Source organism: Triticum aestivum, chromosome 5D, assembly GCF_018294505.1.
Source record: "Triticum aestivum cultivar Chinese Spring chromosome 5D, IWGSC CS RefSeq v2.1, whole genome shotgun sequence".
Taxonomy (NCBI): Eukaryota; Viridiplantae; Streptophyta; class Magnoliopsida; order Poales; family Poaceae; genus Triticum; species Triticum aestivum.
The window spans coordinates 399763285-399834775 of record NC_057808.1 but is presented as its reverse complement, the minus strand read 5'-3'; the positions used below and the strand labels follow the sequence as shown (position 1 = coordinate 399834775).

Sequence of the window (71491 nt, the reverse complement as noted above, 5' to 3'; positions counted from 1 at the left end):
GTGGTGCGCGCAAGAGGGAAGCAGAGAAGGGGTTGGGGTCCAGGGGGGAGAGAGGAGAGGCGCAGGGGGCGAGGGGGAGTGTGTGGCACTCGGGGCTGGCTCCAGAAGCGGCGGAAGCAGGAGGTGGCACGGCACGTGGCCAGCGTGCACGGCGGCCACACGCCTCTCGTCCTACTGGCGAGAGGTGGGAGATGACTGGCAGCGGTGCTGGGCTGGGCCGGCTAGGTGGGCTGGCCAGCTGGGCTGCGACAGGTGAGGCCAGGTAGGTTTCCTTTCTCTCTCTTTTTTTTATTTGTTTCTGTTTTCTAATATTCTGTAGTCTTTAGGGCTTTATTAAAAATACTTAGACACTTTCAAAAATCAAGAAACTACTCATGATCACTGTTGGGAATATATCCTACAGTAAACATTTTAGTGTATGATTATTTGAGCATTTAAAATATTTAATAGCATTTGAATGCCCAAATGCAAATAGAGTATGATTTAATCCAGAGCCCAAATATGTCATGGAAAGATGTGCATCACCTCTGGTTACTGTTTCCAGCATTTTCCAAGAATGATGAACATTTTTGAAAGCCATTTGGATTTACTGGAAATATTTTGGTTGAACCTAGCGAATTCCTTTAATGCTGGGGTTTAGGCAATCCCCATTTCAAGTTTCTTTCAAAGTTTAAACATGATGCACACATGAAGTTAGCCTAGTGCAATGTCAGAAGCTAGGGATGTGACAGATTGCTGTGAAGAAACTTTTTGAAATGCAACTAGAAGATGATCAATTCCAGAATGAGGTCACCTATCTTATCGGGGTTAAGCACCAAAATATAGTACAACTTGTAGGCTACTGCGCTGAATCACGGTGGGAAGCGACGCAAGTAGGAGAGAAATATGTCATGGCTGAAACGCGGACAAGACTACTCTGCTTCGAGTATCTAGAAAATAACAGCCTTGATAAGCATCTCTCTGGTATGTTGTGCTGTAGCCAGATCTTGTTTTTCTTTATACTTCATTATTTTGGCATAAATTAAGTTGGATGATACAATATACATATATTGGTTCTTTATGCATATAGTGGTTCTTTTGTTCTATTTCTACAGCTGAATCTTGTGGACTTGAGTGGCACATAAGATATGATATAATTAGGGGAGTTTGCAGCGGTTTGCGTTACCTTCATGATGAGTGCCGCATTATTCATTTGGACCTTAAACCCCAAAATATATTGTTGGATGATCATATGATGCCCAAGCTTGTAGATTTTGGTATGTCTAGGCTCTTTGGCAAACAACAGTCTCGAGTTATCACCGAAAGTCGTGGGGGTACATTGTAAGCTATTCCTCCTCAGAAATTCAATGCTTTTCATTGATCTAGTATATAAAAATGTACAATTGTTTTTCTGCAGTGGATACATGGCTCCCTGAGTACATAATAAATGGATTAATCACAACAAAGTCAGATATATTCAGTTTAGGCATTATAGTCATAGAGTTAATGACGGGACATAGGAAATATCCTGAGAGTAGTGAAACACCGTTTGAGGACTTCATCGAGAATGTAAGCTGAATAAATCCATCCCCACAAAAAAAGTAAGATGAATAAATCCAACATTTTCATTTTCATGATATACTAAATTATTGTGGCAAGTTTGTAGGTGGTTGCAAATTGGAGGCACAGATTGGAAAAAACACTAAGTTATAGAGCATTGGAAACATGTTCCGAGCAAGTAAATAGATGCATCGTATTAGGACTAAATTGTCTTAATCCTGATCCCAGTAAAAGGCCCTCTGCATCGGATATCTTACAAACGCTGAATGAATTGGATGGCACAAATTTTTGTTTTGACATGAATGATGTGCCAGCAGTGGGCCAGGTATGATAAGTAATGGCGTGCATTGGTACATGTTATGCTACTCCCTCTGATCCAAACTAAGTGTCCCAGTTTTGAACTAAGGTTAAATTAAACCCTAAACCCTGAACTAAGGTTAAACTGACATTAGTTCAAAACCGCGACACTTAATTTAGATCGGAGGGAGTAGTTTTTTATTTTCAATGAAGGGTATTTTATTAACTCCAAACATCACATTGCGACGATACCACATCATAGAGTTAAATTGATACAAACTAAGTGTAAATCCCTGCGCTTTGCTGCAGATATTATTTGATATTTTTAGTCAGGTTATTCCGAAATATTTTTACATAAAATTTGTATTTTTACACATAGAGTTATGAAGATCAAATGTTGTTGAAGTACAAAAAATAAATTGAAATATTAAATTTCCGTACATTAATTTTGACACAATTAATGCAATTTCAAGGGGCATTTGGAGTCAGTTTCTTAGAATAAAGAGGGATAGCTCAAGCAAGCAAGCGTCCAAACTAGAAAAAAAAATTGACTGACATAGCATTACAAAAGGAATAAACATCCTAAGGTTGCTGGAGGACCAATCAAGACTAAAATGCCATCCATATGAAGTAAACACATCCTCAAGCTAGCACTCCATTGACAGTTGTGCCATAGAGATCTACATACATCAATATAAAAAAAACTAATTTTATTGCTTCAATAAAAAGTTGATATGCCATCCTTTCTTATGGTAAGTTCTTTAGAAAAGATCTTCATTGTACTACAGGAAAGGGAAATCGAACTCTTAAGAATTTGCCAACTGGATTATCTAACTATTCCGTTCATGGAGCTTTTTAAATAATATTTATGTGTTGTTTTATAAGAATGGTCAACTGGATATCTGTTGAAATTATTCTTCTAAGAATCTAAAGTGCTCCCAAATTGTTGTGGACCGTCCTTTTGTTTATCCAACATTTGATACACATATTACCTCAAATGCGTAATAGGTCATCAAGTACTATCCAAAGGCTAGTATGGTCCATTTAATCCCTTGTTTTCTTAATGCTAGGCATATTTGTTTTTGAGAGAATTTTATTTTGAGGATCCTCTAATTTGTTATGTGTACATGCTTTCTTTCCTCTTGAATTACTGATTTTATTCCTGGAAGAAAATTTCATATGGCCCATGAACAGCCTATACGGGTCACTTAAAAGACCTCGTCAAAAAAAAAAATCTCCCTCGAAAGAATTTGCAGTAGCACTGCTTCATGTATTTAATCAAGGAAGAAAATAGTTTTAGATTACAGAGGTGCAAAGCACAAAAATCAGAACAGCCCATACGGGTAAACTTTGCTGAGCTATAGCCCGTCTCACAATAATGCTCCTTTAAGAGTTATCTTAATTCAGTAGTCGAGCATTGCATTTTTTTAATTCCTTTTGCAGGGAAGAGCATTGCATGGTAATTTACTAGTCTAAAACAAAAGTGCTCGATATAATAAGTTCATGGCCTCCTCTAATCTTACAGGAATCAGAAATAGACGCATTCGCAGGGTGTGGCGATGTGAATTCCAACAATTTAGCAGCAAAATTGAACAGAATGATAAGTAGATCATTCTCCCCAAGTTCTACAAATATGAGCGCTGTTTTCCGCTCTGCTCCCAAAGGAAGAAAGATATCGATCCACGCTTTCGAGATTGCCAACACAATTGTCAAGGCCTCCAATCTGATAAAAATCCTTCTCTAAACAAAGAATAAGGCATCTGAAAGAGGGTGTGCTAAGGTCTGAAGGTGTTTGCCGTCTTATTTCGGAAGATTACAGTCAGTTGTCCATTCTCATTGAAGACGACATACGGTAACATAATTTGCTGGACCTGTTTGTTTAGCAGTTTATATTTGTTGAAAAACCTTACATGAATTTGGTTGGAATTATGCAGAGAGGACTTGAGACGATTTTCGATAGAGGTTGCCAGGTTTGGAGATCTGTGTGAAGATCGTCAATGGCACGATCTCAGTAGATATTTCTCAAGGTAAAACTTATCGCGGTTGCCACTTAATTCACTGTGGAGTCCATGTCTTCACCATGCCTCATCTTTATTTGTTGCTTCTACATACATTGCTCTTGCCAATGAACAGAGCTGATTCTCCACTGCCATCTAAGAACTCCAGTGAAGAGGTACCTCCCAGTATGAAGTATCTAATAAGATTAGCACAACACACGCGGGTTAGTATATACTCTTTTTTTTTTTTTTGCACAGTCGTTACATCCTTGTGGAGAGATGTTTTCATCTGACAAAACACTGAGATTCCATTTTCCATTTGTTCAGGTTCTACATGAAGAAATGCTAGCACTGGACAGACTTGAGCACGCTTATTGTACTACAAACTAGCTAGTTCGTCACTTGCATTCAATGAGTCTCTTCTCCTCTCTAATTATACAACAACTATATGCAGATGTAGCGGCTATTCCTGTTAGGAAACAAATTGATGCTATCAAGAACCAAAGGGGTGCGGTGAAGGTCTTAAAATGCAAATCGCTTTGGTCAAAGAGTATGGACGATGTAATAACCCCTGATTACTTACTATTAGTGTTTCTTCAATCTAAGTCAAGTCATGGAATTACCAATGATCCATGTTGTCTTATTGCAGATTGTGGAGAAACTTGTGGAGATTGTAGACTTCATGCGCCTTCAAATCAACGAAGCTTTCTGGAAGAGCCATGCAGATGCAAAGCAATCATCTGGAGAACTTCACATAGCTATCAACCTCATGAAAACGTTAGGGGCTACTGGACTTGCGTTGCATTATGCTGATGTCATTCTGCAGCTAAAAGCTTTGGTATGCCTCCGCCAACATCAAGTTATATAGCAGTTTTCTTTTTAAGGAAACCACATGCTTATCTGTACCACTATATAGTGTGTGAATAAGTTTGAATATGGATCGTTGGATGAACTTAATCCGACGGTCAAGAGGTGGCAAATCCGAGCGTTGCTGACCATTTGATTTCTTATCAATTACATCAGATTCCGCCATGTGTACTTTCTAGAAGTTTCCAATAATTAAAAACTTAGTCCACCCTTGTACATGTCACATATACTATCTTTACACCCTTCTCATTTATGCTAGAACCTACCATGCATGATCTTGCTCCATTAGAGTTTTCATTTATGATTTGGTCTAGAATCTTCTGTCTATGCTCTTGCTCCATTAGAGTTCTCGCTTGAATAAAAGTGTATCCATTTATGAGATTATTTGTGAACTTTTACTCATAGTGAAAGACTTCTCATGAACTATTTCTTACAGTCCATATATCTTTTCAGAGAATTTCAACGAAATGCCACAACACTATCTTTGCATATTCATGAATTTAACCTTAAGGTCCATACATGTAATGCGCTATATATTGGAACACTATGCAGCTAAGGTTTTCCTTTTTTCAGTGACGTAATATGTAAGTGTCAGTTGTATGTCAACATTGTGTTGTAACGATATCTCACAACTCACGTGCAAAGCACGTGCAACTCAGTAGTATTATATAAAGTTGAAAATCACAACAGAAGTTTATTATATGGCAGTAATTGTGACACCAACTTGAACATCGAAACTAAGGATCCTACAACAGAAGTTTCAAAACAGATTCTGCTCCTTTTCCAAAGCAGCTGTGTAAAATCTAAGCATGCATCCGAGAAATTGTTGCCACAAAGGATTAGGGTACATGAAGTTCAACTCCCCAAACCACTTTCACCGCCCCACAACCAAAGAACATATGATGAACTGATTCCACATTATTCATAAACTCCTTATTCAGTAAAATTTGGCAAAGCTTTTGTCACTGTAAAGAAAACACACACAGAAATTGCATCCTGGAAAAGTTGTCACATGAAGAGCTTAGCATTCCAAATCCAGATGTGATGTAACCCTCTCCCCAACCAATCATAGACTCTTGTTATGTGTTAATGACTACATATCCCACTGTCAGGCATTGGCATCACCGGCGGTTCCTCAAAATGCGGGGGAGGCATTATACCAAGCACTGCCTCCTGGGATTAAGCCAGTTCTGCGCACCCAGCTGCGTATTCCGGACAAAGATCAGGTAAGTCCAACACCCTTTTAAGCAAACATAACCTGTATAAAATAGTGAATCCATCCCTTGTCATCTCGGTTGCATCTGCATCTTGCAGACCATGACGCGAGCAGCGGTGAGAGCTGAAATGAACAGAGTATTGCGATGGCTTGTGCCAGCTGCGGAATCCACCAGGTACTTCCTGCAAGTTAACAAAACACCACTACTTTTAATAGTACTGCACAGATAGCTAGATGTGGATATCTTTTTCTTAATGATATACTCTCGGTTCACTCTGTTGCCTTCTTGATGAATACCAGGCGGTACCACGTGAATGGGGTATTCGGAGAATGGGAGATGAAAGGGTATGTAGCGTATAATCGCCTGCTCGTCTTGTTTCTACCTTTTTCTCATGCAAATAGATACATAAACTGCAATGTCCTATCAGGCTCCCATGACTTAATTCGCTGTATCAGGATTGAGGGTATCGATGTCAACGAAGCAAACTGGCTCGAACAAGAAAGTCGGATCAGTGTCAGTTACATGCTCGCCCATGCAGATGCCAAAGTGAGCAAGGTAGAGACGCTCTACTACGCCGACAAGGAGAGGGCCGAAGGTTACATACTGGACCTTGTTCTGGCTCTTCATCGTCTTGTTTCGCCCGCGGACTAGAAACAAGCCGAATATGAAGGCACTGACAAACAACTGAGATGAGCACAACTTCAAGCTTTTGGATGAACTTATCGCCCAACCTATGCTATCGAAGCAACTAGGAGATGAGGTGTCTGTGGGTGCCTGATTTTTTGCCCTTTTCAGTTGTGTCAAACAGTTCTAACGCTGAGGGCAATGAACCAATTCTTGTGAAATTTCATCTTTTAAGCAGGCTCTCAGTTGTTTATGAAACTTTGTGAGAACTCTCTAAGATTTTAGACAGAAAGGTTTCGCTCAGATTTATATACAACTAGAAATGATGACTTCACATTTGTGCAGCCAGTACGGAGGTAGTATGTATCTAATCCAGTCGCAGAAGTACAGATTGTCAGAAGCAATAAAACAAAATTTGGCAGAAGTATCAAACATCATCACAGGTAGAACCTGTTGAGGATATAAACCTTAGAGTCACCCGCCAGAAGGGGCCGGGTTACTCATAAGGGTCATCACTTGAAGCCGGGTGCTAAGCCTGAAGACGGTGGGCCAAAGATGGGCTTAAGACACGGAGATGGTTTAAGGCCCGTAGTGATAAACCGCCGTAAGCCGGCCGGGACTCTGAGAGCCGCTGGGCGTCAACCTCTCTATATAAAGGGACGACACGGCAGCGGTTTAGGGACAAGAAAGATCTCATCGAGAGCCAGGCATAGCAGTTAAGCTCCCTGGTCATCGAAACCCTAATCAATACCACCTCAACTGGACGTAGGCTTTTACCTTCACCGTAAGGGGCCGAACCAGTATAAACCCTCGTGTTCCTTGTTCCGTTAACCCCTTCAAGCTTCCTAGCGGCGATGGCTCCACGACTAAGTCCTAGCTTGAGGACATCTGCCGTGACAATTCCACGACAGTTGGCGCCCACCGTGGGGCCAGCGCACGGTGGATTTGAGTTCTTGAAGGGCAGCTTCGAAGGGCTCAAGGGATACGCTGTGGGCCGGATGACCAAGAGTCGTCGCGGCAAGCTCTACATCGACGATGCAAGCTGGGGCCCCGACGCCGGCTCAATCGAGTGCGGATACCGGGTCCCCTTCGGCGGAATTCATGTTTTCATTGGCAAGATTGGTGAGCCGGGCCCTGAGCCGGATCTCTGCGCCGATCTCATCGAGACGGCTCAGCGCGCACAACCCGCCCGGGCCCTGCCTGCCTTGAGGCATACTTTTGTGGGATGTGTTCATGGAGGGCACTCTGACAGGTCTGGATCTAGTGATGAGACGGCCGCCCGCTCTGACGGCGAGTCGTCCACAGATGAGTCAAACTCGTTGTATCAACTTCAAGATGGTAGGCTCATGAGTTGTCCCGATGGTGACAGTATTCCGGACCCGTTTGAGCCGCCGAGCCGGGTCGGAATCTTCATGGCTGGTGCGCAGCCTGTTCAGAACCCTGCTGCTGGGGCACGAAACCCGGTGCCCTCGCCGGCTCAGGTGCTGATGGATCTCACGGACAAGATGACGGCCCTGTTGACCGCCGCGGTTGACCCAGCGGATCAAGCTCAGCATGACGCAGAGGTGGCGCAGTTAAAGTTAGATCTAGGGAAAGCCAAAGAGGATCTGGCAGCGGAAGGGATTAGGATGGCTGCGGAGAGGGCGGCTCTCGACGCCCAAACCCAGTTGATTCAGGCGCAGTCCTTCCGGCTCACGATGGATCAAAATGCGTCCAATGAGGTCATGAGAAGGAGGCATCAAAAAGCCCAATCTCGACTCCCTCCGGTTTACGATCCTCGAAACCTCTTCAACACGCCAGGTGCAGGGTCTAGTAACCCGCCAGGGATCATAGTGCCCGGGTCGGGGACCCCTGTTCAGCCACAAGTGATGGGGCCTCCCCGGGTGAACCCTGCCCCGCCTCAGTATGTGCCAATACCACCGGGTCATTATGCTAACCCGCTGGAGAACATGGTTGCCGCAGCAGCACGGCTGGCGGCCCTCCCAATTGATGGCGACTCTCCGACGGCTATTGAAACCCTCCGGGTCAGGGAACTCCTTCAGACAGCACTGGCGCAGCAAGAGGCATACTCTTACAGCCGGGACAGGATCCACTCGACCCCTCGTCCAGGCCGGAGCCCGAGTTATAGCAGACACATGGTCTCAGCGACCGGCTCAAGTAATGTCCGACGCCATGACCCGCCCCCTGGCCATGGCCCGGTTCATAACGGAGCCTTTCACGCAGCAGACCAAGACAGAGCGCGGCAAGAGGCGGAGCAGGTGCCTCAGTTGACGGCTTACCAGACTCCCCCGGCTTATCCGACGACTTCCGTCGACGTGGATATCCCTACCAGGACTGGAGGTGTCCCTTGCTTAGTGCCAGCTCTCCGCAATGAACGTCTACCCAAGGACTTCAAAGGCCCTAGGAAGGTGCCTAATTACACGGCTGACTTACAACCCGCAGCCTGGATCGAGAGTTACGAGATGGCCATGGAACTGCTGGAAGTCAGTGAAGCGGCAATGGCCAAGTACTTCACCATGATGTTAGATGGGACTGCCCGCACTTGGTTGAAAGGGCTACCACCGAATTCCATCGGGTCTTGGGCTGAGCTGAAAGCCCGATTCATCCAAAACTTCAAGGATACCTGTAGGCAGTCTATGTCAATTGTGGATTTGACTAACTGTAAGCAGCAGGAGGGTGAGTCTACGACACATTGGGTTCGCCGGGTTAAGGAGATAATACATTCCTCTGATAAGATGGATGCCGGCTCTGCAGTCTTAATGTTGGAACAGAATTGTCGTTTCGTGCCCCTGAAGATGAAACTCGGGCGGCTTAAGCGCGACTGCAGTGATATGGGTACACTGATGGCGGCTCTCGTCAAGTACGCCGATTCTGATAGTACCAAGGACCCCGCTTCAGATGATGAAAGGACAGGGAAGGGAAAGAAGAACGGCAATGGCAAGGGTCCTCAGCATAACCCGGGGAACCAAGGAGGTGGCAAGCGCAAGGCCGATGGCAGCCTAGAATTCGTAGCCAACGCCAGCTCACAGGGTAATAACCAGCGACGCAAGGGGAGGCCCCCTCCCCGAGCCGGCGAGTCAGGCCCGACGCTGGAGCAGCTGTTGAATGAGCCTTGTCCAAGGCATGGCTCTAGAGAGAAGCCAGCTACTCATCTATGGAAGGATTGTGCAATCATGAAGGCCTTTAAGAATTCCAACGCCTTTAACGGCAACAATAGCCCGGGCGGTGGCTCAGGCGCCGGCGGCTTTCATGGCCCGGGCGGCGGCTCAAATTCTAATCCTCAGAACGGTCAAGGGGGCTTTAATCAGCAGTCTGGCCAGGGTCATCAACAGCAGCAGGGGGGTTATCAGACCAATCCAAAGCAGCTTAGCGGTGGACAGTATCATGTGTTTACCACCAGTCTGTGTAAGCGAGATCAGAAGCTTCATAAGAGGGCTGTGAATGCTGTTGAGCCGGCGGTTCCACGCTACTTGCGGTGGTCTGAGCAGCCTATAGTGTGGAGTAGGGAGGATCACCCTCCCCGGATGGATAATCCGGGTCACTTGGCCTTGGTGGTGGCTCCTCAGGTGGGAGGATATAAGTTCACTAAGGTGCTCATGGATGGAGGCAGCAGCATCAACATCCTCTATTATGAGACGTTCCGTCGTATGGGGTTGATTGATAAGAACCTCAGCCAGTCAAACACTATTTTCCATGGTGTGGTACCTGGTAAGTCGGCTTATCCAGTCGGCAAGATCGAGTTGGAAGTGGCCTTTGGAGATGACCACAACTACAGGGTGGAAAAATTGACCTTTGAGGTGGTCAAGATAAGAAGTCCGTACCATGCCATATTTGGGCGGCCGTCTTACGCCAAGTTCATGGCACAGCCGTGTTACGTGTATTTACAGCTCAAGATGTCGGGTCATAATGGGACCATTACGGTTCACGGCAGCCGGAAGGTGGCCCTGGAGTGTGAGGAAGGCGATGTAGCTTATGCAGAATCTGTTTGCGCAACAGAGGAGTTGAAGTTTTACAAAGACAACGTTGACCCGACAGATATGACCTCTCTGAAAAAGCCGACTACGGAGCATGAGCCGGCAATGAAATTTAAGTCGGCTGATGAGACTAAACTTGTTGATTTCGTTCCAGGAGATTCATCTCAGCAGTTTAGCATCAGTGCCAATCTGGATCCAAAATAGGAAAGCGCGCTCATCGAGTTCATCCGTGAGAATAGGGACATTTTTGCATGGAAGCCGTCTGACATGCCAGGTGTACCTAGAGAACTCGCTGAGCACACTCTCAATGTTGATCCGAAATTTAAGCCGGTCAGGCAGTTCCTTCGGCGGTTTAATGAAGAGAGGCGGAAAGCTATTGGTGAAGAGGTGGCCCGGCTCTTGGCGGCTGGGTTTATCGTTGAAGTCTTTCACCCAGAATGGTTAGCTAACCCGGTGCTCGTACTCAAGAAGAACGGCACCTGGCGGATGTGTGTGGACTACACGGACTTGAACAAGGCGTGTCCGGCTGATCCTTTCGCCCTTCCCCGTATTGATCAAATCATTGATGCTACGGCGGGTTGTGAGCGCCTAAGTTTCTTGGATGCTTATTCTGGATATCATCAGATTAAAATGGCAGTTAAGGACCAGGAGAAGACGGCGTTCATCACTCCCTTTGGAGCCTTCTGCTATGTGTCTATGCCCTTTGGACTCAAGAGTGCACAGGCGACTTATCAGCGTTGCGTGCAGAACTGTCTTCATAACCAGATTGGGCGCAATGTTCATGCTTATGTGGATGATATTGTGGTTAAATCCAGGAAGGAGGAAACCTTGATAGATGATCTAAGGGAAACCTTTGATAATCTCCGGGTCTACAAGATGATGCTTAACCCGGCCAAATGTGTTTTTGGTGTTCCTGCAGGCAAGCTCTTGGGTTTCTTGGTTTCTAACAGAGGCATTGAAGCTAACCCGGAGAAGATCAAGGCCATCACCTCCCTGGCTAAGCCGGCGTGTATAAACGACGTCCAGCGCTTGGCGGGTCGTATCGCTGCTTTAAGCCGGTTCATAAGCCGTTTGGGTGAGAAGGCCATGCCGTTGTATCAGTTGATGAAGAAAACTGATGACTTTGTCTGGAATGATGCAGCTAATACTGCTTTTGAGGATTTAAAGAGACAGCTGGCCAAGCCCCCAGTCCTTGCTGCTCCGGTTGACAAGGAGCCTTTATTGCTGTATGTGGCTGCTAACACCCGAGCCGTCAGTGTGGCCGTGGTGGTGGAGCGCAAGGAAGAGGGTAAGGAGCATCCGGTTCAGAGGCCGGTTTATTATGTCAGCGAAGTACTCATTGAGTCCAAGCAGCGGTATCCGCATTGGCAGAAACTTGTTTATGGTGTGTTCATGGAAAGCCGGAAGCTTAAGCATTATTTCCAGGGTCACCCCATCACTGTGGTCAGTTCTGCCCCCCTTGGAGATATCATTCAGAACAGGGAGGCCACAGGGAGAGTGGCTAAGTGGGCTATAGAGCTCGGACCTCATGGTCTGAAGTATGTGCCACGCACTGCTGTTAAATCTCAGGCTTTGGTGGATTTCATCAATGATTGGATAGAGCTACAAGTGCCCGAACAAAAGCCGGATAACACATATTGGACTATTCACTTTGATGGGTCCAGGCAGTTGGAGGGCTCGGGGGCTGGAGTCGTATTGGCTTCCCCTAAGGGTGATAAGTTCCATTATGTGCTACAATTGATGTTTCCTTGTACCAATAACGCAGCTGAGTACGAGGCCTTGCTCCACGGTCTTCGGATGGCTAAGGAGATGAGCTTGAGCCGGGTAAGGTGCTTCGGCGACTCAGACTTGGTGGCTCAACAAGTATCAGGAAAGTGGGACTCCAAGGACCCTCTCATGGCGGCTTATCGCCGCGAAGTTGATGCCATTGCTGGGCACTTTCAGGGTTACCAAGTAGAGCACATCGATCGCAGGAAGAACGAGGCGGCTGATGCTTTAAGCCGGCTGGGTTCTCAGCGAAAACCGGTGCCGCCTAATGTTTTCCTGGACGTCCTGCATAACCCTTCTGTTAAGTTGCCTACAGAGGAAGACTTGGTTGTCCCTGACCCGGTGGCACGACTGGTGGCGGCTCTCCACATCATACCGGACTGGGCAATGCCCTATCTGGCTTACATGACCCGGGGAGATTTGCCTGAGGATGAAACTTTGGCCAGACAAATAACCCGGCGGTCTAAGTCAATGATTGTTATTAATGGTGAGTTGCATCGCCGCAGTGTTACGGGAGTGTTCCAGCGTTGTGTCTCCCCTGAGGAAGGTCAAGAGATCTTGCGTGAGATTCATGAAGGGGATTGTGGCCATCACGCCGGCTCAAAGTCTCTTGTGGCCAAGGCTTTTCGTCATGGTTTTTATTGGCTGACGGCTCATGCTGATGCGGAGGACTTGGTCAGTAAATGTGATGGTTGCCAAAGGTTCTCGCGACGGGCTCATGTGCCGGCTCAGGAGCTGAGGATGATCCCAATTACTTGGCCCTTTGCGGTCTGGGGGCTTGATATGGTTGGGCCTTTTAAAAGGTCCAAGGATAAGAAGACCCACCTCTTGGTGGCAGTTGACAAATTTACCAAGTGGGTTGAAGCGGAGCCAGTTAGCAAGTGTGATGCAACCACGGCAGTTCAGTTTATGAAAAAGGTGATCTTTCGCTTTGGCTTTCCACACAGCATTATAACTGACAATGGTACCAATTTATCCAAAGGCGCCATGGAGGAGTTTTGTCAACGAGAGCATATTAGACTTGATGTTTCATCAGTGGCTCACCCTCAGTCCAATGGTCAAGCTGAGAGGGCTAATCAGGAGATTCTGAAAGGCATCAAACCCCGGCTTTTGGTCCCTTTACAACGGACGCCGGGTTGTTGGGTGGAGGAGTTACCCTCCGTGTTGTGGAGCATCAACACTACTCCTAACAGGTCTACAGGTTTCACGCCTTTCTTCATGGTTTATGGAGCAGAAGCAGTCCTCCCCAGTGACATCCGTCATGATTCGCCTCGAGTGGCGGCTTATGTTGAGGTGGATAATGAACAGGCGCACCAATATGCTCTTGACTTATTGGACGAACAGCGTGATGTGGCAGCAGCTCGCTCAGCGATTTACCAACAGGACCTGCGCCGTTATCATAGTCGCCGGGTTAAATCCCGGGTCTTCCAGGAAGGCGATCTGGTGCTCCGGCTCATCCAAGATCAAACAGATGCGCATAAGCTATCCCCGCCTTGGGAAGGGCCCTTTGTAGTCAGCAAGAATTTGCACAACGGGTCATATTACCTCATTGACGTTCGGGAGCACAAAGATTCACGTAAGTCGGAGGAAGAGACCCGTCGGCCGTGGAACATAGCTCAGCTTCGGCCTTATTACACTTGAGCCACCGGCTCTCATAATGTACATATTTCTCTAAGCCATGTATATATTATGATAAGCAATAAAGCAGGACCTCTGTCCTTTTTTCTCCTCCAAGGATGAATGTGTTGTTTTCATTACAAGATCATGTGATAACTTGAAGGAGGATCCGGCTTATGATCGTATTCGAATCTAGCCATACACAATATAGTCACTTGGGGGCTTCCTGTTCAAATATAGGTCGTATTCGAACCAAAGAGAACATAGCTGTCGATACCCATTTGATTGGCAAAGTGCCGAGCTCATTGGGGAGTTTTCTTTGATCATATTTGAATCATAGTTTAACCTCTTTGGGAACCGACGTGGATCGTATTCGAATCAGCGTCGTTAAACAATTCTTAAGGTCATTTGGGGGCTTCCTGTTCAAACATGGGTCGTATTCGAACCAAAGAGAACATAGCTGTCGGTACCCTCTTGATTGGCATCGCCACACCCACTGGGGGCTATATGATCGCATTCGAATCCTAGCATAACCCCTTTGGGACGGGTCTCTAGTCGTATTCGAACCGGAAGCCCCTAAGTTCTTCTGATTTATAGCGAGTTCTTCTGATATTTTCAAGTGTGCACGGCGGGTCTCACTTTGCCGGCTTAACTTTGATTTATAGTACTAGTCGAATACAATCGGTGTTATTAAGACTGGTAAACCGGAATTGAGGTACCAACCTTATTACCCGGGTTATATCAGCCGGAAGTGTGCTTGCAGGCCGGTAAGTGTGTTATTACGGGTATATCAAGGACATAATTGAGGGCCAGTCTTTTTTGATTCATATTCCGGGTTATATGTCTAAAACTATGATTCTCAGTGCGGTGAGCCGCCTAGAGACTTGTGATTTGTCCTTCTAGGCAGGATAGTTAAAGGCAACTATTTGAGCTTAAGGAAAATGAATGATCAATTATGACCCGGAGAAGTATAAAGGAGACAACTTCAATGGAATTCAGCATTCAACGCGTGCACGATGGCACGGCAAAGTTAAAGTGTTGGTCCTACTCTATTACAAGACTCATCGAGTCCAAAAGGGTGAAGCATTGTTTAATAAGCCGCCTGCAGAGTTACGATGCTTGTTGGGTTGAAGTTTCCGGCTCATCCCTCTCCGCTCCTCCGGCTGTTCCCAAGACCTGGAAAGTTGACGACTTCCAGTCAATGCCGCTCAGAGCTTCAAATTGAGCTTCCTCGTCAATTAGCCCGGCCGGGTCAATCTCCGGGGCAAAGGTGTGCTTCCGAGTCGGCGGGACTAAGCTGATGGCTTCATAGCGCGGAGTGGGGATCCTCTGATTCTCTGAATCGTAACCCGGCTGGTACTTAGTCAGATCCGTGTCATTGCCAATCAGAGTGGCCACAGGGCGTACGATCTTCACGCAGGCTGCAAAGTCCCTTTGGTCGAAGGGGGTGCCGTCTTCCTTCAAACTGGGGTAGCCCAGAGCGATGTCCGCCAGGTCTAGTTCTAGAAGGAACGCCTTGGCCCGGCTCAGAGCAGCTATGGCTCCGGCTCTTGCAGAGGCCCGTCGCAGCTCTTGGACACGTTGAGGAAGAACGGCGAGCCGGCGAAGAACTTCCGCCAGGTGAGTCGGCACCTCATTGGATAGGGCCACCACAGCCAAGGCACGCTGTGACCTGGTGTAGAGTTGCTCCACCAGGGTGTACACGGCCTTCAATTTGGTTACCACACTTTGGTTGAGGTTGGCGCTTCTGGGACCTGTTTAACAGAATAAGATAAGCCGCCGACAAGGATGAGTTATGAGATATAAAGATTATAAACTTAATGAAAGCCGGTGAAATGACTTACCGAAGATTGCGGCAACCATCTGGGACACTTGGCGCTTTAAGCCGGAGAGTTCGGCGGTCTTCTCTGTCAGAGCCTTCTCCGCCTGTTCGGCCCGGTTCACCAGAGTAGCCTTTTCTTCGGCCCAAGCTTTCCGTTCAGCGTCAAAGTCCGTCTTCAGCTTTTCTTGCGCAGCAATACTGGACACAAATTTGGCATTGGCCTTCCGGGTCTCAGTTTTGTTGGGAATCGTAGCATAATTTAAAATTTTCCTACGCTCACCAAGATGCATCTATGGAGTCTACTAGCAACGAGGGGAAAGGAGTGGATCTACATACCCTTGTAGATCGCGAGCGGAAGCGTTCCAATGAACGTGGATGACGGAGTCGTACTCGCCGTGATCCAAATCACCGATGACCGAGTGCCGAACGGACGGCACCTCCGCGTTCAACACACGTACGGTGCAGCGACGTCTCCTCCTTTCTTGATCCAGCAAGGGGGGAGGAGAGGTTGATGGAGATCCAACAGCACGACGGCGTGGTGGTGGATGTAGCGGCTCTCTGGCAGGGCTTCGCCGAGCTTCTGCGCGCGAGAGAGAGGTGTTGCAGGGGAGGAGGGAGGCGCCAAAGGCTGTGTGTTTGCTGCCCTCCCTCCCCCCCCCCACTATTTATAGGACCCCTTGGGAGGGGGGAGCCGGCCAAAACCCATCTAGGGTTGGGGGGGCGGCGGCCAAGGGGGGGAAGGGGTTGCCTTGCCCCCCAAGGCAAGGGGGAACTCCCCCCCCTAGGGTTCCCAACCCTAGGCGCATGGGGGGAGGCCCAAGGAGGCGCCCCAGCCCACTAGGGGCTGGTTCCCTTCCACTTTCAGCCCACGGGGCCCTCCGGGACAGGTGGCCCCACCCGGTGGACCCCCGGGACCCTTCCGGTGGTCCCGGTACAATACCGATAACCCCCGAAACTTTCCCGGTGGCCAAAACTGGACTTCCTATATATAATTCTTCACCTCCGGACCATTCCGGAACCTCTCGTGACGTCCGGGATCTCATCCGGGACTCCGAACAACTTTCGGGTTTCCGCATACATATATCTCTACAACCCTAGCGTCACCGGACCTTAAGTGTGTAGACCCTACGGGTTCGGGAGACATGCAGACATGACCGAGACGCCTCTCCGGTCAATAACCAACAGCGGGATCTGGATACCCATGTTGGCTCCCACATGTTCCACGATGATATCATCGGGTGAACCACGGTGTCGAGGATTCAATCAATCCGTATGCAATTCCCTTTGTCAATCGGTATGTTACTTGCCCGAGATTCGATCGTCGGTATCCCAATACCTAGTTCAATCTCGTTACCGGCAAGTCTCTTTACTCGTACCGCAATGCATGATCCCGTGACTAACGCCTTAGTCACATTGAGCTCATTATGATGATGCATTACCGAGTGGGCCCAGAGATACCTCTCCGTTTACACGGAGTGACAAATCCCAGTCTCGATCCGTGCCAACCCAACAGACACTTTCGGAGATACCCGTAATGCACCTTTATAGTCACCCAGTTACGTTGTGACGTTTGGCACACCCAAAGCACTCCTACGGTATCCGGGAGTTGCACGATCTCATGGTCTAAGGAAAAGATACTTGACATTGGAAAAGCTCTAGCAAACGAAACTACACGATCTTTTATGCTATGCTTAAGTTGGGTCTTGTCCATCACATCATTCTCCTAATGATGTGATCCCGTTATCAATGACATCCTATGTCCATAGTCAGGAAACCATGACTATCTGTTGATCAACGAGCTAGTCAACTAGAGGCTTACTAGGGACAGGTTGTGGTCTATGTATTCACACATGTATTACGATTTCCGGACAATACAATTATAGCATGAATAAAAGACTATTATCATGAACACAGAAATATAATAATAACCATTTATTATTGCCTCTAGGGCATATTTCCAACAGTCTCCCACTTGCACTAGAGTCAATAATCTAGTTACATTGTGATGAATCGAACACCCATTGCGTCCTGGTGTTGATCATGTTTTGCCCTAGGGAGAGGTTTAGTCAACGGATCTGCTACATTCAGGTCCGTGTGTACTTTACAAATATCTATGTCTCCATTTTGAACACTTTCACGAATGGAGTTGAAGCGACGCTTGATATGCCTGGTCTTCCTGTGAAACCTGGGCTCCTTCGCAAGGGCAATAGCTCCAGTGTTGTCACAGAAGAGAGTCATTGGGCCCGACGCATTGGGAATCACCCCTAGGTCGGTAATGAACTCCTTCATCCAGACTGCTTCCTGTGCTGCCTCCGAGGCTGCCATGTATTCCGCTTCACATGTAGATCCCGCCACGACGCTTTGCTTGCAACTGCACCAGCTTACTGCTCCTCTATTCAAAATATACACGTATCCGGTCTGTGACTTCGAGTCATCCGGATCTGTGTCGAAGCTAGCGTCGACGTAACCCTTTACGACGAGCTCTTCGTCACCTCCATAAACGAGAAACATATCCTTAGTCCTCTTCAGGTACTTCAGGATATTCTTGACCGCTGTCCAGTGTTCCTTGCCGGGATTACTTTGGTACCTTCCTACCAAACTTACGGCAAGGTTTACATCAGGTCTGGTACACAGCATGGCATACATAATAGACCCTATGGCCGAGGCATAGGGGATGACACTCATCTCTTCTATATCTTCTGCCGTGGTCGGGCATTGAGCCGTGCTCAATTGCACACCTTGCAATACAGGCAAGAACCCCTTCTTGGACTGATCCATACTGAACTTCTTCAATATCTTGTCAAGGTATGTACTCTGTGAAAGACCAATGAGGCGTCTTGATCTATCTCTATAGATCTTGATGCCTAATATATAAGCAGCTTCTCCAAGGTCCTTCATTGAAAAACACTTATTCAAATAGGCCTTTATACTTTCCAAGAATTCTATATCATTTCCCATCAATAATATGTCATCCACATATAATATGAGAAATGCTACAGAGCTCCCACTCACTTTCTTGTAAACACAGGCTTCTCCATAAGTCTGTGTAAACCCAAACGCTTTGATCATCTCATCAAAGCGAATGTTCCAACTCCGAGATGCTTGCACCAGCCCATAGATTGAGCGCTGGAGCTTGCATACTTTGTTAGCATTCTTAGGATCGACAAAACCTTCCGGCTGCATCATATACAACTCTTCCTTAAGGAAGCCGTTAAGGAATGCCGTTTTGACGTCCATCTGCCATATCTCATAATCATAGTATGCGGCAATTGCTAACATGATTCGGACGGACTTCAGCTTCGCTACGGGTGAGAAAGTCTCATCGTAGTCAACCCCTTGAACTTGTCGATAACCCTTAGCGACAAGTCGAGCTTTGTAGATGGTCACATTACCATCTGCGTCCGTCTTCTTCTTAAAGATCCATTTGTTTTCTATGGCTCGCCGCTCATCGGGCAAGTCAGTCAAAGTCCATACTTTGTTTTCATACATGGATTCTATCTCGGATTTCATGGCTTCTAGCCATTTGTCGGAATCCGGGCCCGCCATCGCTTCTTCATAGTTCGAAGGTTCACCGTTGTCTAACAACATGATTTCCAGGACAGGGTTGCCGTACCACTCTGGTGCGGAACGTGTCCTTGTGGACCTACGAAGTTCAGTGGCAACTTGATCCGAAGCTTCATGATCATCATCATTAACTTCCTCCCCCGTCGGTGTAGGCACCACAGGAACATTTTCCCGCGCTGCGCTATTTTCCGACTCGGAAGGGGTGACTATCACCTCATCAAGTTCCACTTTCCTCCCACTCAATTCTTTCGAGAGAAACTCCTTCTCTAGAAAGGACCCGTTCTTGGCAACGAAGATCTTGCCTTCGGATCTGAGGTAGAAGGTATACCCAATAGTTTCCTTAGGGTATCCTATGAAGACGCATTTTTCCGATTTGGGTTCGAGCTTTTCAGGTTGAAGTTTCTTGACATAAGCATCGCATCCCCAAACTTTTAGAAACGACAGCTTAGGTTTCTTCCCAAACCATAATTCATACGGTGTCGTCTCAACGGATTTAGACGGTGCCCTATTTAAAGTGAATGCGGCAGTCTCTAAAGCATAACCCCAAAATGAGAGCGGTAAATCGGTAAGAGACATCATAGATCGCACCATATCCAATAGAGTGCGATTACGACGTTCGGACACACCATTTCTCTGAGGTGTTCCAGGCGGCGTGAGTTGTGAAACTATTCCACATTTCCTTAAGTGTGTACCAAATTCGTGACTTAAATATTCTCCACCACGATCTGATCGTAAGAATTTTATTTTCCTGTCACGTTGATTCTCAACCTCACTCTGAAATTCCTTGAACTTTTCAAAGGTTTCAGACTTGTGTTTCATTAGGTAGACATACCCATATCTACTTAAATCATCAGTGAGAGTGAGAACATAACGATATCCTCCGCGAGCCTCAACACTCATTGGACCGCACACATCGGTATGTATGATTTCCAATAAGTTGGTTGCTCGCTCCATTGTTCCGGAGAACGGAGTCTTGGTCATCTTACCCATGAGGCATGGTTCGCACGTGTCAAATGATTCGTAATCAAGAGACTCCAAAAGTCCATCTGCATGGAGCTTCTTCATGCGCTTGACACCAATGTGACCAAGGCGGCAGTGCCACAAGTATGTGGGACTATCGTTATCAACTTTACATCTTTTGGTATTCACACTATGAACATGTGTAGCATCACGTTCGAGATTCATCAAGAATAAACCATTGACCAGCGGGGCATGACCATAAAACATATCTCTCAAATAAATAGAACAACCATTATTCTCAGATTTAAATGAGTAGCCATCTCGAATTAAACGAGATCCAGATACAATGTTCATGCTCAAAGCTGGCACTAAATAACAATTATTGAGGTTTATAACTAATCCCGTGGGTAGATGCAGAGGTAGCGTGCCGACGGCGATCACATCGACCTTGGAACCATTCCCGACGCGCATCGTCACCTCGTCTTTTGCCAGTCTCCGTTTATTCCGTAGTTCCTGATTTGAGTTACAAATATGAGCAACCGCACCGGTATCAAATACCCAGGAGCTACTACGAGTACTGGTAAGGTACACATCAATTACTTGTATATCACATATACCTTGGGTGTTGCCGGCCTTCTTCTTGTCCGCTAAATATTTGGGGCAGTTCCGCTTCCAGTGACCACTTCCCTTGCAATAAAAGCACTCAGTCTCGGGCTTGGGTCCATTCTTTGACTTCTTCCCGGTAACTGGCTTACCGGGCGCGGCAACTCCCTTGCCGTCCTTCTTGAAGTTCTTCTTACCCTTGCCCTTCTTGAACTTAGTGGTTTTATTCACCATCAACACTTGATGTTCTTTTCTGATCTCTACCTCAGCTGATTTCAGCATTGAATACACCTCGGGAATGGTCTTTTCCATCCCCTGCATATTGTAGTTCATCACAAAGCTCTTGTAGCTTGGTGGAAGCGACTGGAGGATTCTGTCAATGACCGCGTCATCCGGGAGATTAACTCCCAGCTGAGACAAGCGGTTGTGCAACCCAGACATTCTGAGTATGTGCTCACTAACAGAACTGTTCTCCTCCATTTTACAGCTGAAGAACTTGTCGGAGACATCATATCTCTCGACCCGGGCATGAGCTTGAAAAACCAGTTTCAGCTCCTCGAACATCTCATATGCTCCATGTTTCTCAAAACGCTTTTGGAGACCCGGTTCTAAGCTGTAAAGCATGCCGCACTGAACGAGGGAGTAATCATCAGCACGCTGCTGCCAAGCGTTCATAACGTCTTGGTTCTCAGGGATTGGTGCTTCACCTAGCGGTGCTTCTAAGACATAATCTTTCTTGGCTGCTATGAGGATGATCCTCAGGTTCCGGACCCAGTCCGTATAGTTGCTGCCATCATCTTTCAGCTTGGTTTTCTCTAGGAACGCGTTGAAATTGAGGACAACGTGGGCCATTTGATCTACAATACATAGTGTAAAGATTTAGACTAAGTTCATGATAATTAAGTTCATATAATCAAATTATTTAATGAACTCCCACTCAGATAGACATCCCTCTAGTTATCTAAGTGAAACATGATCCGAACTCAACTAGGCCGTGTCCGATCATCACGTGAGACGGACTAGTCAAGATCGGTGAACATCTCCATGTTGATCGTATCTTCTATACGACTCATGCTCGACCTTTCGGTCCTCCGTGTTCCGAGGCCATGTCTGTACATGCTAGGCTCGTCAAGTCAACCTAAGTGTATTGCGTGTGTTCCGAGGCCATGTCTGTACATGCTAGGCTCGTCAACACCCGTTGTATGCGAACGTAAGAATCTATCACACCCGATCATCACGTGGTGCTTCGAAACGACGAACCTTCGCAACGGTGCACAGTTAGGGTGAACACTTTCTTGAAATTATTATAAGGGATCATCCTACTTGCTACCGTCGTACTAAGCAAATAAGATGCAAAAACATGATAAACATCACATGCAATCAAATAGTGACATGATATGGCCAATATCATCATGCTCCTTTGATCTCCATCTTCGGGGCACCATGATCATCTTCGTCACCGGCATGACACCATGATCTCCATCATCATGATCTCCATCATTGTGTCTTCATGAAGTTGTCACGCCAACGATTACTTCTACTTCTATGGCTAACCGTTTAGCAACAAAGTAAAGTAAATTACATGGCGTTATTCAATGACACGCAGGTCATGCAAAATAATAAAGACAACTCCTATGGCTCCTGCCGGTTGTCATACTCATCGACATGCAAGTCGTGATTCCTATTACAAGAATATGATCAATCTCATACATCACATATATCATTCATCACATCTTCTGGCCATATCATATCACATATATCACTTGCTGCAAAAACAAGTTAGACGTCCTCTAATTGTTGTTGCAAGTTTTTACGTGGTTTGTAGGTTTCTAGCAAGAACGATTTCTTACCTACGTATGACCACAACGTGATTTGCCAATTTCTATTTACCCTTCATAAGGACCCTTTTCATCGAATCCGTTCCGACTAAAGTAGGAGAGACAGACACCCGCTAGCCACCTTATGCAACTAGTGCATGTCAGTCGGTGGAACCTGTCTCACGTAAGCGTACGTGTAAGGTCGGTCCGGGCCGCTTCATCCTACAATGCCGCCGAAACAAGAAACGACTAGTAGCGGCAAGAAGAATTGGCAACATCAACGCCCACAACTTCTTTGTGTTCTACTCGTGCATAGTAACTACGCATAGGCCTGGCTCATGATGCCACTGTTGGGAATCGTAGCATAATTTAAAATTTTCCTACGCTCACCAAGATGCATCTATGGAGTCTACTAGCAACGAGGGGAAAGGAGTGGATCTACATACCCTTGTAGATCGCGAGCGGAAGCGTTCCAATGAACGTGGATGACGGAGTCGTACTCGCCGTGATCCAAATCACCGATGACCGAGTGCCGAACGGACGGCACCTCCGCGTTCAACACACGTACGGTGCAGCGACGTCTCCTCCTTTCTTGATCCAGCAAGGGGGGAGGAGAGGTTGATGGAGATCCAACAGCACGACGGCGTGGTGGTGGATGTAGCGGCTCTCTGGCAGGGCTTCGCCGAGCTTCTGCGCGCGAGAGAGAGGTGTTGCAGGGGAGGAGGGAGGCGCCAAAGGCTGTGTGTTTGCTGCCCTCCCTCCCCCCCACTATTTATAGGACCCCTTGGGAGGGGGGAGCCGGCCAAAACCCATCTAGGGTTGGGGGGGGCGGCGGCCAAGGGGGGGAAGGGGTTGCCTTGCCCCCCAAGGCAAGGGGGAACTCCCCCCCCTAGGGTTCCCAACCCTAGGCGCATGGGGGGAGGCCCAAGGAGGCGCCCCAGCCCACTAGGGGCTGGTTCCCTTCCACTTTCAGCCCACGGGGCCCTCCGGGACAGGTGGCCCCACCCGGTGGACCCCCGGGACCCTTCCGGTGGTCCCGGTACAATACCGATAAACCCCGAAACTTTCCCGGTGGCCAAAACTGGACTTCCTATATATAATTCTTCACCTCCGGACCATTCCGGAACCTCTCGTGACGTCCGGGATCTCATCCGGGACTCCGAACAACTTTCGGGTTTCCGCATACATATATCTCTACAACCCTAGCGTCACCGGACCTTAAGTGTGTAGACCCTACGGGTTCGGGAGACATGCAGACATGACCGAGACGCCTCTCCGGTCAATAACCAACAGCGGGATCTGGATACCCATGTTGGCTCCCACATGTTCCACGATGATATCATCGGGTGAACCACGGTGTCGAGGATTCAATCAATCCGTATGCAATTCCCTTTGTCAATCGGTATGTTACTTGCCCGAGATTCGATCGTCGGTATCCCAATACCTAGTTCAATCTCGTTACCGGCAAGTCTCTTTACTCGTACCGCAATGCATGATCCCGTGACTAACGCCTTAGTCACATTGAGCTCATTATGATGATGCATTACCGAGTGGGCCCAGAGATACCTCTCCGTTTACACGGAGTGACAAATCCCAGTCTCGATCCGTGCCAACCCAACAGACACTTTCGGAGATACCCGTAATGCACCTTTATAGTCACCCAGTTACGTTGTGACGTTTGGCACACCCAAAGCACTCCTACGGTATCCGGGAGTTGCACGATCTCATGGTCTAAGGAAAAGATACTTGACATTGGAAAAGCTCTAGCAAACGAAACTACACGATCTTTTATGCTATGCTTAAGTTGGGTCTTGTCCATCACATCATTCTCCTAATGATGTGATCCCGTTATCAATGACATCCTATGTCCATAGTCAGGAAACCATGACTATCTGTTGATCAACGAGCTAGTCAACTAGAGGCTTACTAGGGACAGGTTGTGGTCTATGTATTCACACATGTATTACGATTTCCGGACAATACAATTATAGCATGAATAAAAGACTATTATCATGAACACAGAAATATAATAATAACCATTTATTATTGCCTCTAGGGCATATTTCCAACAAGTTTCTTGCGTCCTCAGGCGGGTCTTCAGATCGGAGATGTCAGCTTCAAACTTCTTGCAAGCAGCCTGCATAATTTTCGGGTTATAGGATGAACAGTTATTATGCAATTTTAATGTCCCAAGCACTTTCCAAGCAAAGACACTTGGCACTTGGGGGCTAATGCATATCGAACGTTTCTATTTACAAATTGCCGGTTCAAGCGAGTAAGCCGGAACTTAAGTCTACAACATATTCTATCATAAGTCGTAGACTTGGGGGCTAGAGTATGGTAAGAATAACAAGATAACCATGCAGTAAGCAAGAAGAAAGAAGAGTAGTACCTCAGACTTCTGCTGAATCTGGTTCACCATGCCGATCTCTACATCCCGGCTCTTGTGCACTTGGTTGACATAGCCGGAGACGATCTCTCCAGTGTTCAGATTGGCGTGGTCGGTGAGGTCCAGATTAACCCGGCGGTGCTGTAGCAACTCCTCCTTGGCGGAGCACTTGGCCAGTGCAGTAGGTCTCCTCGGCTCAACAAACTCTGTCCGGGTGATTACCACGTCCGGGTCATTGACCGGCTGAGCCGAGCTAGAGGTCTCCGGGTTAGCAGAAGCTTCTGCAGTTGCCTTGTCGGTTGGAGCGGTGCTTCGGGAGCGGAGGCAGCTGGCGGTTCTTGAGCTGCTACCTCCGGTTCAGGCAAGTCCGGCTCTTCGACCGGCTTATTCTTCTTCGCCCTCTTGGTGAGCTTTGCCTGGGCACTGAAAGGACAAAAAGGTTAGTACAAAGGTATGAGCAAAGATAAGCACAACAAGAGATGATCATCATTACCCGGGTACGGTCTTGAAGGCCGGCAGGCTTGATTGCATCGAGTCACCAGAGGAGGGTGAGGTTTCCTGATAGTTTGAATCAGAAGAATTGAGCGGTTGACGTATAACACCCGCCAAAGGATGAAAAGGGTACAAGTTGGAGATAACCTCGGTTCGGCGTTTCCTCGATGCGTCGGGTAAGCCGGAGGAGAGGTCAGCGTCCTTGTTGGTCCGGGTGTGCCGCCGGCTCTCATGAGTCTGTTGCTTCAAAAGAAATTGAGGATCTTGATAAGCTAAAGGATGAGAAAATCTTACTTTCCGGGTTACCCTTCGGACTTTCAGCCTTGGCAAGGGCTCCGAGTCGGAGGAACGTGTCATTACCTCTTCAACCACCGGGTTACTTGCTCCGGTGTCATCCTGTTGATGAACAGTATTGATAAGGTGGACAGAAATGAACAACAAATACAACAAGAGCTTACAGGTTCAGGGGTTACCACTGACTCGGAGCTGTCGCTTAGTTGCAGCAGCTCTGAAGCAGTAGGCCTACTTCCCTTCTTACGGGGACCAGCTCTCTTGGCGGCTTTCTTAGCCTTCCTGGCCTTCTTGGCCGCCTCATGGTCATATTTGACCTTCCAGAATTTGTCATCAGCCTGAAAAATACAATGATGATTTCTTAAAGATTCAGATGAAGGTTATCTACAGAAGAAGATAAGATGTTCAGATCAGCGGCTTACTGCTGGGGCTGGGTTGGTCTTGCAGAAGGGGGCTAACCCGGTCCTCCCGCAGTCTGCCAAGCTCTCATTTAAAAGGGCCTTGGTCATGTCTTCAGCAACGTCTTCAGGAAGATCGTTGCGGCTGTGTCGCGGGGGGTCATCTTTCCGGCCTGTGTATTCACACATTAAGCCGGGGCGGCAGCTCAGGGGGATCACCCGCCACGAGATCCAGACCCGGACCAGATCAATTCCGTTGAGACCATTGCCCAGGAGAGCCTTGATCTTGTTGATGGTGGGGAGCAGAGGTTGGCGCTCCGCCTGAGTTAACTTGTCAGACAGAGGGTGAGTTGGTTCCAGACGTGAAGGGCGAAAGCCGGGCAGCGGGCTCTCGTCAGCCGGCGACGTGTCTTGGCAATAGAACCACGTCTGGTTCCAGTCCTTTGGGTGACTCGGCGGCTCGGCGTAAGGGAAAAGGCAGTCTCTCCGTCGCTGAATGGAGATGCCGCCAAGTTCCAAGCTTGGCCCGTTGGCGCACTCGTTCTGACTGTTCAGGTAGAAGAGCTCTCTGAAGAGCAGCAGGCTGGGCTCCTCTCCAAGGTAGACTTCGTAGAACACTTGGAAGTTGCATATATTGGACACAGAATTGGGTCCTATGTCTTGTGGCCGCAGGTCAAAGAAATTCAGCACGTCTCTAAAGAACTTTGAGCCGGGCGGTGCAAAGCCCCGGCTCATGTGATCCGCAAAAATGACCACCTCCCCGTCCCTTGGCTGTGGTCTCTCCTCTGATGGGTCGGGGGCACGGTAGGACATGACGTCCTTCTTAGGCAGGTAACCCGACTTCATGAAATCTGTTAAAGTCTCATCGGTGACATTGGACCTCATCCAATTGCATGTGATGGGAGCTTTGGGAGCTTTGGGAGGCATGGTGAAAGTCGGACGCCTATGATAAAAGTAAAATGTCCGGTTTAATTGTAAGCCGGAGGAAATTTACAGTTCAGTGTTTAAAGTGGCGGCTTATGGAGGGGCCTAATGACATATATCTAAGTGCATCGGGTTATCTAAGCCGCTGGTGTGCTTGAGAGTAATTTAAATCGTCTACAGCCTTGTTGTAAGTGAGCCGGAAAATTCTACGGCGCGTGGTTTCTTTAAACCGCAAATGTAAACCGCCATGACTCAACGAGTGCAGTTTTTTACTAAGTGTGGTGAAAACAGGTTTCACACATTGCAGTAAATAATTTGGATCAAAATGGTCGGCTAAAAAGAAAATTTCTAGACCTAAAACAGATGCAGGAGAAAGTTCGCAGGTTCAAATGGGACTTCTATGCAGTAGAAAGGGATCTATGAACATTGGAATGGGTGTGAAACCACTACCGCAGCCGTCCTATGCAGATAGAGATCAAGAAAGGCAGTAAAAATAAAAACTACCAAGAACTCGCGAACGACGGCGAAGAACACGGGAAGAACAACAGGAGCTTAACGCAGATCTATCCTACGAGGAGGAAGGAACTTACGGATGCAGGGGTTCGCCGCGGTTCTCTGGACGGTTCAGGGTGATGCAGCGGCCAAGGACGACGAGGACGCGGAGCTCTGTTGCGGCGGCGGCGGCGGCGAAGCTCGAGCAGCACGGGGGCAGTGAGAGGAAGGAGGCGACAGAAGAGGGAGAATGAGAAAGACCCGAGGGTCGGGCTATTTATAAGGCCAGTCTCATAAGTGGGCGCGAGAAACGAGGAGGCCACGGCGCGGTTATCTCGCCCGAGAGGCGCCTCGATTTTTGGGATGGCAGTAAAGATAAGATCCGTTGCGGATCTGGTGGAGTAAAAAATGGACTTAATGGAAGATGACGTCACGGCGGATTACCCGGAGTCCAGAGGATGACGTCACGCCGGGTTATGGCCTTCACACAATTATAAGCCGAAGATTTTCTGTCGAAAGAATTGAAGATTGACATGAGCCGGCTCAAATCAATCTGGGGCCTAATGTTGAGGATATAAACCTTAGAGTCACCCGCCAGAAGGGGCCGGGTTACTCATAAGGGTCATCACTTGAAGCCGGGTGCTAAGCCTGAAGACGGTGGGCCAAAGATGGGCTTAAGACCCGGAGATGGTTTAAGGCCCGTAGTGATAAACCGCCGTATGGCGAGACTTGTAGTGTAAGGCAAGAATAGTTGAGAGTCCGAGCCGGACACTTTTATAAGCCGACCGGGACTCTGAGAGCCGCTGGGCGTCAACCTCTCTATATAAAGGGACGACCCGGCAGCGGTTTAGGGACAAGAAAGATCTCATCGAGAGCCAGGCATAGCAGTTAAGCTCCCTGGTCATCGAAACCCTAATCAATACCACCTCAACTGGACGTAGGCTTTTACCTTCACCGTAAGGGGCCGAACCAGTATAAACCCTCGTGTTCCTTGTCCCGTTAACCCCTTCAAGCTTCCTAGCGGCGATGGCTCCACGACTAAGTCCTAGCTTGAGGACATCTGCCGTGACAATTCCACGACAGAACCCTTTGTGGATGACAGGTAGAATGAAGAGCCTATGCCTTTGTGATCACCTGATCGGAACCATTGGTTCCTCTTTGGAGAGTGCAAGAACAAATGATGAACACCTGGATAAGTGCCTTGATGATTACGTCAGGCTTTGTCAATCTCAATATACGCGGGCTAACTACAATCTGACGGCAAATTTGAGACAAACCGGCTTTCTTGAGACGCCAAACTCCTTTATATGAAGTTGGAGAAAGAGATGTTTTCTAGTTTGCGATAGATTTCATTGAATTGGTTTCTAGCTTGTGATAGATTTTGATTTTCTCATAGAGATGTTTTTTTTTTTACAATTCAGTTTGAAACATTCATTGAATTGTTTTCTAGTTTGTGGAACTTATATGTACTGTAATGTATTTATACAAGTCAGTGTCTATTTTTCAGTATATATCCTTAACAATCTTAGTAGAATGCTCTAGAGCATATAAGCTGTATCTTCATTGATGTTTATAGTGTACAACTGTTTATTTTAGGGTAAAAAGTAGTGTATAGTATAAGGTAAACAAAAAACTACAGTGTATAATCATCTACCTATTGTGTAAAAAACCTATAGCCTTGGCACCGAGTAGTCATGGCAGCAATCGATTGTTTGGTCTGCAGGATTACAGCCCATAAAGTTCTTTTCCTAAGAAATCTATGCTCTGTCATAGCCTCATAGGAGAGCAAATTTGACAAAATTGACCTGTGGACGAAATCAAATCACAGAATGAACTGTCCGTGAAACTATTTCACGCGGCTGACTTTTTATGTGACGCCCGACACGAAGGCGTCACACTACACTGTGCAACGCCTCACAGATAGGCGCTACACGCCTGGCCAGCGTTGCACCCCAGACTGCCTAAAAATTGCTAAGTCATTGTGCAGAGCCTAAGAGCTAGACGCTGCACCGTATAGTGTGGCGCCTAGCTCTCAGGCGCTGCACTAGTGGTTGCACTACAAAATGAAGCAACCACTAGTGCAACGCCTAGAAGCTAGGCGCTACACTGTATAGTGTGGCGCCTAGCTCTCAGGCGCTGCACACTGACTTAGTAATTTTCGGATCACACGGGTGCGACGCTGGCAGGCGTATAGCGCCTATCTGTGAGGCGTTGCACAGTGTAGTGTGGCGCCTTCGTGTCGGGCGTCACACAAAAAGGTCAGCCGTGTGAAATAGTTTTACGGGCAGTTCATTCTGTGATTTGATTTCGTCCATAGATCAAATTTGTCAATTTTGCCTCATAGGAGTGGGTATCATGGTATAAAAAGAACCCGTGGTCTTCAGGTAAAAACACTAGAGCCCTGGCACAGAGTAGTCAGTTGTGGCAGCAGCTACTTGTTTGATTTTAGGATTCCAACCCTACTTTTGAATATGTCACGGGAGAGTTCTAATTCGCCAATATTTCTATACCAGTTATTTAGAACACTCATATTTTTCGATCAATTAACAGCATGACCTATCAGTTACTGTGCCAAAGTACAAACTTTCAGATCTGCATCTACGAGCATTTCAGCACCAAGTTTCCACAATCAACCAATAAAATACAGTCAAGTCTGGATCATGTACACTTTGCACAACACCGTTCATCCATGGCCCAAGCAGTTCAGCAAACAATGTAAACACAGTTTATTTGACACAGGTAACAGACTAAGTTCATATAGCTACACATAATAACAAGCCAGAAGATTCACTGGATACTGCGGCATGCCCAATGTCGAACATGCAAGACACGAGTAGCTTCCAAGCACGCACATTACCAGAAACAGCAGCAGCACTCCTCCAGACAGCAGCAGCAGCATAGAGCGGCCAACCTGCAAAAGGAAACGCAAGGTTAATGCGATGAAAACAGGAAAATAGAATGGAAATACCGGGGGTCTTGTGCAATAAAATGCTTCAGCCATTGAGTTAAGCATCTATACACATCTTTGTCAAACAAGAAATCTGTACCAAGACATTATCCTGTGTAGTATGAATTGACACTCCGGTATGGTGTAAGTCTAAAACCCCGAAAATACATTGATTAAGGCATGTAGACTTTCAGCTACGGATTACATTACATAAAAAAGGACAGACCCAGTGCATAGAAGCTCCCAAAGGGAAGGGTTATAGGAACCTAGTCTTACCCCTGCAAAGTGCAATGCAGAGAGGCTGGTTTGAACCCAGGACTTCTTGGTACAAGTGGGGAGGATTTCACCACTGCGCCAAGCCCGCCCTCAGTGATTACCTTACATCTACTTAATAATTTAAAGACTGATTAAATGTATAGTATTATTTCGCATGAAATGAAAACTCTTCGCTAGTCCACAGGTTCAAGGCTTGGTGCCCAAAATGACGTGTGCAGCTATCAGTCATCCAACAGGTGCTTGCATAACACACTGACTGTTTTTTTTTCCTTTTGGGTTCAGCCAACAGGTAGTACATTCAAACAAGTTAATTATACGCACTTCTAAAGGGATGTATTTTGGGTGGACACAAAGCATTGATGAACATGAGCATCTATTGGTTATTCCAGATAGCCGCTGTCTAAGGTCAATGACTATCTGCAACTCTGCATCAGGCAACAGTGTGCACCAGTCTAGCAGACGTATCCTACCTCCATTCTCTTTTAGATGTCGATTTAGAGTGCATAAATGCAGTGTTCCAAAGATGTGCAAACAATATGTCAACTAACCATGATAAACAATGGATTTAACGATATTGATAAATCAAATATCACATGGTCAACAAAAACTTTATGGGCTCCTGCTACAGCGTGGCATCATCTCGAAGTTGTGTGTTACTAAATGTTTCAATATGGAGGCAAATGCACACCAGCATATATCTGTGATTCTGTATAATATCGCTTCTACACAATGCTTTGTTTCTTAGGTGCTAGTAGATACAAGACTTCTCATTGTGAAGTTTTTGTTTAGGCAACAACTACTGAATTATCTATTTATTACACAAATTCAGCCAGCACAGGAAAATTAATCTCTGGATGATGTATTCGCGATTCAGACATACTTTAGTTTCGAATATGCAAACGATTTCATAAAGAACCAACCAAGCCCCTCTCAAAAAGACACCAAAGAGCTAGCTCAAGAAAAACTAAGCATGACCCCATGATCTCAATTCTCAACAATGAGTTCCAAGTTCGTCATAGAGAAAAACTACATTACTGGTGCAGTATAAACAAGAATTTAACCACAGCCAGCAACACATCCGAATCACATGCCCAAAACTCATAATACATATTGAGAGAAGGCCTGAATTAACATTACCATCCTTTGAGGAAGCCAAGGCAGCAGTCATCGTCGTTGTGGTGGTGGTGGTGATGATGACCATGGTGGTGGTGGTGGTCCTCGGCGTGGTGGTCATGGTGGTGGTGGCCGTGGTGGTGATGGCCACTGTGCGGCGGCGGGGGCGGGTAGTAGTAGGGCGGTGGCTGCTGTGGCTGGCCCTGGCTGAAGTATCCCTGGTACCCCGGAGGCGGCGGCGGCTGCTGCTGCTGCGGCGGGTAGTACGGGCCCTGCTGCCCGCCGGCCGGCGGCGGGTACACCGGCGAATACCCTGCAGGCCGCGCGGAACAAAAACGCAGATCAGACCATGGCAGGCCCTACCCAGCAACACACGCTCCCCAATCGATCGGGGAAAGTGACGCGTCGGCGCCGATTTGGGGAGGGTTTGGGGGGAGTTCGCGAGAGATGAACGGGGGGCGGGGCGGGGACTTGCCTGGCGGCGGGTAGGACTCCTGCGGAGGGACCTGCTGGTAGCTCATCCTCTCTCGGCGTCGGCGGCGGAGCCGATCCCTTTCTCCTCGTGATCTACGGCGGGCGGGCGGGTCGTTTGGTTGACGCCGGGACGGAGGAAAGACGAGACGAGAAGCAAACCGCACGGGGTTCTCGCCGCGGCCCAGCGACTTCCTTCCGCTTCCCGTGGGCTCTACTGCTATATAAGGTTTACCACTGCAACTAACCAACAAAGCTGGAATAGCTCAGTTGGCTAGAGCGTGTGGCTGTTAACCACAAGGTCGGAGGTTCGAGCCCTCCTTCTAGCGATTTTTATTTTTGATTTAAATTAATTTTTCCCCCTTTTGCCATCACTTCAGATGTCGGTTTAATCAAAACTATTGTTTTTACCATCACATGACATGTCGTTTTTTTTCAAACTAATATTGCCCGTGTCATTTTTCACTTTCCCATGACACAATGTTTCATTTTCATTCAATTCTCCCATTTTGCCATCACATGAGATGTCGTTTTCATCCAAACTATTTTTATTGCCATGATGTGTTGTTTTCGTTCAAAAATATTGCCCGTGTCATTTTTATTAAAAGTACTACTTGGCCTTTTCTGAACCTTGTATGTGGGTCGATGAAGCCTCTATCTTCCTTTTGAATGCTCTTATAAACGATGAACTTTCATTGGGAATGAATAAATGAGCCTGAGGGTTTTCCTTGCAAAAAAAAGTACTGCTTGGCCTTTTATCACATGAGACCAGAATTAAAGCTTAAATCCTTGGTAAAGAAATGATAACCCACTTTAATGACACATATATGACACCAAAACATAGAGTTGAATTCTTGGCTGGTTGGTCATTTCTCATTTTCTACTAAAAAGGTTGGTTCTCGACCAAACGAAAGTATGCACATGAGACTCCCATGGTGAGGGTTTCTCTTCCCCTCTCACGACTGCAGCGTCCAAGGCACTCAACCCCTTCAAGCTTCAGTAGCGAACCCGTGAATACACCTTCACTCTACTTGCCACTCTGGCTAGTAGTTTAGCCACTGAGGCGCTAGTAATTTAGCCACTCAGGCAATTGGCAGAGAAGGGGATCCCGGTGCATCAGCTCTGGCCGGTAGTTTAGGTTAGGGTTCTTTCTCACGAAGGAGCAGTGTTCAGCAGATTGTGGCGATTCATCTTCGAGTTGGTCTTCCGAGCACCAGTCCTCCTCGAGCTCGCCGTCATGACTAAGTCGGCGGAGCTCCGGCATAGATTCATGTTGTCTCCTTTGGACAGTGAGGTTAGGGTTTCTCGCTGTGCGTGACTGATGACGAGATTTAGTGTCAAGTGCTTTAGATCGATTCAAGGGTTTAATGGTGAACGATTGCAGCCCTGGGGTGCTGGTCTTTACGGGCACGTGCACGAATACTTCTTGTGTGACCATCGACAAGGTCAAGCTGACTCTGGTAGGGGAGTAGAGATAGTTGCGCGTCGCCGGCTCTTTCTGACGATGGTAGTGGTCGTTCGTGACCTCTAAAATAAATCTGGGTCCTTTTTCGAAAACAAAATCTGTCGGTTCTGGAATCCTCGTCCTACCAAACAGTGACACTACCTACCCTACTGTATATACTACTCCCTCCGTATCAATTGAACTGCTAAAACGACATATATTATGATGCAGAGGTTGTAAAACAGTTTGATTCCCTTAAATACGTGCGCTTCGTAAGCACCTATGTGCATCTGGAGTGGAGTGTGCTGTCTGGTGCAGGAATGGTCGTCAGTAGTCAGGCCATGGCTTGATGATCGCTCGAACGGCTTCTGCTGTATGCGTGAAGGAAAATAGGAATTTAACCGATCAAACGGCAGAGTGCATGAAACAAAGAAAAAGAACAACAAGAGTGGCTGCAGCCTGCTGCATGCGCGAACAGATTAAGATCTCGACCGATCAAGCTCCATATATAATGAAGCAAAGAATAGAAGGGCAAGAGCGAAATTGATCAGGTGAGTGATTACCTGGTTTGGTGCTCGATCGGTATCTTGTGGGTTTTCATCTGGCAGGTCTCGCTAATGAAACTGGGAGCCATGATTGATCTTCCCATAAAAAAGAAGTAAACAAAGAACAATTACCCAATTGTGATGAATGGATTGAGTAAGAAAAGAGATGAGAGGCTGACATGGAAGATAAGGGCCACTCGGGCTAGCCAAGGAGACTGCCTGTTGTACATAGTGAGAAATCACATATATACATGCAGAGATGTAAGTGTAATCGATCAAGCTATATATCCACAGGCAAGTCATCCTTGGCTACCAGAAGAAGCCCTTACCACCATGCAAGTCCCCTCCCTCTCTCTAGATCTTCTTCTTCTTCTTCTTCTTCTTCTTCTTCTTCTTCGCGCCTCTCCCTAATGCTCTCTCTCTCTCTACATGGCAATCGGAGACTTTCCTCATTCGGCCAGGCTGCGTGCCCCATTTGTAGCACCTCAAAGTGGCAAAGCATCGCTGAGCAGAATATTGCCGATGCAGGCAAAGCAACGGGTCCAGATCTTTCCCTCATTTGGAAAATATTCTGAGAATCCGGTCGCCGTGGCCGTATAATTTGTGCGGCCCGTGCTGCCCGAAGATCGCATCTCTGCTGCTGCAACTTGGCGGGTGTAGGCCGGCCGCGTTGACAGTGGAGAATGGAATTTTGACGGAACCTCGATGATGATGTGAGAATAAGCGCTTTCTATAATGCAATACGTACAGCTGAACCTGGTCACTTGCATGGCAAAGCTATGGAGGGACGCCACGATCTGATCTTATCGTCTTAATCATGTGCTTTAGCACACAAACTGTGCTGCGGGCAGTACTGAGTACTGACAGCATGCATATATCTTTGCTTTTCTGCTGCCTGATGCTTGATGCTCGGCCACTTGATGACACTTGGGCACGCTGAGTCGTCACGAGTGGCCTCAATTGCTCCGGCTTTTGAGTTTTTCTTTTTCCTTTAGTTAAGCCCATAGTAGCATGTCGGCAGCAGCCTTGCACTTGCCGTTTCTGGATAATCATTTCATTGGAACCAGAATAGTACTCCCTCCGTTTCAAATTTAGAACGGAGGGAGTATTCTTTACGATGGTAGTATCCATCACGTACAATGCAAGGTGCTTAGGGAAGATACTTAGAGAAATAAATCAGGTTTTTTCAAGCATTGGTGTTTATTTATACAGGTTCACACTTAATTAGACACCTCTTCTGTAAAGATAAACACTGGTGCTAAAGAAAACTCAATTTATTTTACTAAACACATTTCTAAGCGTCTTGCATTGTACAAGGCCTGTCATTAGCCATCTGGTTTCGAATCGGCGGTGGCGGCGTGGAGGGCCTAGTGGACAAGTCGGCGGCATGCATGCTATGGCCCCCGGTCAGATCTGATCTGGCCGGTGCGGCCTGCGCGCTACGCGGCGGTAGAGATCGGTGGAGGCATGTGCACACGTTGCTAGACGGGGGTTCGTCGAGCAGATCCAGGTGAAAACATTGCTCTGGCTAGTTGCCAAGGCCGGCGATGGCGGCGCTCTTTTGTATCGTTCCTTTTCTGAAGGCATCGACGTGGAGAAGCTCCACACTTCTATTTGCTACCTCCGGGGAAAACCCTAGATCAGTTGATCAAATGACAGGCGACGCTCTTGTGTCGTTCCCCCCTTGGGGGCGTCATTCTTGGAGGTGTGCATTGGCTCGAGGGAGCAGTGGACGGTTTCTGCGGTGGAGCGGCGTTTCAGGTGACACATCGATGATGTGGAGTCTCGGCGGCATGGCGCAGCAGGGTCTCGGCGACGGATGTGATGATGAACGCACATAGGGAGGTGACGTTGTCTAGCGTCGTGGTGGCATCGACGGCAGGCCTAACAAGGTGGATGCGTCAGTACCTGCTCTGAAGATGGATCAATGGAAGACGGCGGCGGCGGCCTCTGAGAGTGCACTGGACCGGTGTGTGCCCCAGACCTGGCAATGCGGCTTGGTTGGGGCCTTCGGTTTTATATGTTAGGCTTTGGTGCGAGGTCTGTTTGGTATTCGTCTCGGACTATTGGCACCCCATCATCAACTTGGTAGGAGTAGCGACAGATATTGCCAAGATGATGGCTTCAGACTTACTGATGTATTACTTTGTAAGCTCTTTGTGAATAATTAATAAAATAGTTGTATGCACAGTCCAAATGCAGAAGCCATGGCCATCCTCCTTTTCAAAAAAAGCTATTCTTTTGCGAGAAAACTTTGATCTATTAATTATGCCATACAAAGAATGCAAAATGACAAAAATCATATATATGCCCATAAATCACCTCGACGACTACATGCACTAGAGCGAGTCGAAGACGCGTCGCCGTCATCGCCCTTCTCTTACAGGAACCAGGCCAAACTTGTTATAGTAGACAGTTGAGAAGTCGTCATGTTAACGCCTACAAGACCAGCATACAAGAACATCAACCGCCGTAGATGAAGAGAACTATTGATTAAAAGACTACAATTTGTAGACACACAAATGGATCCAAGCAGATCCATTAAAGACTAGCACCGACCGAATCCAACGAGATCTATTAGAGACAACCTTCACACTTCCTCCGATGACACTAGACAATCGCCGAAACGGGGGTTAGGCAGGAAATGAGACCCTACCACGCCACGTCTGCAGGGGAGCATGTATTGGGCCGGCCCATTAGCCACGGCTCACCTACTGACGACAAGTTACTTTTTGTTTTTGTGTTTTATTCCATTTTTATTCACATTTTCTTGCTTTACTTTCTAATTTCTTTTAATTTGGAAATTTTCAAATATATATAACAAAGAAAATGTTAAATTTTTAATATTGCACTTGAAATTTTTTTAAATGTATATTAAATATGTTTGAAGTATACAAATATTACAACGTGATTAAAAAAAGTAGAAAATGTTTAATCATGTTTATGAAAAATGTTTATACATTGTAAAAATGATTCATACAGAAAAATGTCGCTACATTTAAAAAAATGTTCACAAGTTAAAAAAAATGTGTTCAGGACATTTAGGAAAAAATTGTAAAATGTAAAAAAATGTATAGTTCTGGAAAAATGTTTTCTCATAATAAGAAGTATTCAAAGCATGTTTTTATAAAAATGACAAAGAATGTATTTTGAAAAAAGTAACACATTCATAAGAAAATAAAATTGAAGAAAACAAAAAAACCGACAAAAACCATGAAGGAAACAAATAAAACTGAAGAAAACAAAAGAAAACGAGAAAGAAAGAAAAAAGAACAAAAAAAATGAGCGACCGGGTGAAGCAAATGTGCCCGGGACAACGTGTGAGCGAACAAACGCAACGCGCAAATAATGGACCGGACTGGCACTGTGGAGCCATGTCGGTACATGCGATACATATTGAAACAATTCCTTATTTAACACTTTCTTAAATTGTGTTTCCTTATTTGACACTGAAAAACTTTTTCTTCCCTATCTAACAACGAGTCTAAATTTTGTTCCTTTTATGACACTTTCATCCATTTTGAGCGGAAATGATACATGAAAAGACCATTTACCCCTCATGTGGTATGTGTGTGTGAAAGGCAGTAGCACACACACGTAGCAGCAGCAGCAGCACACATACACAGCAGCACACACACAGCAGCACGGACGCACATGACACATAGCATAGGCGGAGGACTCGGTAGGGCGAGGTCGTGCGCCCGCCCTACCTTGATTTAGCGCAAAAGCTTTTATACCGGTACGCTACAGAGTAGGGCATTTTGGAGACCGAGCTCCATGGAGCCCTTTATTTTGAATAATTCAAAATTCATAAATTTTAGTCTCAAAAAACTTTGAAAAAAATACACATGTATGCAAGGATGTAAAGTGTATGTGTGAAAAATTTCAGGATGAAATACCTTGAATTGCGAGCTGTACAAAAAAACCAAAATCATGGACTTTATAGATGAACAGTACATATGCTAAAAGGCCCCAGATTTGTCTTTTTTGTGTAGCTCACATTTTAATGTATTTCGACCTGAAAATTTGCACACATGTACATTATGTATTTATTTTCAGAATTTTTTGAAACTGAAAATTTTGAATTTTAAAGTTTTCAAATAAAGGCCTCCATGGAGCTCGGTCTCCGTTTGGCATTTCCGTACGCTACATCGCTGCTTAAGAAGGCATCTAGTCGTATAGATGGCTGGGATTGAAAAAAAAAAAGAGAAGTAATATCACTGGAGTCATAGAACTTGCGATGCATGTTCAGTTTGATGCTAAAACTTATAAAATACGGATTTGTGATCATCTAACTTGTTGTGTGGTGCAAATACAGTGTGTTCTACCATATCCGGACGTACATGTTGCATGCATGGCATTTGCTTGGAGTAAATGTTCCTAGATAACTCCCTGAAATTTTTAATTACGCAAAAAAGCCTAGGTGAGGCTCACCTGTCAGTGAATAATATAAGAGAAAAAAATGATAAGTCGTCATATAGCAGGGCCGGGATTCGAACTCGCGACCTTCAGAAGGTGCGCACACATGGTCAACCAGCACACATGATGCATAATAAGGACTAGTGCTTGGGACACCACCCTGTGGCGCCGCTTGAGAGGAAGTTGTGCGCATATTTCCATTAAAAAAACCCTCACCACTGCTGTGATATTTGAACGTAATTTTATTACTTATGTTTTACTAAATATTTTTTATATAATACTCAAGCCTATATGAATTTCTTTTGATTTACTAATCATCTTCTGTCTGTATAGACAATAGAGTGTTTTTGGTCGCGGCCTCGTGGTTCGAGACCTAGCGGCTCCCTTACTTTTATGTTAAAAATCCACTCATCTATGAGCAGTAAAGATTTGTACAATATTTTTGAATAGTAATTTTACAAATATTTGGATTACTTTAAATTATACAAACATTTTTGTAGTCCATCAATATACTATCATTACTGAGATCATAATTTACATACAAATTTCTAAAAAAATCCAAGGTGCAAAATGGGATCCACTGATCAAAGCCCATTTGAGCTGGTAGGCCCAGGTGTTCTGAGAGAAGGGTTACTAGTTAGTTATTCTTCTGAAACACCTAACGGCGTTTTTTTTTCCGGATAAAACACCGAACGGCGTTAGGCCTGTTGGTTTACCTGGTGTGCTCGCGTTCTGAAGGTCTGGTTTGAATCCTTCTGCTCCAAACGATATTTATTGCTTTTCTCTTATAATACTGTTCACTAAGTTAGGCTTTTTTTTGCGTGACTAAAAAAATATAGAGTTATCTTGAAAAATTTACTCCTACACACTGACATGTGGGCCGCTGCCACGCTGACATGCCATGCACGCAGGGTGTACGCCTGGATACAGTAGAATGCACCGTATTTGCACCAATCAGCAAGTTAGATGACCAAAAATCCGTTTGAAAAATTAATCAAGCATTTAAAAAAATGTTAATCTTCTATTTTGAAAATATTAATCATGCATTTGAAAATTTTGTACAGAAAAATATTGACCATGTATTAAAAAATGTGAATCTTGTATTTGAAAAAATGTTAATCAATCATTTGAAATTTAAAATGTGTATGGAAAAAATGTTTACCATATATTTAAAAAATTAATCTTGTATTTAAAAATCTTAATCAAGTATTTAAAAAGGTAGAAAATGTGTATGGAAAAAACGTTGACCATGTATTTAAAAAATGTTAATCTTTTATTTGAAAAATATATAACATGTACTAATATATAAAAGATACAATGTGTAAGAAAAAAAGCAGACATGATAAAATATAAATTTTGAAAATATGTTAATCGTTTATTTCAATTATGTTTAACTCATAGATAAAAATGTTTCTGATGTATATGAAAAATATTGAATGTACACTGAAAAAAGTTAACATGTGTCGAACAAAAAAGAAAATCGACAAATCAACGAGTAAACAAAAATAAAAACAAAGAAAACTAAAGTATAACAAAGAAAGAAAGAAAAATGGAAGAAAATCATTGAAAAAGAAAGAAAACCAAATTTATAATGAAGAAAATATAAAAACAGAAGAAAACCAGTGAAAAAAACTGAATGAACCAAGGAGAAAAGAAAACGTAAAATGACAAATAAATAAATAAAACCGAAGCAATGCAACCATTATACAAAGAATATATTGGGGAGCTTTACCTAGTCATCTCCCACCCCAGTGACTCTCCCCCTTCATGCACAAATATTGCCTAAGGTTTAGCCCTTTGAAAACCTGAGCTATGCCATGTGCTAGTATGGCTGTTGTGACTTTGCACCGACTACATATCCAAAGTGGCACTCTCATTTCTTCACTTAAAACATGTGGTGTGCCCTCCGGGTTTAGTTTCTCAGTGCGATAAGGTTTTGCCTCATGACATGGGGGTCATCGTCTGGGGATTGATGCTCAGAAAAACCCAGCTGCTCCGGTCGAGCTCCATGTGCTACCTCCGTATGCAAGACCGATTGGATGGCTTGACCAAGTGATGTTATTGGATAGTGATGACTTTTGACATCCATGTAAGTGACACGGACTTCGTCCTCATTTGTGCATCGTGTATTAAAAAAATGTTAAACTTGTATTAGAAAAATGTTGATCATGTATTAAAAAATGTTAATCTTGTATTCAAAAAATGTGGATCATGTATTAAAAAAATGTTAATCCTGTATTAAAAAAATGTAATCAAGCATTCCAAAATTCTTACAAATGTGTATGGAAAAAATGTTGAGCGTGTATTAAAAATGTTAAACATGTATGAAAAAGTACAATGTGTAAGATAAAATTAGACATAAAAATATAAGTTTTCAAAAGTTGTTAATCATTTCTTTCAACAAAGTTACCTCATATATAAAAAAATGTTTCTGATGTATACGAAAAATATTGAATGTGTACTGAAAAAGTTAACATGTGTTGAACAAAAAAGGAAAACCAATAAAATAAAATCAGAAAAAACAAATAAAAAATAAAAGACGAAGGAAACAAAGAAATAAACAAAGGAAACCAAAGTATAATGAAGAACGAAAGAAGAAAGGAAGAAAACCAGTGAAAAACAACAGAAGACCAAATTTGTAACAAAGAAATTGGAAAATTTGAAGAGAACCGGTGGAAAAAATGAAGGAACCAAAGAAAAAACAAAACATAAACCATAAATAAATAAATAAAACTAGACCAGTGCAACCATTGTACAAGAAAGGAAAAAAACAATCCATAGACCAAGAGAGCACCAGTGTTAAGTCTAGAAATTGAACCCTGGTGAGCTGGTTCCATCACAAGAAACTAACTATCTAAACTACACTTAGTTCGTGCACTCGACGGCTCGATGGTATAACAGACTAGCAATCGTGCACATACAGCGCATGTCCAGTTCAATAACATATTGGGGAGCTTTACCTAGTCGTCTCCCACCCCAATGACTCTCCCCTTTCATGCACAAATATTGCCTAAGGTTTAGGCCTTTGAATTCCTAAGCTATGCCATGTGCTGGTATGGCTATTTGTCACTTTGCACCGACTATATATCCAAAGTGGCACTCTCAGTTCTCCACTTAAAAGATGTGGCGTGTCCTTCAGTATTAGTTTCTCAGTGCGATAAGGTTTTGCCTCATGACATGGTGTTCATCGACTGAGGGTTGATGCTCAGGAAAAACCCAGCTACTCATGTCGGGCTCCATGTGCTACCTCCGCATGCAGGACCGATTGGATGACTTGACCAAGTGATGTTCATGACATCGTCCTCATTTGTGCATGAAAACAATTAGAGTATGCCATTATGAAGATTATTGTGTTATGAAAGTTGGTTCCAAGATAAAATGCAATTAGTGAAATTAATGTTGCTTCAAGAATACATCACAATTAATGTAGTTAATACATTTTTAAGTCAATTGCAATAAATGTAATTAATATTGTTTTCAATTTATCGTCATGTCATGGATAGTTGGATACATTATTTTTGGAGACGTTATCGTCGACTACGAGACGTCTGTGGTGGTTTCGTCGGTCCCAAGATACGATGCCGGCTCAGTACCTCAGACGTGCTTATAGTGGTCGAATGGCGTGCATGTGTTCATAGGGATGAGTGTATGTAGACATCTACGATTGTACTTTGTTAAAAAGATGGTGTGAGGATGTTGAATATAAGTGGCTGCATGGATGAGATCGTTTGGATTCACCCAACTCGTACTTGAGTGGTAGACACCGGTGGTGGAGGGAGACGAAGCGCTGAGATAATGGTGTAGTAAATACTATTTTCTGTTGATTTAAATAAATAAAATGGATGGGTTGACTTCGACGCACACCGACGCACGACCGCCGCGGCCCTTAATTTGTCCCGGTCCGCCACCGTCCAAACCGCGAAGACGAAAACGACCCACGTTATTTCCGGACCAAATCTTGGTTGCACCCACAAGCAACGAATCCTGAACCCTTCCTTCCTTCCTGCACGACCCTGCACTGTCTCGTCTCGTGACGCCCACCCACGCCGGCCGCACGCGGAGAATCCAACGCCTTCCTTCGCCCGGTTTCCTTCCGGTTTGCCTCCCTGCTCCCGGCTCACGCCATGACCCTATCCCCCGGCGACACGCCGAGCCCAGGCTTGGGAGCGTCTGCACCGGGTCCATCCTCTTGGAGCACCAGCCGCGAAGCTTCCTCCTCTCCTCTCCCGAGTTGTACAAAGCATAAAAAAGCTCGCCGTGTCGGCAAACCGGAGGTTGCGGCCACCCGACGACACCACCGACCAACGCAACACAACAATCTCCAAACTCCAAACTGCACTCCACTCCACACACGCGCGCGCGCGCACGATCGTCTCGGCGACCAGGGTCTCTAGCCAGAGAAGATGCAGCAGGGGAGGAAGAGGAGCCGCCCGCGCATCGCCGGCGCCCGGCCGGGGCCCTCCTCCTCGCCGACGCGCCGGGGCGGGACCAGCGGCGGCGGCGCCGGACGGAGGCTCCGGCTGCCGGTGCAGCTGGCGCAGGGTCCGCGGCCGCGGAAGCGGGCCGAGGCGAAGAGGGCACTCACGCGCTCCGCCTCCGAGCCGGCGCTCTGGTGGCGCGACGACGCCCGCGTCCACCCCGCGCCGCCCCACCCGCCGTCCCCGCCGCCGCCGCCGCTCGACCGACCGCACACCTGCTACGACGTCCTCGCGCCGGACTCTCCCTTCGCCTCCTCCTCCCTGCTGCTGCCGCCCGATCGTCGCACGACCTGGGAGGTACGGCACGGTCCGTGAACTGACGAGCGCGCGCGCATTCGTTCATTTTAGTTCGTGGGGTTTACTGGATGGGTTTTTTTTCTTCTGTGGGAGGCGAAGGTGGTGGTGAACGTGACGGTGGAGGGGAGCGCGGGGCCGGTGAGGGCGATGGTCAGCCTCGGCTCCAGCATCCGGGACGCCATCGCCGCGGTGGTGGAGCGGTACCACCGGGAGGGGAGGAGCCCCCGGCTGGACCCCGCCTCCGCCGAGTCCTTCCAGCTCCATCACTCTCACTTCTCCCTCCAGAGTAAGCGAGCCATTCATCCTTTTCACTTGGTTTAATGGATATGCCATGCCAATTTGCCGATCAAATGGGGATTAAACTGTACTGGTGTGTTACAGTTTCTGGTGCTAAACATGTGGTTGTTTGATTCTGTTGTTTGTGAAACAAGCCATTTTCAAGTGCTGTCACTGTCACAGCAAGTTCTGCACCATTCATGTGTACTGGGATGTTTGAATCATCCGTAATTCAGAATATGTTAAGAACTACTAATGATGTTTAGTAATTTTGTTAGTTATGCAGGAAGTCTCTGACAAACCGTCTTCTTTCATGTGGCATCTTGCTATTTGGTTTACTCATTTTTGTCTTGCTTGAAATTTATCTCTCCCACCACTTCCTTCTTTAAGGATTCAGCAATGTAATATAGGCCAGTCGTCATGGATAAGGATGTAGACAACTTATTTGGTACTAGTTATATGTACCGACTTCTTTTTCTAGACCATATATGCAAGGACTTGTAAAGTTATTACTCTGAAAAGCCTATGAACATCATTCAGAGAGCTTCTTCACCCAAAATTTAGTTGCTCAGCCCAAAGAGACTATAAATTATGAAGTCAACATTTCCAAATTTACCTTTGGTCTGGCGAAGTAACATCTTGGGTGTTTTCTTTAACAGGTTTAAACAAAAACGACAAGATCGGCGAAGTGGGCGGCAGAAATTTCTACCTGCACAAAACCGGCGGAAGCAACGGGCCTGCGCTTCAGAGGGGAGAACCTGGTGTGCATTCAGGTGGTGGTGAAACTAGACAGAGCCATGGAGGGCAGCTTGCCGGTGTTCCATACCACCACCAGCTCCTCGCCATTGTCATGAAGAAGCTGGATAAAATCGGCAGGCGGACCAAAAGGCTTTGGAGGCTCCTGACCTGTGACTGCACATGACTGACCCTGTGGATGTTGATGGTAGCCTCATCATATGCTTTGACTGTCTGGTCTCTGGTGTGGTAGGCTAGTACTAGCAAGTTAGGTTAGAAATCAGTGCGCGGGGCTGGTGGCACTGCTATTGATTGACGATAAAGAAGGCACGCGGCGCGGTAACTCTAGTTATCCTCGTGTTGATAGATTGGGTTGATCAGGTTAGCAAGTTATAGGTATATAGCGGAGTGCACGCTTTGCAGTCCACACACATCACTAGTGAGCTTACGTCTTGTCTCTGCATAAGCACTAGTGATTGTTGTGTGAGTGCAGGTGCAAGGTACGACTCGACTAATATAAATCAATACGGACATATTACAAACACGAAACACTATTCGCTATCGAAGGCCGCGCAGCTTACATACATGTTTTTTCTTCTTCCTTTTGGGGATGCTCACAGGTCATGCTAAGGAGATTTGTAGTCTATTCTTACAATCTATGGAGTCACAGATTGAATTCCTACGCCCAGTTCTGGGACAGACAAACTTGTTGGTTACGTTATTCGAAATCAAATCCTGACCCCAAAGGGAACAAAACCCTATTCATTTTGCGGGCCACATCAAATAGCCCGATTTTGGGGCCAAAAAACGACCAACCATTTGCACATCACACCAACATGATGAATGCTAGATACATATTCACAATCAGCAGGAAATCAGTGCGTGTATCAAGTGTAAAACCCAAAATAGAATTCCCAACCGTGACCTGTGATGCTCGACAAATGATTAAAGGATAAAAAACTGTGCAGCTCACGACGACGGTATCTCCTTTGCAGAATGCTGATCCAGCCAGGAGATTATATCGTCGAGAACTTTGAAGATCCCCTCGTCCGGTTCACCTTCCAAGATGGCATGGTAGCCGTCTTTGTAAAGTCGCAGCGTCTTGTCCGATGTCTTCGCTTTTTCATACAGATCTTTGCTCACGCCTGGGTCGGTGACCAAATCAGCCTCACCATGCAGAATGATTATGGGCAGGGAAACCTAGATGGGAAATTGAGGCAAACTTTAAGCATCACAGAACAGGAAAACAGTACAGTAGTAGAACAGGAATAAAGGCCACTCGATAATTCAACCCAGAGCCCGGGCTCAGGCGAGACCGGTGAACAGTACTGTGATTTGACGAGAAAAAGTTCAAAAAATTCCAAACTTTTTTGTGGTGCAAGATGCTCCTGTGCGTTAACTCCATGCACAATTTTGTGAAGTTTGGACATTCGAGGAGCTCGTGGCAAAAAAGACAAAATTAGACGTGAACAGTGCAATTTTCAAAAGTTTCTCAGACATCCGAAATTTGTCTTTTTTGTCATGAGCTCCTCGAATGTCCAAACTTCACAAATTTTTGCACGGAGTTCACGCACAGGAGCATCTTGCACCACAAAAAAATTTGGAATTTTTTGAACTTCTTTTCCTTTTCAAATCGCGGTACTGTTCATGCCCGGGCTCATCTGAGCCCAGGCACCAAATCGCCGCTCTGGCGCTCTCCACTGGCAGTGCTACAGCATAATATAATTCACATGTAGAGACAAAAATGACACACAAATGGCTTTCTTGAAAACAGGATAATAGCTTTTTTTTACCGGAAACAAGACAGCTCACTAAGTTGTACTCTATCAAGGACAAATATTTGGATCAAACAGTAGGAACATGGAATGCCTGCTGCCTCCCTTGGTAGTGAACAAACCGAATTACCGGAAGTAGGTTCCTTAACCCCCTAGAGAAAATAGCGTCACCCCTCGGATCAAAAAGTTTCAACCTAGTCCACAGTTTATAACTTATTCTTATTGGAGTATTGGCTTGCCTATATTCTTCACTAAGCCAGGAGGCAACATGGCATACCCAAAGGATCAATGCTAATTCACGCATATGTTAAGAGTTTGAACAAAAGAATTTAGGAGTGCTATTGATGTCAGAATGAGTAACGACCTAAGCAACTGTACAAGACTTAAATGACGCTTATATAAACAAAACCAACCAGAACAAAGCAAATGAAAACCACGTACTTCTTGTAGGCGACTTTCTATCTCTTGTGTGGTCCTCAGCATCTCCAGAGCTGTTCGGAGACGTGGTTTATCCTTGTAGGCAATCACATTGTAAGAACACTGCATTAAGCACCGAATTAATATACAGTCTTTTCACTAGGCATGACGTGCGAGTAGCTATAACAGAATAAGAAGTTCCCAATGAATAGATTAATCTCTGTATTAACCAAAAATGGGCAATATTGACCTGCTCTTGTTTTTCTTTCTCTCTGAATGCCAATTCTGCCAAGTCTTTCTGTGGAACAAGCTTCTCTTTTGGAAGAAGTTTAGCCATGAAAATCAGAACTTGCTGAACAGGCCAAGCTGGTACCACGTCATCTGAAATCTATTAAAGTGAGTTTGTGAATTAGTGACCAATCATAATTAGCATAGGTAGGATCTCACGCGGTAAAATCACCTTGCACATAGGTGCAACTAGAATTGCACCATTCCAGTCTTTCGGTTGCTTAAAGTGAATCTTCAATGCAACTGCACCACCCATAGATTGGCCAAACAGAAAGCTTGGGAGATCTCTGTATTCAGGATTCCCTGCCAACATACGAATCGCACTTGAATAGTGAAAGAAGTATATTCACACTACATGGACTGGCTTACAGCAAACATTACGAACAAGTATGGACAGAAATGAACTCAGTTCAGAATGATAAAAGAAAATTTATTGCAATGAAAGACAAGATAATTTCTGATATATCGAAGACAAAACATCATAGGCCAATTCAATCACTGTGACAGTAGATCCAATTTTGCCAGCCTCTCAGCAGTTCGGTAATGTAACAATTTATTACCAAGCTTACCCAATGCAATTTTCACCTATTACCGTTATCAAAAGTAATTGATTGCATGCATTGATGCAGGTATTTCATTAACCCTTATATGGAAATATTTGCAATCAATTTCAGGTATTGCAAGTCAACAGTGTCACATTATTAGTGCTAGACTGCTAGTGCTCATCCACACCTCTAGTACAAAATACATATTGGTTTGGCTACTTAGTTTGGTTAGATATGTCACTATCAAATACTTACTGATAGTGGTGTAAGAGCTACAGGAGGAAAAAAAATACAAAGTGAAGTATGTGCAAACAAATAAAAAATTAATTCTTTCCTTCTTGTTCATAGAGCTTAAGCATTACACATGTCAGACTGAAGAGAGTAAAAGCATTTCTTTAGCCTCATTTTGCAAAACCAAAGCAATGTCCTATACCAGGAGTAAAAAGTATCACAAGTTAACAACTTCTGTTAATTTCTAAAACTCCTCATATAAAAGATAAAAAGAAGAAAGTAAATATAACTAGCAGTAGCTTCACCAAAAGCTGCAACTACATTATAGCAATATGTACGGTGGTTAGCAAACATGTCCTTTACTTGTGCAGAAAACAAGTTACTCATCTTAGTGAAAACAAATTCCATATACATCAAATTTTTAACCAGAATAAGGCATATCACTGTGGTAGAGAAACAAATTGCACTTTCCAACTAAACCCCCCAAACCCGTACATAGAAATGGACATCATGAAAACCCAGCAATAATATAATGACGGAATACCTTTGATCTTAGCAAAATGTTCAGCAACATCGTCAACAAGAGTATCAAAACTTGGAATATATCCATGAAGTCCTTCAGAAAGACCAAAACCAGGGTAGTCCAATGCAAATACTCCATATCCAGCCGAAGCAATCTTCCTAGCAATCCCTACAACAACAATGAACTTAGGAAATGTAGCAAAAATGAAGCGCCGAAGTAAATTCAATAATACTATAGTTTACTAATATACCATCAAGGAAAAAGGTACAGGTGTCTCCATAACCATGGCAGAGACAAACAATTGCTTTCATACGATGGTTCTCCGGAAACCAACATTTTGAGAATATCTCCACACCTCTGGAGTTCCGCTCATATGACTGTTGAAGAGGAAAAAAGTGTCACATTGTAAAGTATCAAGCGGAGGAAGGAGTTAGGAGTACCAACGAGCAAAGTATCAAATGGCACGCCACGGCTTATAGGAGTACCAATGAGCAAACTAACATTGTTGGCATACAACCTTCGAATGTCTATCCAACTTTATTTTAGCTATTAAGCATAGCTACAGTAATTTCAACCCTCACAGCAGAACTTATCTATCAACTCAATGAAGGAAGTAGTGGGCATCAAATTTGCTTTGACACTGCATTGGCTAATACTTTTAAACACGGAATTATACAACATGATACCGAAAATTCTGCTTATTTTCACAAATATACTTAACAAAATAGATCACTGTGCCTTCTGTACTATTGTCTTATGTAGAATGTAATATCTCAAATCTCTCTATTCAGTTCAAAGCAGCACACATACTAATGCAAAGATGGACCAACTCTATATGCCTCGAATTAATATCTTGTACCGGTCAAGTGAGGGGTCTAATTATTATGACAAAAATGTACATTATGGCTAGACTACAAAATAGTACCTCTTTTGTTCCAATGTCACTGTATTGTGCCTGCAGCATAGAGAAAATGCAAGTCAGAGATGTCATCCATGTCATGACATAACATCAAAGGCATAGTTGGCTTTAATATAAGTATCAGAACTCAGAACATAGGAGGATCCAAAGAACAGGCAAAAAGGTGAATGTGAAAATTCAAGGGGTACACTTGTTTGGGAATATTCAATTACATTTTTTATTTATTTTACTATGCTTGTGGATTACTGGATTTCACTAGGAAAAGAGTTGTAAGGCGTGTTCATTGGAGAAGACATAAAAGCTAATAGTGAACAAGTTCATTGGAAAAGACATAAAAGCTACTCCCCCCGTTCCATAACTTGTGTCGTGGTTTTAGTTCAAATTAGTGAACAAGCTACCACGCAAAATGGGCAAGTTCTTCCTATAAATAGTGCTCCAAATGCACAATAGTTTGCTTTCTCATACATTCCTTTTGATTAAGACCAAGAATGATCCTAAACTAGCCTGACGACTTAAGAATGCAGAAGTCAGTAGTATGTCTGGACCATCCTATTTTACTAGAGCTAGGATTGTGACAGCGATAATTAGTTCCCAAAATGGCTCTATGCATATGGCATGGACCAATCAGAAAGCTTCTCATGGAAACATTTACCAAGTGTGGGCCATCTTGATACAGCTACAACAAGCTCTACACCATCCCAGTTCCTCAAACGGGCCCTCCCAAAACTCTCAATTTAAACTCTAGCACAGGGAAATCAGAGCACATCAATTTAAACTCTAGGATTGCTAATAAATACGGACCTTGAAGAGGCAGTGGTCAATGCTGAGCTGCACGTCCTTGAAGGCCTCGCGCACGCGGCGGCGCTCGGGGGCCTGGTCCAGGCACGCGCGCAGCACCATCCTCTCCAGCGCCGGGTCCACCCCCTCCCACCTCCTCGGCGACGGCGGCGCCGCGGCCGCAGGCACGGCGGACATCCCCGTCGCCGCCACCGCCGACACCTTGGCGTTCACGTGTGGCATGGGGGGTCCAGCCACTTGCGCTGAACCTGAGCCCCCGAAACAAATCCTCGGAGCTGGAGGGAGACACGGGTTGGTTCGGATTCGGCGGCTCAACAGCCAGAGCAGGGAAGAAGGGGTTCGTTACCGGCGTCGAGTCAGTAGGAGCTCAGATGGACGGATGGATCTCCGCCTCACCCGCGGCGGTCGCAGGAGCACCGGCGGTGGGGGGCGGGTTGACGCGTGCGGTCGCGGGCGGGCGGGGTCGGTCGGCGAGGAGGAGGAAGGCGGCGGGGGGTTGGTGGTGTGATCCGCTTGGGGGAGGAAGGTCCGTGGCTATGACGCCATTTATTATTGCTCGCCGGTGTTTCTCTCGGGGAGAAGTAGTGCGCTGCGCCTGAACGCGTCCGACTTCTTCGTCCCTTTTTTCCGAGTCGCACTTGTAATTTATTTTCTCTCGATATAAAATATAGAGAAGCTTGTGCACGGCACCGGAGTTTGGGGAGACCGTCTATCGGCCGGCTTGGATGATGTCAAGAACTCCGGCGTCGCGCCGGTCACGTCCTCAGCAACTACGCGTGATCCCGATATTGATACGGAAGAGAATGGAACCAGCAGACGCCACCGGCCTAGGCTTCTTCCACGCCGCCGTCTCGGCTTCCTTCCTCCTCTCTTCATTATTTTTTCTTGTATAGGTTCTGATTATTTATTTAGTTTTCTATCCAGTGGCATCGGCGATTGACGGCGACGATAGCGTGTTATATTTCCTCTTGGGAAGCGTTTGGATCAGAGAGTGGTAACGTGAAGGGATGAAGAGCTAGGTAACATGAATGGTGACTCGGTGACTAGGAAGAAATCAGAGATGAAGAGCTATAGAACCGCCTGCTCACGCTGAATAAATATCTTATCAGACTGTGAACAAGAAAAGAAAGACTGGCCTTATCTCAATGGTGGAGGGTTCGGGAAGCCAAGAACTCCATTGATCAGAGGAAAACACATGGCATATATATGGATCCAAGAACGAGAAATCACTCAACCAAGGAACGTGTTGGATGGCCGCCGCTGCTCTTGGGTCTTGGCATGTCGCCACTACTCATGAAGTAACATATCGCCAGCAAGATCAGGGACTCGGTCACCGGCGCGAAGGAGGTGTGATGCGAGAAAGTGATCTGCGAGCATCTCCAGCCGTTGACCTTTCAGAAGACGCTAAAAATCACCACCTAAAGCCGTACCGGCGCTAACCGCGTGCTGGAGACGTGATGCTCCCCAGTCGCCGTGCCCACATTTTTAAAAAAAAAAACAAAATCCGGCCCACATTCGCACAAACAAGGCGCAAATTTAACCAAACTTCGGCGAGTTCATAAAATATTTTATAAAAGAAGAGAAAAAAACACTACTACAACCCGTCGTCGCCCTCGCCATTCCTCGCCGCCCGCCGCCCTAAGCTCTACATGCCGATGAGCCTGTAGAACTGCGTGTAGTCGCCGTCGTCGTCATCGCCTCTTCTGCGGCCGCCGTCCCTGCTGCTCCCCTGCCCGGGTTCGCCGACGCGCGGCGGGTTGGACGGTCTTGGGGCGTCCTCGTCCTCGTCGCTGTCGAGGATCACCACGCCGTGCTCGTCCTCGCGCCCACGCTGGCGGACGGCTATCTCCTGCAGGGCTCGGCGCTGCCGGACCATCTCGTCGCGGAGGTAGTCGTCCCGCGCCCACTTTAGGGCGTCCTCGTCGGAGAAGCCGCGCCGGGCTATGGCCTCGTACTCCGCGGGGAGGCCGGGCTCCACCTTCGGCCTGACGAGCCGGGCAGAGGTGGGGGAGGACTCGGCAATGCGGACGCCGCAACTGCGGGTGCGCCGGCTGATCGGCGCGTCCTGGGGCTCCGGCTTGACGGGGAGGAGGGAGGGAGAGCCGGACGAGCAGCCGGACGAGGAGGAGGACGCCGGGTCCATGCGTCTCGGAGTCCATGAGCTCCCATGCCTGCGGGAGAAGGTGGGGGAGCGGGGTACTCCAGCCTCGGCATGTTGCCGCCCTCGATGTACTCGAGGACGGCCTCTAGCGTGCGGCCGGGCACGCCCCACCATAGGCGGCGCCCATCAGCGTTGAGCCTCCCAGAGGGCACGATGCCGTTGGTGGCCTCGAGCTGCTCGGCGTGGCGGCGGCGGAAGTATGGCTCCCACAGCGTGCTGTCGGGGGTGTACCTCGGCCCCTCTCTCGCCGCCTGCGGCAGAGAGGCACGGATGCGGGCGATCTCCGCATGACACGCCGCCCCGGTGGGCGGCGGTGGCACCGGGACCCCGCCAGCGCTTATCCTCCACGCCCTGGGCACCCGCATGTCCGGCGGGACCGGGTACTCGGCCTCATAGAAAAGCCGGGCTTCGTCCTCGTGAAGGTGGCGGCGGCCGAAGCCGTTTGCCGCCGCGGCATCTCCTGGGCATCGCTCGACCATTGGGTGAACTGGGAACGGCGTGAAGAGAGGGAGGAACGGGGGCGTCGACGGTGGAGAAGAGAGCGAGGTCCGTGCGTGGCTCACCGGTGCGGGAGGGGGCGGCTTATATAGGCGGCGCTCGCGTGACCGCCGTGTGTACGCGTGGCCGCTGTGTGTATGCGTGGCGGGCGAGGGACTTGCGTTGCCCCGTCTTCACTGCGCCGCCCGTGAGGCATCAATGGAGGAGGCTGACTGGCGCGGCAGCGCGCGGCAGTTTTGGCATTGATTCCCCCGCGGGAACCGAGGCGATGAGGACGACGAAGCGACGAGAAGAGCCGAGTCGCTGCCAAGGAGGGGCCCGCCGATTTTCGCGCCAAAAACGATTCAGCCGGCGCCCCCAAGCGTCCCCCGGCGCGCCGGGTCCGGCCTGGGTCCGCCGGCGCCAATTTCGGCCCGAGCCGGCAAAAAAGGGCCTTTGGGGGCGTGACTGGACTGATTTTTCGGCGCCGGCAGCCAAAAAATCGCCTGGGGGCCTTGTTGGGGGCGCGACTGGAGATGCTCTAAGATCGGGGGTCTCTGCCGCAGGCGCCGCAACTCGGAGGAGGAGGCGTGATGCAAGAAAGTGATCTGCGGCATAAGATCGGGGGTCTCTGCCGTCGGCGCGGCAACCTGGCGGAGGGGGTGGGCCGTGGATGACTTGTGGCGGCAGGGATCTGGTTGGACGTGTTGGCTCCAATCAGATCGGTCGCTGTAACATGATTTGTTTACGCAGGGGAACAGACGGAATCAGGTTTTAAGAGCATGGTTAATAGTATAGCCAGCTGCTGGCTATAAGCCAGTGTCATGTCATATACAGCCTATCTTAGAGCATGGTTAATAGTATAGCCAGCTGCTGGCTATAAACCACTGCCATGTCATCTACAGCCCATCTTATAGCCAACATGTACAATAGTAGCTCAAAAGAGTATACTACTTTTTTTATTATGTGGCCCACCTTTCATTCTCACAAAGTGCCTAGGAGCACGTGCTAGAGCTGGCTCTTCACGAAGATCCCGCTTACCTTCTCTCTCCTCTTCTCTTTCCTCCAACTAAGCAGAAATATACTAGTTTATTCCTTATAGCCCGTTGACTCAGCTCTATTGTACTTGCTCTTATAGCCAACATGTACAATAGTAGATCAAAAAAGTATACTATTTTTTTATTATGTGACCCACCTTTCATTCTCACAAAGTGCCTAGGAGCACGTGCTAAAGCTGGCTCTTCACGAAGAGCCCGCTTACCTTCTCTCTCCTCTTCTTTTTCCTCCAACTAAGCAGAAATATACTAGTTTATTCCTTATAGCCCGCTGACTCAGCTCTATTGTACTTGCTCTAACGGAGGTGTAATTTGTTTACATGGGACTTGTTTACACGTGAAGGGAACCAAACGGGGTTAACGGTATGAGATTATGTTGTAATTGGAACGGTATGAGATTATGTTGTAATTGGATAATGGACGAAAAAACGTGAACCAAACACCTACTTAGAGGCAACCTGTATACATTCACGAGTTGCCTCTAATTTTTCGAAGGCAGGGCAACTATAGTGAATGGAGGAGTGTTGCCTTTAAGCTGGGCTCCACATTGCTGCCTCTAAGGTTAGCCAAAAAAAAGCTATAGTGTATGAAATTGAAGTGCAACCTCTGTAGAAGCCCCACAAAAACATTCAAGTTGATATATCATTCACTTTTCAGCTGGGAGGCTCAACAAAAAGGATGACATGTAGGAACGGATGATTATTTTAATTGGAATAAAACTTGGAGGCAACCTCTTAGCTTGGAGGTGATGCAAATGGAAAAAAAGATCGTGCTTTCGGTGCTAGATTGGAGGATCACCTCGGAAAAAAAATCTCATGGCTGGGAGTAATACCTAGCTGCGGGGATCTGCACGTCTTCACCAACATCTACCTCTTTGTTGCTTTTTTGTTGGTAAAGATCGATCTATCCTATTGACTTACCAAATTTTTCTTTGGTAGCCCAAATGAATTTTACTTTACCAAATAAAATCACAATTTTATATTATCACATTAATATTGGCAGGTAAATCACTTTACGGGAGAACTGTTCATTTCTTTTTTTGCGGGGAATGGAGAACTGTCCATGCATTACTATAGGAATATAAATATTCTAGTAAGTTAGCACGTGATTTATCTGTTCATATTAGTACATGATTATGTAAAAAGAGATTATATGTACTAATCCTTGTTTAGTATAAGCATCGATTGGCTTATCAAAGAAAATATGATTTTATTTGATAAGTCAATGAAAGGTGTAGCATTCGGTGCGGTGTTGAAGGAAAACTGGTTGTAAAAATCAGAGATGGCAGTAAAAAAAAATTCCAAAACAGAGAGAATGAAAATGCTATGTTGAAGGTTGGACGAAGGATGGTGGACATAATGTTCCTTTTTCTCTCCTACCTAAAAAGAAAATATTGTTCCCGTTTTCACTCCCTTTCGTCAAGCCTGCTTCCTGCAAGTCCTCTGACCCGCAGCAACATCCTTCCCCATGTCATCTAACAGAACCACTACGTACCTCGAGCCATCCTGTTTTGCATGAAATTACTATTGGAGAAATGTAAGCCATTGATGCCCGTATATTTTTTTTTTTAGAAACGGAGGCAAAAGCTTTGCCTCATCCTTTAAATAAGAGAGAATAGAGTTTGTTACAAATCACCCACGACACCACATGGATTATTACTCTCGCGATATGAAAGACCCTAATTTTTTTGCACGGGCGGTGACCCAAAGGTTGGCCTCGGTCGTGATGGTGTTAAGCAAGATAGTCGGTGGAGCGCTTTTAAACCTAAACACTCTTGCATTTCGCTCATTCCAAATTGTCCATGACACAAGCATGGTGAGGGAGGCTTTGGCTTGACGGTTTGGCGTGCCGGCGTCACAAGTGCTTGTCCACCAAGCGTTGACGGAGTCCAACAAGTGCCATGAAGAGGTGTCCAACTCGAAGATGTGAAATTTTTCAATGACCAACGCCCACAGCCTTAGAGTATAGCGGCACTTGAAGAATAGGTGTGACCCGCTTTCTTGCACCCTCTTGCAAAGTGGACACAAACCACAATTTGGCCATCCTCTCTTGGCTAATCTGTCTGCGGTCCAAATTCTATCTTGAAGTGCCAACCAAGCAAAGAACTTTACTTTGGGGGACCCCAGACCTTCCAAACCATTTGGTCCATGGGTGAAAACACCATCCCTATGAATTGCGCCTTATATGCCGAGGCCGCCGAGTAGTGCCCACTAGTCGTGTGTTTCCATAAAATGTCGTCCTCGGCGAGCGCATCAAGATGCACCTCATCCAATAGCATCCAAAGGGTGAAAAATTGTGTGATGAACTCAACGGAAATAACGGTTGGAGGCTTGATCTTGAGCATCCATGCGTTGTGCTTGATGGCCTCGCGCACTTTCCACTTCTTTCGCGAGGAGACTTCGAATATTAATGGTGCAATGTTCTTTGGCTTGCGCCCAAGAAGCCAAGGTGATTCCCAAAAAGGTGTCTTCGCACCATTGCCCACGGTGATAGTGGTTGACGCATAGAAAAAGTTGAGGTCCTCCTCATTGCACGGGTTGCCCATCCCGACCCACAACTTGGTGGGCTCCTTCCATTCATACCAAGGCCACCGCAGCCGCAGAGCACGCGCGAACTTTTCCATGTTGAGTACCCCAAGCCCCCCATACTCAAGTGGCCTACAGACAATTTCCCAATTCACCTTGCATTTCGCCCCCGTCGTCTTGTCCGAGCCGGAGCATAGGAAAGCTCTCTCAAGCTGGTTGACTTTGAGGAGGATACTTGGTGGGATGATCAACGGTGTGATGAAGTAGATCACTTGGGAAGTGAGAACAGACTTGACAAGGGCCGTGCGCCCAATGGTGGTGATGTTTTGACCCTCATACGTTGTCAACTTGGATGCAACCTTGTCCACAAGAAATTGAAGATCCACCAACCTTAGCTTCCAAACAGAGAGGGGGAGCCCCAAGTACCTCAAGGGGAAAGAAGCCCTAGTTGCCGGCAGATTTTGAGTGATATGATCCAAGTCAAGATTATTGCAACGAATGGGCACCATCGAACTCTTATGAAAGTTGGTGCAAAGTCCCGTGACCTCGCCAAATCCTCTCAAAATATTAGCAAGATTGATGCCCGTATATGTTATCACGCACGAGTACCTTCTTGCTGCTGAGAAAGGCTTTATATTTTGATGAACCCATGGTCTCATCTTCTCAGGCGCTCACTCTTAAATCCAGCTTCATGCACAACTCCTCGACTTTTTCTTATCACAAGCATACGAGTTCTTTGGGGTGATCAAGTCCGATGGGGTTATTTTGTTATCCCGCCAACTCATGATTGTTGCTTTACAAGTTCTGTTTGACGTAACCGTTTACTAGCAAGGTTCCTGTGTGTTGCAATGGAACAAATGTTGATGGGATCTTCAAAACGAGAAGGAAGATTAGTCTAATCTCCATTCTGTCTTCTTCTACGACCGAAAGATTCAGAGTTGTGACACTTGGAGCAGAGGAAGCATTTTTTTTGCCTTTTCTTTTTTACGTTTGCCTCTATAAAGATGTGCTTACAATATTTCTGTTTTAGTTTGTTTCCTCTATGTTTTTTTAATTTTCTATTGTGTTGTCTTTTCATCTTCACCGCAAAACTCACTCGAAAATCATGTGTTAATTTTCACTACGAACAGATATATACACCATCTTAATGAGTGACTGAAAATTATATACATGAGCAGCAAAAAGGAACGCATAAGATGCTTACAGAAAAAATACCGATACAAATATCCGCATAAAATCAATAACATATGACTTAGATGTGCAATAGATATGCCCTAGCAAAACCGTTGTATTAAGTATTTTGTATGAGAATCAACATGCATCCTCCTTTGACAATACAAATAGTCGGTTGTGCCGTGTCTGCTGCTTCTTTGTCAACTGCTCAGGAGAGGCGATTCTGCGGGCGTAGCAGTTCCTGCTTTCTCTAGCCGGCGAGGCCGTCGGCTCCCCTTCCCTCTGCTCGTCGCTCCGGCAGCAGTGGGAGGGTGTGGGAGCCCGGTTCCTTTCGTCCGGTCTGTAGATAGGTATGTTGGGTGACTGAGCTCAGTCGGTGCCGACGTTGTCACTGCGAATAAAGTTTTCCGGACCACCGCCTCGACTGCATTCTGTTCATGCTGTTCCGAAACCATGTATGTTGTATGGTGCTACTATTATGAATGAATACGTGGTTTTTTTTAAAAGGGAGAGAGAGGATTGGTGGAATAGTTTATTTTATTGCTTGAGCCTCGTGGGCATATATATAGGAGTACAATGACCAACTTGGAGTACAAGACAAGGTAGGAACAAATCCTCGTCTATCCTATACTTCCTAATATACATTATACTCAACACCCCCCCCCCCCCGCAGTCACAACGGTAGCGACGTAGACGGTAAGACTGGAGAAGAATCCGAAGGCAAGTCGACGGACACCCCACCCCCCCCCCCCAGTCGTAACGGTCGACGCATCGCGGAGTCGTGGATGGAGTGAAAACCGACGAGGTTGCTCAAGCAGGCGGTAGCCCTTTGTGCCATTTGTCGATGTAGCCAAGAGCGTGGGTGGTGGAGCCGTGGTCGAGGTAGCCGTGCGAAGAATGCCGTGGTCGATGTCGAGTCGGGTGTTAGGGAACGTAGTAATTTCAAAAAAAATTCCTACGCACACGCAAGATCATGGTGATGCATAGCAACGAGAGGGGAGAGTGTTGTCCACGTACCCTCTTAGACCGAAAGCGGAAGCATTAGCACAACGCGGTTGATGTAGTCGTACGTCTTCACGAACCGACCGATCAAGTACCGAACGCACGACACCTCCGAGTTCAGCACACGTTCAGCCCGATGACGTCCCTCGAACTCCGATCCAGCCGAGTGTTGAGGGAGAGTTTCGTCAGCACGACGGCGTGGTGACGATGATGATGTTCTACCGACGCAGGGCTTCGCCTAAGCACCGCTACAGTATTATCGAGGTGGACTATGGTGGAGGGGGGCACTGCACACGGCTAAAAGATCAAATCAATTGTTGTGTCTCTAGGGTGCCCCTGCCCCCGTATATAAAGGAGCAAGGGGGGAGGTGCGGCCGGCCAGGAGGGGCGCGCCAGGAGGAGTCCTACTCCCACCGGGAGTAGGACTCCCTCCCTTTTCCTTGTTGGACTTGGAGAGGAGAGGGAAGGAGAGAGGGGGAAAGGAAAGGGGGGGGGAGGTGCGGCCAGCCAGGAGGGGCGCGCCAGGAGGAGTCCTACTCCCACCGGGAGTAGGACTCCCTCCCTTTTCCTTGTTGGACTTGGAGAGGAGAGGGAAGGAGAGAGGGGGAAAGGAAAGGGGGGGGGGGCGCCGCCCCCCTCCTTGTCCAATTCGGAATTGGGGGGGGGAGGGGGAGGGGCGCGCGGCTGCCCCTTGGCCGCCTCTCCTCTTCTTGTTGGGTAACGTAGTAATTTCAAAAAAATTCGTACGAACACGCAAGATCATGGTGATGCATAACAACGAGAGGGGAGAGTGTTGTCCACGTACCCTCGTAGACCGAAAGCGGAAGCGTTAACACAACGCGATTGATGTAGTCGTACATCTTCACGATCCGACCGATCAAGTACCGAACGCACGGCACCTCCGAGTTCAGCACACGTTCAGCTCGATGATGTCCCTCGAACTCCGATCCAGCCGAGTGTTGAGGGAGAGTTTCGTCAGCACGACGGCGTGGTGACGATGATGATGTTCTACCGACGCAGGGCTTCGCCTGAGCACCGCTACGATATTATCGAGGTGTAATATGGTGGAGGGGGGCACCGTACACGGCTAAGAGATCAATAGATCAATTGTTGTGTCTATGGGGTGCCCCTGCCCCCGTATATAAAGGAGCAAGGGGGAGGCCGGCCCTTGTTGGCGCGCCAGGAGGAGGAGTCCTCCTCCTAGTAGGAGTAGGACTCCCCTCTTTCCTACTCCTACTAGGAGGGGGAAAGGAATGGGGAGAGGGAGAAGGAAAGGGGGGGTGCCGCCCCCCTTCTCCTAGTCCAATTCGGACCAGAGGGGAGGGGGCGCGCGGCCCCTCCTGGCTGCCCCTCTCTCTCTCCACTAAGGCCCATGAGGCCCATTACTTCTCCCGGGGGGGTTCCGGTAACCCTCCGGCACTCCGGTTTTCTCCGAAATCACCCGGAACATTTTCGGTGTCCGAATATAGTCGTCCAATATATCAATCTTTATGTCTCGACCATTTCGAGACTCCTCGTCATGTCCGTGATCACATCTGGGACTCCGAACAACCTTCGGTACATCAAAACATATAAACTCATAATATAACTGTCATCGTAACGTTAAGCGTGCGGACCCTACGGGTTCGAGAACTATGTAGACATGACCGAGACACATCTCCGGTCAATAACCAATAGCGGAACCTGGATGCTCATATTGGCTCCCACATATTCTACGAAGATCTTTATCGGTCAGACCGCATAACAACATACGTTGTTCCCTTTGTCATCGGTATGTTACTTGCCCGAGATTCGATCGTCGGTATCTCAATACCTAGTTCAATCTCGTTACCGGCAAGTCTCTTTACTCGTTCCGTAATACATCATCTCGCAACAAACTCATTAGTTGCAATGCTTGCAAGGCTTAAGTGATGTGCATTACCGAGAGGGCCCAGAGATACCTCTCCGACAATCGGAGTGACAAATCCTAATCTCGAAATACGCCAACCCAACAAGTACCTTCGGAGACACCTGTAGAGCACCTTTATTATCACCCGGTAAACGGGAGTTGCATAATCTCATAGTCATAGGAACATGTATAAGTCATGAAGAAAGCAGTAGCAACATACTAAACGATCGAGTGCTAAGCTAACGGAATGGGTCAAGTCAATCACATCATTCTCCTAATGATATGATCCCGTTAATCAAATGACAACTCATGTCTATGGCTAGGAAACATAACCATCTTTGATCAACGAGCTAGTCAAGTAGAGGCATACTAGTGACACTCTGTTTGTCTATGTATTCACACATGTATCATGTTTCCGGTTAATACAATTCTAGCATGAATAATAAACATTTATCATGATATAAGGAAATAAATAATAACTTTATTATTGCCTCTAGGGCATATTTCCCTCAGTCTCCCATTGCACTAGAGTCAATAATCTAGTTCACATCGCCATGTGATTTAACATCAATAGTTCACATCACCATGTGATTAACACCCATAGTTCACATCGTCATGTCACCAACACCCAAAGGGTTTACTAGAGTCAATAATCTAGTTCACATCGCTATGTGATTAACACCCAAAGAGTACTAAGGTGTGATTATGTTTTGCTTGTGAGATAATTTTAGTCAACGGGTCTGTCACATTCAGATCCGTAAGTATTTTGCAAATTTCTATGTCTACAATGCTCTGCACGGAGCTACTCTAGCTAATTGCTCCCACTTTCAATATGTATCTAGACCGAGACTTAGAGTCATCTAGATTAGTGTCAAAACTTGCATCGACGTAACCCTTTACGACGAACCTTTTGTCACTTCCATAATCGAGAAACATATCCTTATTCCAGTAAGGATAATTTTGACCGCTGTCCAGTGATCTACTCCTAGATCACTTTGGTACCTTCCTGCTAGACTTATAGCAAGGCATACATCAGGTCTGGTAGACAGCATTGCATACATGATAGAGCCTATGGCTGAAGCATAGGGAACATCTTTCATCTTCTCTCTATCTTCTGCAGTGGTCGGGCATTGAGTCTTACTCAATTTCACACCTTGTAACACAGGCAAGAACCCTTTCTTTGCTTGATCCATTTTGAACTTTTTCAAAACTTTGTCAAGGTATGTGCTTTGTGAAAGTCCAATTAAGCGTCTTGATCTATCTCTATAAATCTTGATGCCCAATATATACGCAGCTTCACCGAGGTCTTTCATTGAAAAACTCTTATTCAAGTATCCCTTTATGCTATCCAGAAATTCTATATCATTTCAAATCAGCAATATGTCATCCACATATAATATCAGAAATGCTACAGAGCTCCCACTCACTTTCTTGTAAATACAGGCTTCACCGCAAGTCTGTATAAAACTATATCCTTTGATCAACTTATCAAAGCGTATATTCCAACTCCGAGATATTTGCACCAGTCCATAGATGGGTCGCTGGAGCTTGCATATTTTGTTAGCACTTTTAGGATTGACAAAACCTTCTGGTTGCATCATATACAACTCTTCTTTAATAAATCCATTAAGGAATGCGGTTTTGTTTATCCATTTGCCAGATTTCATAAAATGTGGCAATTGCTAACATGATTCGGACAGACTTAAGCATAGATACGAGTGAGAAACTCTCATCGTAGTCAACACCTTAAACTTGTCGAAAACCTTTTGCGACAATTCTAGCTTTGTAGATAGTAACACTACTATCAGCGTCCGCCTTCCTCTTGACGATCCATTTAATTTCAATGGCTTGCCGATCATCGGGCAAGTCAACCAAAGTCCATACTTTGTTCTCATACATGGATCCCATCTCGGATTTCATGGCCTCAAGCCATTTTGCGGAATCTGGGCTCACCATCGCTTCTTCATAGTTCGTAGGTTCGTCATGGTCTAGTAACATAACCTCCAGAACAGGATTACCGTACCACTCTGGTGCGGATCTTACTCTGGTTGACCTACGAGGTTCAGTAATAACTTGATCTGAAGTTCCATGATCATCATCATTAACTTCCTCGCTAATTGGTATAGGCGTCACAGAAACTGGTTTCTGTGATGAACTACTTTCCAATAAGGGAGCAGGTACAATTACCTCATCAAGTTCTACTTTCCTCCCACTCACTTCTTTCGAGAGAAACTCCTTCTCTAGAAAGGATCCATACTTAGCAACGAATGTCTTGCCTTCGGATCTGTGATAGAAGGTGTACCCAACTGTCTCCTTTGGGTATCCTATGAAGACACATTTCTCCGATTTGGGTTTGAGCTTATCAGGATGAAACTTTTTCACATAAGCATCGCAACCCCAAACTTTAAGAAACGAAAACTTTGGTTTCTTGCCAAACCACAGTTCATAAGGCGTCGTCTCAACGGATTTTGATGGTGCCCTATTTAACGTGAATGCAGCCGTCTCTAAAGCATAACCCCAAAATGATAGCGGTAAATCAGTAAGATACATCATAGATCGCACCATATATAGTAAAGTACGATTACGACGTTCGGACACACCATTACGCTGTGGTGTTCCGGGTTGCGTGAGTTGCGAAACTATTCTGCATTGTTTCAAATGAAGACCAAACTCATAACTCAAATATTCTCCTCCACGATCAGATCGTAGAAATTTTATTTTCTTGTTACGATGATTTTCAACTTCACTCTGAAATTCTTTAAACTTTTCAAATGTTTCAGACTTATGTTTCATTAAGTAGATATACCCATATCTGCTCAAATCATCTGTGAAGGTGAGAAACTAACGATATCCGCCACGAGCCTCAATATTCATGAGACCACATACATCTGTATGTATGATTTCCAACAAATCTGTTGCTCTCTCCATAGTTCCGGAGAACGGTGTTTTAGTCATCTTGCCCATGAGGCACGGTTCGCAAGTACTAAGTGATTCATAATCAAGTGGTTCCAAAAGTCCATCAATATGGAGTTTCTTCATGCGCTTTACATCGATATGACCTAAACGGCAGTGCCACAAATAAGTTGCACTATCATTATTAACTTTGCATCTTTTGGCTTCAATATTATGAATATGTGTATCATTATGATCGAGATCCAACGAACCATTTTCATTGGGTGTGTAACCATATAAGGTTTTATTCATGTAAACAGAACAACAATTATTCTCTAACTTAAATGAATAACCGTATTGCAATAAACATGATCAAATCATATTCATGCTCAACGCAAACACCAAATAACACTTATTTAGGTTCAACACTAATCCCGAAAGTATAGGGAGTGTGCGATGATGATCATATCAATCTTGGAACCACTTCCAATACACATCGTCACTTCATCCTTAACTAGTTTCTGTTCATTATGCAACTCCCGTTTCGAGTTACTACTCTTTAGCAACTGAACCAGTATCAAATACCGAGGGGTTGCTACGAACACTATTAAAATACACATCAATAATCTGTATATCAAATATACCTTTGTTCACTTTGCCATTCTTCTTATCCGCCAATTACTTGGGGCAGTTCCGCTTCTAGTGATCAGTTCCTTTGCAGTAGAAGCACTCAGTCTCAGGCTTAGGTCCAGACTTGGGCTTCTTCACTTGAGCAGCAACTCGCTTGCCGTTCTTCTTGAAGTTCCCCTTCTTTCCTTTTCCCTTTTCTTGAAACTAGTGGTCTTGTCAACCATCAACACTTGATATTTTTCTGGATTTCTACCTTCGTCGATTTCAGCATCGCGAAGAGCTTGGGAATCATTTCCGTTATCCCTTGCATATTATAGTTCATCACGAAGTTCTAGTAACTTGGTGATAGTGACTAGAGAACTCTGTCAATCACTATCTTATCTGGAAGATTAACTCCCACTTGATTCAAGTGATTGTAGTACTCAGACATTCTGAGCACATGCTCACTAGCTGAGCAATTCTCCTCCATCTTGTAGGCAAAGTACTGTCAGAGGTCTCATACCTCTCGACACGGGCATGAGTATGAAATACCAATTTCAACTCTTAGAACATCTTATATGCTCTGTGGCGTTCAAAACATTTTTGAAGTCCCGGTTCTAAGCCGTAAAGCATGGTGCACTAAACTATCAAGTAGTCATCATACCGAGCTTTTGTCTAAACGTTCATAACGTCTGCATCTGCTCCTGCAATAGGTCTGTCACCTAGCGGTGCATCAAGGACATAATTCTTCTGTGCAGCAATGAGGATAATCCTCAGATCACGGATCCAATCCGCATCTTTGCTACTAACATCTTTCAACATAATTTTTCTCTAGGAACATATCAAAAATAAACACAGGGAAGCAACAACGCGAGCTATTGATCTACAACATAATTTGCAAAATACTATCAGGACTAAGTCCATGATAAATTTAAGTTCAATTAATCATATTACTTAAGAACTCCCACTTAGATAGACATCCCTCTAATCCTCTAAGTGATCACGTGATCCATATCAACTAAACCATGTCCGATCATCACGTGAGATGGAGTAGTTTCAACGGTGAACATCACTATGTTGATCATATCTACTATATGATTCGCGCTCGACCTTTCAGTCTCCGTGTTCCGAGGCCATATCTGTTATATGCTAGGCTCGTCAAGCTTAACCTGAGTATTCCGCGTGTGCAACTGTTTTGCACCCGTTGTATTTGAACGTAGAGCCTATCACACCTGATCATCACGTGGTGTCTCAGCACGAAGAACTTTCGCAACGGTGCATACTCAGGGAGAACACTTATACTTTGATAATTTAGTGAGGGATCATCTTATAATGCTACCGTCAATCAAAGCAAGATAAGATGCATAAAAAGATAAACATCACATGCAATCAATATGAGTGATATGATATGGCCATCATCATCTTGTGCTTGTGATCTCCATCTCCGTAGCACCGTCATGATCACCTTCGTCACCGGCGCGACACCTTGATCTCCATCGTAGTATCGTTGTCGTCTCGCCAAATAATTACTTTTACGACTATCGCTACTGCTTAGTGATAAAGTAAAGCATTACAGGGCGATTGCATTGCATACAATAAAGCGACAACCATATGGCTTATGCCAGTTGCCGATAACTCGGTTACAAAACATGATCATCTCATACAATAAATTTAGCATCATGCTTTGACCATTTCACATCACAACATGCCCTGCAAAAACAAGTTAGACGTCCTCTACTTTGTTGTTGCAAGTTTTACGTGGCTGCTACGGGCTTAGCAAGAACCGTTCTTACCTACGCATCAAAACCACAACGATAGTTTGTCAAGTTGGTGCTGTTTTAACCTTCGCAAGGACCGGGCGTAGCCACACTCGGTTCAACTAAAGTGAGAGAGACAGACACCCGCCGGTCACCTTTAAGCAACGAGTGCTCGCAACGGTGAAACCAGTCTCGCGTAAGCGTACGCGTAATGTCGGTCCGGGCCGCTTCATCTCACAATACCGTCGAACCAAAGTATGACATGCTGGTAAGCAGTCTAACTTATATCGCCCACAACTCACTTGTGTTCTACTCGTGCATAACATCAACACATAAAACCAGGCTCGGATGCCACTGTTGGGTAACGTAGTAATTTCAAAAAAATTCCTACGAACACGCAAGATCATGGTGATGCATAACAACGAGAGGGGAGAGTGTTGTCCACGTACCCTCGTACACCGAAAGCGGAAGCGTCAACACAACGCGGTTGATGTAGTCGTACGTCTTCACGATCCGACCGATCAAGTACCGAACGCACGGCACCTCCGAGTTCAGCACACGTTCAGCTCGATGACGTCCCTCGAACTCCGATCCAGCCGAGTGTTGAGGGAGAGTTTTGTCAGCACGACGGCGTGGTGACGATGATGATGTTCTACCAATGCAGGGCTTCGCCTAAGCACCGCTAGGATATTATCGAGGTGTAATATGGTGGAGGGGGGCACCGCACACGGCTAAGAGATCAATAGATCAATTGTTGTGTCTATGGGGTGCCCCCTGCCCCCGTATATAAAGGAGCAAGGGGGAGGCCGGCCGGCCCTTGTTGGCGTGCCAGGAGGAGGAGTCCTCCTCCTAGTAGGAGTAGGACTCCCCTCTTTCCTACTCGTACTAGGAGGGGGAAAGGAATGGGGAGAGGGAGAAGGAAAGGGGGGTGCCGCCCCCCTTCTCCTAGTCCAATTCGGACCAGAGGGGGAGGGGGCGCGCGGCCCCTCCTGGCTGCCCCTCTCTCTCTCCACTAAGGCCCATGAGGCCCATTACTTCTCCCGGGGGGGTTCCGGTAACCCTCCGGCACTCCGGTTTTCTCCGAAATCACCCGGAACATTTCCGGTGTCCGAATATAGTCGTCCAATATATCAATCTTTATGTCTCGACCATTTCGAGACTCCTCATCATATCCGTGATCACATTCGGGACTCCGAACAACCTTCGGTACATCAGAACATATAAACTCATAATATAACTGTCATCGTAACGTTAATCGTGCGGACCCTAGGGGTTCGAGAACTATGTAGACATGACCGAGACACGTCTCCGGTCAATAACCAAAAGCGGAACCTGGATGCTCATATTGGCTCCCACATATTTTACGAAGATCTTTATCGGTCAGACCGCATAACAACATACGTTGTTCCCTTTGTCATTGGTATGTTACTTGCCCGAGATTCGATCGTCGGTATCTCAATACCTAGTTCAATCTCGTTACCGGCAAGTCTCTTTACTCGTTCCGTAATACATCATCTCGCAACAAACTCATTAGTTGCAATGCTTGCAAGGCTTAAGTGATGTGCATTACCGAGAGGGCCCAGAGATACCTCTCCGACAATCGGAGTGACAAATCCTAATCTCGAAATACGCCAACCCAACAAGTACCTTCAGAGACACCTGTAGAGCACCTTTATAATCACCCAGTTACGTTGTGACGTTTGGTAGCACACAAAGTGTTCCTCCGGTAAACGGGAGTTGCATAATCTCATAGTCATAGGAACATGTATAAGTCATGAAGAAAGCAGTAGCAACATACTAAACGATCGAGTGCTAAGCTAACGGAATGGGTCAAGTCAATCACATCATTCTCCTAATGATATGATCCCGTTAATCAAATGACAACTCATGTCTATGGCTAGGAAACATAACCATCTTTGATCAACGAGCTAGTCAAGTAGAGGCATACTAGTGACACTCTGTTTGTCTATGTATTCACACATGTATCATGTTTCCGGTTTATACAGTTCTAGCATGAATATTAAACATTTATCATGATATAAGGAAATAAATAATAACTTTATTATTGCCTCTAGGGCATATTTCCTTCACTTCTACCAATTGGGCCCATGAGGCCCAATAGCCTCTGGGGGGGGGGGGGTCCGGTAACCCCCCGGTACTCCGGTATATATCCGATAACCCCCAGAGCCATTCCGGTGTCCGAATATAGTCATCCAATATATCAATCTTCATGTCTCGACCATTTCGAGACTCCTCGTTATGTCCGTGATCACATCTGGGACTCCGAACAACCTTCGGTACATCAAAACTCATAAACTCATAATATAACTATCATCGAAACTTTAAGCGTGCGGACCCTACGGGTTCGAGAACTATGTAGACATGACCGAGACACGTCTCCGGTCAATAACCAAAAGCGGAACCTGGATGCTCATATTGGCTCCCACATATTTTACGAAGATCTTTATCGGTCAGACCGCATAACAACATACGTTGTTCCCTTTGTCATCGATATGTTACTTGCCCGAGATTCGATCGTCGGTATCTCAATACCTAGTTCAATCTCGTTACCGTCAAGTCTCTTTACTCGTTCCGTAATACATCATGCCGCAACTAACTCATTAGTTGCAATGCTTGCAAGGCTTAAGTGATGTGCATTACCGAGTGGGCCCAGAGATACCTCTTCGACAATCGGAGTGACAAATCCTAATCTCGAAATACGCCAACCCAACAAGTACCTTCGGAGACACCTGTAGAGCACCTTTATAATCACCCAGTTACGTTGTGACGTTTGCTGCACACAAAGTGTTCCTCCGATAAACGGGAGTTGCATAATCTCATAGTCATAGGAACATGTATAAGTCATGAAGAAAGCAATAGCAGAATACTAAACGATCGTGTGCTAAGCTAACGGAATGGGTCAAGTCAATCACATCATTCTCCTAATGATATGATCCCGTTAATCAAATGACAACTCATGTCTATGGCTAGGAAACATAACCATCTTTGATCAACGAGCTAGTCAAGTAGAGGCATACTAGTGACACTCTGTTTGTCTATGCATGCACACATGTATCATGTTTCCGGTTAATACAATTCTAGCATGAATAATAAACATTTATCATGATATAAGGAAATAAATAATAACTTTATTATTGCCTCTAGGGCATATTTCCTTCATCGGGGTGGCCGGTGTCGAGGAAGTCGCCGTGGAGCCGCGGGCGCAAGAGGGCGTCGAGTTAGCATGGGCGCAGTGGTGTCGAAGTAGGGGTGCGCCGGGAAGAAAATGTTGTTGACGACGCGTCGCGGCGGGTTTGCCAAGCCCGGGGACACATCGTGGATGAAGGCACGCACCGGCGTTGCCAGCACCAGGCATGTGTAGACGGACGAAGACGAAGTTGACGAAGCTCCGACCAGGCTTGCCAGGCCCGGGACACATCGTGGATGAAGGCACGCATCGGTGTTGCCAGCACCGGGCATGCGTAGACGAGGGACCTGCATGAGCTGTACGCCATGTCGGAGAAGTCGGAGGGGCCAGCAGAGAAGAACTCGACGACGATTGCGGCGTCCATCGGCGCGGGGCCGATGTCACCAACGGTGGTCGGAGTAGACGAAGTAGTCGGGGTAGATGACCGAAACGCTGCCGACGGGCTAGTGCTTGGACGAAGAAGAAGGGGTGGACGGGCGGCGGAGGCGGCTACGAAGGTAGCGGCGGCGGCGGCCAAAGAAGAGCGACGACGGCTAGGTTAGGAGTGTGGCGGTGGTGCTCGAAATAGGCGAAGAACCCTGACAGCGCGACGAAGACCGGCGCGGACGGTGGCGTTCCCACGCCAAGGGAGATGGCGCGGCGCATACCACGGGAGGTCGACGCGTGGTGACGGCCGAGTGGAACGCGGGCCGCGGCGCTACGGCCCGAAGGGGCGACGCAGCGACGGCAGGCGGGTCGGGGCGACGGCGGGAAGACCTTGGGGCGGCGGAGGGGACCGCAGGCCGTGACGCTGCGGCCCGAAGGGGCGACGCAACGACGGTTCGCTTGTCGGTGCAGCCGCGGGGACGGCCTCGGGGCGGCGGCGGGGACCGCGTATCGCGGCACTACGCCCCGAAGGGGCGACGCAGCGGCGACGCACGAGTCGATGCAGCCGCGAGAAGAACCACGGGGCGGCAGCACTGCGGCCCGACGGGGCGACACAGCGGCAGCCCGATGCTCGATTGGTGGAGAGGCGCGCGGTACTCAGGACGATCTTCACAGGACCTGCGGAGGCGCTCGTCACCAACGGGCCAGGTCGGTCGCGCGGCGTAGAGGAGGCGGATCGCGGCGGCGAGCGGGTGATCAAGCCGATCGCGCGCGAGGTCGGGGACGCCGCTCGGTGGAGGAGTGGTGGCGGCGGAGTCTGGGATGAGGCCGGCGACGACGGACGACGTGGGACGTCGTGCGGACGAGCTTGTCAGCACCGGCACCCGGGCTGCCAAAGGCCCGAGCGACCAACGTAGCAGCGGGGCCCGAGCTGAGGTAGCCGACGAGTCTGACGCAGTCAGCCCGACGTAGCCGAGGACGAGCCCGACGAGGTAGATCGCAGGGCCGCCATGCAGACGCGGCGGAGGCGGATGACGTGGATCGATGGGCGGGCCGGCGCGGGAGCGACGACTATGATTGGCCGTCGCATGGCGCGAGGCCGCCGGGTCGGGGCGATGCAGGTGTCCCGGTCGGAGCAGGGCGGTGACGGCCGGCGCATGGCGACGGGCGGACCGACGCGCTCTGGCGGCTGGCCCGGACAGGCCGCCTCGGCGCGCGTGGCCGCCGGGTCGGAGGAGAGGCCGGCTGGTCACGCCGGTGTCGGAGTAGACGCGCACAGGGGTCGACGGCGGCGGCGGGCGATGCAAACCGATCAAAATTAGATCGGAAAACCAAAAAGAAAAACGCCGATCAAAACGACCGGCGAGAGAGCGAAAAAACCCGGAGCAAGGGCTCGGGAAAAAGACTCTCTAGGGCAGCCGGCCAACACAGCCGACGGACGAACCCTAGGTATGGGCGGCGCGGCCCCCGACGGCGGTCATGGAGGCCGACCGCCCCGGGGGCGGCGCGCGGGTGCGGAAGCGGCGGCGGCTAGGGTTTGGATCGTGATTAGGCTGATACCATGTTAGAAGGGAGAGACAGGATTGGTGAAATAGTTTGTTTTATTGCTTGAACCTCGTGGGCATATATATAGTCGTATAATGACCAACTTGGAGTAACACAAGGTAGGAACAAATCTTAGTCTATCCTATACTTCCTAATATACATTATACTCAACCGTTTTTCTGAAGAAACAATGTATGTCTTGTTGTAACGCACAAGAAATTACCTACTCTATATGTCCCAGCTTAAGAGCGTTTTTAATTACCTACTCAACAGTTTTTTTAATTATAAAAAAAGCTTAAAAGCGTTTTTGACAATATACTAGTGTAAAAAACGCTTTTATATTGCAACACATAAACAATTATAGTATATGTTTTTTAAATGACAAGACAAAACCAGACAAAACCAAACAAAAGAGTTCACGACACGCTGGCATCTCTCCAAATCGAAACCCTAGCGTCCTCAAAACGATATCCAAATCGAAACACTAGCGTGCCCAAAGCAAAACCCCCAAATCATGCCCGCGCCGGCGGCGGATCCTGCCGGTGCCGGCGACCCTCCCCGTGACGGGTGCTTCTTTTCGACCACGGGGAAGAGCACGTTCTTCTTCACGGAGACCATGGGCAACGAGCGGCCGCCGCCTCTCATGGACCCTCTGGCGCCGGAGTACTTTGAAGACATAGCCAAG

At 46.7% G+C, this 71491-nt stretch overlaps 3 protein-coding genes, 1 non-coding gene and 1 pseudogene across 5 annotated transcripts; 3 read left to right on the top strand and 2 right to left on the bottom strand.

Annotated features, from left to right (window-relative positions):
* Positions 1-6568, top strand: part of LOC123125132 (protein PSK SIMULATOR 1-like) — an 18087-nt pseudogene extending 11519 nt beyond the window's left edge.
* A 23682-nt stretch (positions 6569-30250) lies between these two features.
* LOC123122114 (cysteine-rich and transmembrane domain-containing protein WIH2) lies at positions 30251-32660 on the bottom strand. Its single transcript, XM_044542258.1, has 3 exons — positions 32463-32660; positions 32012-32300; positions 30251-30562 (listed from the first exon to the last, which is right to left on the bottom strand). The coding sequence occupies exons 1-3, from the start codon at positions 32506-32508 to the stop codon at positions 30505-30507; spliced, it is 393 nt and encodes a 130-aa protein (XP_044398193.1). The 5' UTR covers positions 32509-32660; the 3' UTR covers positions 30251-30504.
* Positions 32661-32713: 53 nt separating this feature from the next.
* TRNAN-GUU (transfer RNA asparagine (anticodon GUU)) lies at positions 32714-32787 on the top strand. The gene has a single exon. It is a non-coding gene; the product is annotated as a tRNA-Asn (tRNA).
* Positions 32788-42930: 10143 nt separating this feature from the next.
* Positions 42931-45215, top strand: LOC123122113 (uncharacterized protein At4g22758). The gene is made up of 3 exons (XM_044542257.1): positions 42931-43641; positions 43741-43927; positions 44577-45215. Exons 1-3 carry the CDS (start codon positions 43270-43272, stop codon positions 44837-44839), a joined length of 822 nt encoding a protein of 273 aa, XP_044398192.1. The 5' UTR covers positions 42931-43269; the 3' UTR covers positions 44840-45215.
* A 274-nt stretch (positions 45216-45489) lies between these two features.
* On the bottom strand, positions 45490-50791 carry LOC123122112 (caffeoylshikimate esterase). Of its 2 annotated transcripts, XM_044542256.1 has the most exons (9): positions 50495-50791; positions 50152-50423; positions 49357-49386; positions 48682-48808; positions 48453-48599; positions 47305-47435; positions 47095-47232; positions 46869-46967; positions 45490-45852 (listed from the first exon to the last, which is right to left on the bottom strand). In XM_044542256.1, exons 2-9 carry the CDS (start codon positions 50368-50370, stop codon positions 45622-45624), a joined length of 1122 nt encoding a protein of 373 aa, XP_044398191.1. In that variant the 5' UTR covers positions 50371-50423; positions 50495-50791; the 3' UTR covers positions 45490-45621. The 2 variants fall into 2 exon arrangements, with proteins under 2 accessions (XP_044398191.1, XP_044398190.1); XM_044542255.1 differs by having other exon boundaries at positions 50152-50767.
* Positions 50792-71491: the final 20700 nt, after the last annotated feature.

Coding starts and splice junctions, on each gene's coding strand:
- LOC123122112 (XM_044542256.1), bottom strand. CDS start 50,370: ATGCCACACGTGAACGCCAAGGTGTCGGCGGTGGCGGCGACGGGGATG. Junction 48,600..48,681: donor CTGTACCTTTTTCCTTGATG/GTATATTAGTAA, acceptor TTGTTGTTGTAG/GGATTGCTAGGAAGATTGCT. Junction 47,233..47,304: donor TAGTTGCACCTATGTGCAAG/GTGATTTTACCG, acceptor TCACTTTAATAG/ATTTCAGATGACGTGGTACC.
- LOC123122113 (XM_044542257.1), top strand. CDS start 43,270: ATGCAGCAGGGGAGGAAGAGGAGCCGCCCGCGCATCGCCGGCGCCCGG. Junction 43,642..43,740: donor ATCGTCGCACGACCTGGGAG/GTACGGCACGGT, acceptor TGGGAGGCGAAG/GTGGTGGTGAACGTGACGGT. Junction 43,928..44,576: donor CTCTCACTTCTCCCTCCAGA/GTAAGCGAGCCA, acceptor TTTCTTTAACAG/GTTTAAACAAAAACGACAAG.
- LOC123122114 (XM_044542258.1), bottom strand. CDS start 32,508: ATGAGCTACCAGCAGGTCCCTCCGCAGGAGTCCTACCCGCCGCCAG. Junction 32,301..32,462: donor GGAGTCCTACCCGCCGCCAG/GCAAGTCCCCGC, acceptor CGCGGCCTGCAG/GGTATTCGCCGGTGTACCCG. Junction 30,563..32,011: donor CTTGGCTTCCTCAAAGGATG/GTAATGTTAATT, acceptor TTCCTTTTGCAG/GTTGGCCGCTCTATGCTGCT.